This window comes from Garra rufa, chromosome 3 (assembly GCF_049309525.1).
Source record: "Garra rufa chromosome 3, GarRuf1.0, whole genome shotgun sequence".
NCBI classification, from domain to species: domain Eukaryota; kingdom Metazoa; phylum Chordata; class Actinopteri; order Cypriniformes; family Cyprinidae; genus Garra; species Garra rufa.
This window is the reverse complement of record NC_133363.1, coordinates 36,111,919-36,165,732: the sequence shown is the minus strand read 5'-3', so window position 1 is coordinate 36,165,732 and position 53,814 is coordinate 36,111,919. Positions and strand designations below refer to the sequence as shown.

The 53,814-nt window shown below is 37.0% G+C and overlaps 1 protein-coding gene and 1 long non-coding RNA gene across 2 annotated transcripts; one reads left to right on the top strand and one right to left on the bottom strand.

The window, feature by feature from the left end:
• Positions 1 to 779: 779 nt before the first annotated feature.
• Positions 780 to 36,859, bottom strand: slc7a10a (solute carrier family 7 member 10a). Its single transcript, XM_073836055.1, has 11 exons — positions 36,668 to 36,859; positions 32,088 to 32,292; positions 31,634 to 31,785; positions 24,236 to 24,361; positions 10,634 to 10,787; positions 5,826 to 5,949; positions 5,635 to 5,738; positions 5,455 to 5,551; positions 2,700 to 2,849; positions 2,423 to 2,600; positions 780 to 2,341 (listed from the first exon to the last, which is right to left on the bottom strand). Exons 1-11 carry the CDS (start codon positions 36,816 to 36,818, stop codon positions 2,244 to 2,246), a joined length of 1,539 nt encoding a protein of 512 aa, XP_073692156.1. The 5' UTR covers positions 36,819 to 36,859; the 3' UTR covers positions 780 to 2,243.
• A 9,439-nt stretch (positions 36,860 to 46,298) lies between these two features.
• Positions 46,299 to 49,153, top strand: LOC141332521 (uncharacterized). Its single transcript, XR_012355317.1, has 4 exons — positions 46,299 to 46,683; positions 46,958 to 47,043; positions 47,314 to 47,403; positions 48,191 to 49,153. It is a non-coding gene; the product is annotated as an uncharacterized lncRNA (long non-coding RNA).
• The last annotated feature ends 4,661 nt before the right edge of the window (positions 49,154 to 53,814 follow it).

Below are 53,814 nucleotides of genomic sequence, written 5' to 3'. Positions count from 1 at the left end.
ACCTACCTGACTGGAAATGATAAGAACAAACACGAATGTTGTCAAGATTCTTAACCTGGAAATCCTGGTTCAGTTTGGCCAACCACAAACGCCTTTTGTTCCTCAGAGAGTTTTTTGCACTCTTCTCCTTGATTTGTTATAACTTTTGACTATATAGTACTCCAAATGTTTTTCCCGGTCCAAATGATTAGTACAGGCCAAAACATGACAATAATTGACCATTTTCAGCAGCAATTATCAGCAAAATATGCGAGTTAGTTTGGTTCAGTGATATTGTTTACATTCAGTGCCGCCATTTTTTAAATTTTATGGATCTGGCTTAAGACTTAACTTAAACCTTGACTCTGACTTAACCTGAATTCAGGTTTCAATCGTTTCCAGCTATATTTAGCTGTACAAAACAGCTCGTTTTGCTGCTTGATATTGTAAATTGGTGTGTCTTACCATATTATTTTAATGTATTATCTTAATTATGAACACACTGGTTTGTAGTGCAAACAGTTTTACCGTTTACTGCACGTTAATATTCTTCTCTCACCTATGTTGGCTTACTTCGGCGTTAAAGAAAAAGGTGAATAAGCTGTGCCTCATTTCAAAGTCTGTCCTCCAATGGCCACGTCTGTCAGAGAATGTGTCAAATTCTGAGAATTTTGTCATTTCTTTCTTTGCAATAATGATTACTTTTCTGAAAGGGCAGTCTGTGGCCGACAAATGGGCACACCCTTCGAAACCACAATCCTCATGTCTTTACTCAAATACACACACACAGTAACACACAATTACTTGCAATTAAATTTAATGTGCTAATATTGTTATTGATAAACACCTTTTAACATTTCTTTTACAAAACACAAGTATATCAGCATACATATCTATAGTGCATACAATACGAAACATATGTATATTTAATACATACGCCGCACACTTTACTAATGTCAGGAATGCGATCTCACAATGAATCCCTGATGTATTTGAAACTTTAAGCAATATTTACATTAAGATTTCACTGTGCTGTGGTTTTCAACTTGCCTTATTGCCTCTGTGGGCAGTGGAGAGCATGAACACTGCTAGTCTGACGGACATCACTGAGAGACACTGAGCTGGACCCACTGAAAGAGACGAGAACTGGAGTGTTCATAAAGGCTGGGATCGGGTGTCTGGAAAGATCTAACCAGAAGGGGGCGCTCAGGTGGCGTTCAAGTGCAAAAGCAGCTAATCGCAACTCTTTCAGATCCAAATCTGTTTAACGGACTTTGGTGGTCAGTTTAAAATGAAGAGATGGAAATTATCGCTGTTGCATAGCTCAGTGGAATGTCCACGATCAGTGCCCAAAATAAATGCATCCCAGTCAAAATAGACAAATGCTCCTTTTTGGACAACAGTTGAACCGCCTAAAAGGATCTTTTTGAAATGTAAAGCACCTTTTATGTAAATAACGTTATCCAAGATGAATGAACTTGGAACATCCCATGGTTCCTATCATTAGCATTAGGCTAAAAGACTGGCAGTGCTAATAAGTGCTGGGGCAGAGCCTCTGTTATACAGTGGCAGGAGATTGCTGCTTATTAAAGAAGGATGGAAATAAGTTTATCGTGCAATATGAGCTAAAAATTTGCAAGTACATTAAAGTGCCTAGACTATTCTTGCATAGACGTTTTGAGAGCAGCTAGATGTTATTACTTTTTTGCTTGAGGAAGTAAGTCATTATTAGGAGGACTAGAGGACTAATCCTCTAGGTGAGAATCTTCAGACTCACAGATGGAGTTTAGGTTTCAGACTGGGTTAAGAGGTAAACAAGTTTCAACAAGTCCCCTTTTGCTCACTCACAGGGGATTACTAATAAAAAATCTACTTAAAGTGAAGATAAAAACCTCAAAAACAGAGCGAGATCCTGTAAGGCACACAAGAATACACCAACAGTTCTCAAAAAATGAACAGCTCCCAGAGAAAACGTGAAGAGAACATGGGAATTCATCTCCGAAAGGAGGACGGTGCATTCAATTACAAGGTCATGTCCGGACAAATGTACAGTATGTGAGGGGAGAACAGTTATAACTAAGAAATATGGCATCTGAGTGAGAAAACGTCAAACTTCTGTTTCTTCTGCTGTGTTGGCTGAGTCTCAGAGGAGCTTCTGGGGAGCATCTCCTCACGTACAGCATCAGACAAGTAAAACACTCAATAACGGATGGAAAACAGGTCTTTGCTGTTCCAAAAAAGGAGTACGAGGAGTCCTCTGCCGCTCACAGCTCTGATTTCTCTGTGAGAGGCTCTATTTCAGAAGGATCATCCTGAGGGAAGACCACGTAACACAACTTCTGCCCCAGATAGGTGACTTTTTCTGAAACACAGAAAAATGTGTTTGTTTTTTAATTGCAGAGTGCAAACAAAATGCAAAGCAGTTTTGGCTGGTATTACTCACCCACGGCCTTGGAAACCCAGTGTGGTTTGTTTTTCCACTGCACTCCAATGAAGTAGATGGGGACTCCAGTGAGCATGATCACCAGCCCCATACCACACACCACTGGCTCTGAGTACAGACTGAAGCCTAGTAACACTGCCCAGAACACCAAATAGCTGCAAGGGACTATCAAGTTTACCTGTGCAAAGTAAGAGAAGAAGAGGGAGGTAAATACAGCTAAAAACCGGTCAATTCAAATCAGTCTTCCTTTGAGGTCTGTAGGTGGCGACTCAAGTACCTTGATGGGTCTGAACAGTTTGGGTTTCTTCCATCTGTAGTACAGCAGCCCAGCTATAGTAACTCCATATGAGAGGTAGTTTATAAATGACACGTAGTTTATTAGGTTATGCGTGTCCCCGATACACAGGATTACTATGGTTGCGGTACACTGTGGAAAACAAGAGAGAAGAACATGTTGTTAGACCATGTTTACAATATGCTGCAGTTCTCAACCTACTTGACTCAAAAGCTCCCATTGTCCAAGACAATATTCGAAGGCCCCATATTGGCCAGAGATATTTTCTCTGGTATTTCTGCTGTAATTCTGACATTTTCAACCCATCCAGGTATTTATATGCAAATTTTGCAACAAGAAAAGTGCTTAAAAAACTGAAAATGGCAAGGAATGAAGACACCATAATGCGAAAAAATCTTAAAGGGATAGTTCACCCAAAAATGAAAATGCTGTCATTAATTACTCTCCTTCATGTTGTTCCAAACACGTAAGGACTTCATTCATTTTCAGAACACAAATTAAGATATTTTTGATGAGATCTGAGAGCTTTCTGGCCCTGCATAGACAGCAACACAACTAAAACTTTCAAGGCTGAAAAAATGTAGTAGGACATCCATAAAATAGTCCATGTGACATCAGTGGTTCAACCTTAATTTTATGAAGCTACGAAAAAAGAACAACTTTGCGTCGCGGTACTCTCGAGAATGTGCGTTGAATACTGACACGGAAGAAAAGAAATTGCTTTATGAAGTCGTTGTTATGGCTTTATGATAACGACTTGAACGGTTGTCACATGGACTATTTTAATGATGTTCTTACTATGTTTCTGGGCCTTGAACATGGTAGTTGCATTGCTGTCTGTGCAGAGTCAGAAAGCTCTCGGATTTCATAAAAAATATCCAACCTGAACTCATGACGAAGACGCGAAATACATACCGCCATGTACGTTTCATCACATATTCGATGTGAAATGTCCACTGAGTGGCGCTAAAAGAGTGTTTGGTTTTAACCCCAGAACAGATGAACGTGACGTGATTTTGTATGTGTCACCGCAGTTCTGACTTGAAATGTCCATTGAGTGGTGCTATAACTCTAATGCTCCGTAACATTTAAAATACCTTACCATCTGCACTACCCCTAAACCTTCCTGATAGTATGAACAAAAGCGAACGTGACGTAAAAACGCAATTGCAAGCATGCTGTTTTAGCTTGTTTTTCGATCTCTCATCTTTCAGCTCTTTCATCGTGAGTCATGTTTTCACGGGATTCGTACCCAAGGATTCCACATCCTAAGTCCAATTCCGTGCCGGTTAAGTTACCGAGCAAGCTTGGTACATCTGAAAAGCAAAACATATGGAGCTGTAATCATAACTGTGTATGAAACGATAACAAGTGTTCACTGTTTTACTGCCTCTAGTGTTCATTTCTGTTGGAAACTGCAGCGATATGTACTTATTGGTACATATTTAGCGTCTTGCGAAAAGTTCCCACAGGTATGAGTAATTAATGACTGAATTTTCATTTTTGGGTGAACTATCCCTTTCAAATCTGTATTAAAAACCATGTCTGCACTCAGTTTAGCCAGATAACTTTTTTATCCAATAAAGTGGAAAGTGTGCAACAAAAAACTGTGACTGGATAACTGAACAACCAGTGCACTAGTCTCATCGCACACCATATCATATGTTATTTTAATCATTTTTAAATGCCTGAGCCAAAGTCCATCATTAAAATGATTTGGTATAATCACCTCTAATAACTGTCTCACAAAAACATCAGGCTTGTGGGCGCAAGATAAAATGACAGCGTTTATTGCATTTCATCACCCACAAGTCATTTATTATGTTGCTAAATGAAGCCACAGGTTTCTCCGGTTGCAGCGTCTTTTATGGTAACACTTTAGTATAGGGACCCATTTTCACTATTAACTAGTTGCGTATTAGCATGCATATTATTAACATCTTGGCTGTGTATTAGTACTTATAAAGCACATAATCTGCATGACCATATTCTACATTCCTAATCCTACTCAATACCTAAACTTAACAACTAACTTTCCCAGAAAGTGACGAATTTGTTCTTTTGAACAAATAGAATGGAAACAGAGCTTCAATCGCAAATGGAATATTCAAATTTTAAATGGACGGAAATATAGCTAATGATGATTTTATTATTCATAATTAATTTTGTGATTCTAAAATATTCAAGATTCTAATTGAGGGAAAATTTCTAAATCTCTGTTTAAATCTTGTTTATTATTATTATGATGTTTATTATAAGTCCTGGTTAAAAAACAACTTGTCTAAAAATCCAAAAGTACTTTTAAATCATACTCTCACCATAAACAATATGTTTTATGACACATTTTAGTGCTATATTATCTCAACTTTAAATATGCTTGAACTGTGTCATTGAATGTTGATGTCATACAAATCTGTAAATATAAACAGGATTTTCCAAACATTTCAATTAGACTGTTATTTTCTTGTAAAAGGTCACATAACCAGACATGTTTAAACCCTGTTTTAGTGCTGTGGTTGGTTGAAAGGTGAGTAGGCGGTCCTTTACTGTTGTCCTGAACACAACAGGACAGATTATCTAGTGAGTTTTCCATTACCCCTGAATGTGGTTTGAGTGATCTGTTCACAAAACATTCTAGGACCCTGTTTAGACCTGAATCGGATCTAGTAAATCGTCCGGACTGAAAGTAGTATTGTGTTGCATGTGCTGTGTGTGCGAATAGCTCTTTCTCTCTCACACAAACGAGTAGGGCAGGAATTGGTGTGCAGCTCTTGAGGTGGATCATAGCAAGCAGGTAGGGCAGGTGACCCTCTCTGGCGCCTGAGAAACACAACCTGTGGAGAATGGACAATGATGCAAGTTGAATTTGAGTTTTGCTGTATTAGTCCAGTTTAATAGTACTTAAATCTGTCTTTACCTAGAAGATGTAAACAAGTATCCGTTGATCCCTCCAAAGGTGGAAAGAGCTACAGAGATGGGCATCACCCAGGAAAACATTCCTAGCAGCTTCTCTCCAAACGTCTGCAACACAACACACACAAACAGATGTTGATTTATCAATGCATGTTCTTTTAGCAGAATAAGCCAGAAGAGGTCAGAGAAACTCACCACAGCGACAGCGTTGGACTCCAGCAGCTCTTGAGGGGACATGGAGGAGAAGTACGCAATGTTGGTGAGAGTATAGACAAGTGTCACAAGGGGGATGGAGATGTAGATTGCACGTGGAAGGTTCCTAGAGTAGAAACCATAACAATAAACCATAAAATAAATGCTGTATGAGTTGCCCAAGGTATTGTATTTTAAGTAGACTTTGTGATGTACACACTTATAATGCATACTTTTAGTTCAGGAGATGTAACAGTATTATTTTACTTTTATATTTTTTATTTTATTATATATTATTATTTTTTATATTTACCATTTTTATTTTTATAATTTCAGTAATTGTTTTGTGCCTTTTTGTGCTTGTCTATTTGTTATATTTTATTTAGCTTTATTTTTTTCCAGTTTTAGTTTCTGAGAAAATTCTAATTAGGGCCCGAGCCCAAAAGGGCGAAGGCCCTATTGTTCTTCTAAGGGTTCTTATTTTTTTTTTTTTTTTTTTTCAACCGTTTGGGCACTTTTGGGGGCCTTAACATACTCAAAAACTCTTGAAAATTTGCACACACGTTGGAATCTGCCGTCGTCCGGACGCCACAGAGGCTGGGACCCGGGCATGGTTCAGGGCCTCTACAGCGCCCCCTGGAACACAGTTTGAAAACTTGATGTACTGCGCACACATACTTGCGCGTATTGATATGAAACTCGGTACACATATAGAACTCATCGAGCTGAACAACTTTTGTACTCTATGTCATGGGCTCCACGCAACAGGAAGTGAGATATTTAGGGCTGTTTAAAAAGCGCATGCTCTGGAATTTAACGTACTCCTCCCAGGAATTCCATGGGATTGTCACCAAACTCGGTCAGCATGATCTCAAGACATTGGGGACGCTAAATTGCGAGGAGATTTTTGATATCTCGAACGGTTTGGCCGTGGCAAGGCGACAAAGTTATGGCGAGAAATGAGAAACAGGAAGTGTCTAATAACTGTTGCACACATTGCCTGATTCTGATGAAACTTCACCAGTTTGTTCCTTGTATGATGCCGATTCCAAAAATGTGACTATTATGAGTCAAAGTTATAGCGCCACCAACTGGGAGCAGGAAACGTGTCATTTTCAAAATGCTTTGAAATCAGCCTCTTAATTTTAATCGATTTTCTTTAAACTTCATCAAAATCATGTCAAAACACGACCGATAAGAATATGTAAAGGGGTCGATGATAAATCGAATGCTGTTGCCATGGCAACATGTCAAACTTTAAAATTACATTCCTGTCTTTTCAAGGCAGATAACATGCTTAGAATTTCATGAAACTCAACACACACATCAATATTAATGATAGTTAGACACTGGCAAAAGGTCATAAATGGGCGTGGAGCAGGCACTCTATAGCGCCATCTTTTGACAAAAGTTGGGGGGTTAGTTTTTCCTACAGTCACCAAACTCTGTACATATATTGTTCTCATCAATCTGGACAACTTTCTAAATCAAACTCATTAGCTAAGACCAACAGAAAGCCGGCTATTTTGATTTGAATGTGGATTTTTTGAAAAATCAGGTAGTAAACAAATTCACACTACTCCTAAGAACAACCAGCTGTTCACACCAAACTTTTTTAACATGAAGAGAAGATTCTGAAGATGTTAAATTGCGAGCGGATTTTGGATATCTCGAACGGTGTTGACGTGGTGATTTTTTAAAGATATAGTAAAAAACATAACCCTAATTTTTTATATCTTTAAAGTGCAGCATCCAAACTCTTTAAAACTTTTTTCACACAGAGATCTAATCATTCTGAGCAAGTGCTGGAAATATTAATTTTATACAAGCTTCAATGAATTAAAGAAAATTAAAAAAATAACTCAGAAACCTGCTGTCACTCTGGTGAATGTCTCTACAGTATGTGTGTGCGTTCAGTCAGGCACAGAGAAGCTCATTATTGCAGGGGGGAGGGGTGAGAGGCAGAGAGGGTGACAGAGTAGAGAGCCATCCTACAGACCATCTTTGAACAAAAAATGCACATATGTATTTTAATTACATAAATATGTCTGATCTTTGAGAGTCTGATATTTTGAGAAAATATAAAAGGTCACTTAGTCTTTCATTGTTCGTATTTTGCAGTTGTTGTTTTTTATTTATTTTTTACTTAACTGTACCATGAACTTGTCCTATTCAGTCACATAGCAAAAGATTTAAAAAAATACAACTTTTTAGCATGATCAATTTATCTTCATTGATAGACAATATTTACATAGTGTTATTTATTGAATATAAAATAATAATAATAAAAAATTATGACAAACTTTGACAACAAAACAAACGTTACTGTTATCTCTTCAAAACATCTGAAAACCATAATTTTAAGATCAGTTATAAATATATATATATCACCCCGTTAAAATACTCAACTTGATTTTTAAAGATATTTTGAAAGAATGAAGAGTTTATAGAGCACTTTATTGTGTATTGCTGTACACCCACATGAACTGTGTTCATGTTCATGTTAATTCTCAGTACATAAACTTTATATGAATACTTTTTTTAGCTTAATATTAATTAACATTAATAAATGCTATTTATGTATTGGTCATGTTAACTAATATAGTTAATTTTAACAAATGAAACTGGATGGCAACATTTTATATTTTGTGTGTATGTGTCTGTGTGTTGATTTTAAAGTGTAACCCTTTCAATTCTGTAAACTTAAAATCCAAACTAGCAGAGGATTACTGTGAATGCATGTGCCAACTGGGCACCGTCTTCCTTATTGATTCTTAGTTATGTAGCACTTAAGAGTGATGTCTTATAACAGGAGTCACCAGCAAAGCAATATCCACACAAAAATTGTACAGATAGGTAACAATGACATTTAAGCAGAAGTGGTGGATGTAAAGGAAGCAATAATAACATTTTGCTATCATCATGAATCATGTTCTTATCATCATTTGTAGCATACTGGTTCACAGTTGGCATTTATCTGAAGTCCTTGCATTGATTGCATTTAGTTAAATCAACATTATATTTGGTCAGTCTGATCTTGAAGCCTTAGAGATGTTAAATTGTGAAGATCTTGAGTTTTCATTAAAGGGCATGTCCGTGGTGGCCTGACAAAGTTTGATGTTTCTGCATAGACATAGAAGTGGTTATAACTTAGCCTGAAAATGTCTGATCTGCCACAAAATTCACAGGTTTGGTAAGAGTCCTGGCCTGAAGACACCTAAAGACCAATATTCAGATATTATCATAGCGCCACCTGTTGGCAGCAGGATATCTCATATATTTCACTAACTCAAACATACCAAGGTCAATCTGCACCAAACTTCATATGTTTGATGATAGTGCTGGCCTGAACACATCTACATGCCAATAATCAGTTATAGGCATAGCGCCACCAGCTGGCAGCAGCAAGTTTGGCACATTTAAGTGACTTTGACATATTTCTCCTACATTTACTGTATTAAAAGCATACTGCCCACCGTTTGCTGTTTTCCTGAAGCCACCGGTCGGCGGTGAGCCCGGGTGCGAGGGCCCGTTCATCGCTGCTCGCAGCTTTAATTTCTATTGTTTTTAAGTTTTTTAAGATTTTATTTTAATTAACAGAAACAATTTTAATAGCTTTAATAGTTTTAGTTACTAACAACAACACTGTATTAGTTTATGTATAAAAATAGATTTTCAGAAGTAAATTGAAGTTACAAATCAGTGAAAATCAAGTATGAAAAAATAAAAGATTAATTCACATAGGCTTTACATATACATACACTAATAACTAACTTAATAACTAAATAACTGTTAAATATACACTGCTGCTCAAAAGTTTGGGATCAGTAAGATTTTTACGGTTCTTTTTTCAAGAAATCTCTTATGCTACTCAAAGTTGCATATATTTTATTTGAAGATACCTTAAAATATAATTTATTTCTGTGATGAAAATCATTTTTTTTAATCAGCCATTACTCTAGTCTTCAGTGTCACATGATCCTTCTGATGAAAATTCAGCTTTGCATCACAGGAATAAATTCTATTTTAAAGTATATTAAAATAGAAAAACACTATTTTAACTTGTAATAATATTACAGTTTTTTTTCTGTGGTTTCGATCAAATATACACAGCCTTAAAAAGACATTCTTCAAAAAAATCCTACCAATCCCAAACGTTTGAACGGCAGTGTAAGTAATGATTTTGTACACATACCTCTTAGATTGGTTGGTGTCTAAATTAATTACCCACATCTTTGCTCAGAGTTTTCGCATCTTCTTGTTGACAGTCTTTTAATTCGTTGCCCAGATTATGCTTGAGAATATGTGAGTAGCCTCTGGCAACAGAAGCGCCGTTTCTGCCATCCAAACGTGCTTGAAACACAGAAAGCATCTCAAATAGCCGCGAAGTAATCCTTTCTGTGACCTATTTTGTGCATTTCCGACAACTTGAGCACTTTTGAGGATGGTTTGGAATCTGTGAACAATACGGTACTTGATGCTACGCGACATGAATATATTATGCAGATTACAATACGTTTTTGTTTCACCGTGGCTGCTTTTATTTATACTGTTGCTGTATTTATTGTCACTTGGTGACTGAAGGTCTGTAATTGAAAGCTTCTTTTACACAGGGTTATTTATGCTTGTGGTCATTGTGGTTTGTGTGTTAAACAAGTTCCATGCATGTGTTCCTGTTTGTACGGCTGTTGTTCTGACTGCATTTGACAGAGAACAAAGAATAATAACTCTCCAGTAACATACTATAACAGGCACATTCAGGCCTCAGGCAACTGTCTGTGGCCATGTTTGTGACTATATTAAAGACTCACTTGCGAGGCTCAACCACTTCTTCGGTAACGTAGTTCAGGAAGTTCCATCCACTGTAGGCAAATGAGGCCTGCAGGAAAGCCAGAGCAATCTGCCCCACTGACGGATCCTTTATGAACTCAAACGCTGTCTGAGGCTCCAATGCATCATAGTGTCCTAGAGAGAGGGTATAGAAAACATGCTTATGACTTTATGACCTAGGTTGTACCTGTAGCATAAATCACTGCATATTTCAGATGCTCTCTGTTTGTATTCATCTTGACACTCTAGTGTCATCAATTTGATTTCATTATTCCACTTGATAGCCAAAGCCTACAAAAAGCCTATCTCTCTCCTGTCACTCAAGAGTGAAACTGCACTGCTTAGCGCTCTCGTTTATTCAATTCTTTCTCTTGTCAGTTCAGGGAATGCCTGCAGACAAGCTCGCTAAATAAATATAAAGTCACATAATGGGTCATAACCATTACCTGCAACTCTAGACCCAGAAAAAAAAATCCTTCAGAAAAATCCTTCAGGTCCCTTAAATTCTTTGGGTTTTCAGCATTTTTGTGTATTTGAACCCTTTCCAGCAATGACTGTATGATTTTAAGATCCATCTTTTCACACTGAGGACAACTGAGGGACTCATATGCAACTATTACAGAAGGTTCAAATGCTCACTGATGCTTCAGAAGGAAAATCAATGCATTAAGACAGGGGTGTAAACTTTTGAACACTTTTTAAATTTGAAAATCAGGGTAAATTTAACTTATTTTGTCTTCTGGGAAACATGTCAGTATCTTCTGTGGCTTCTGAAGGGCAGTACTAAATGAAAAAAATATAATATTCAGGCAAAATAAGAAAAATGTACACATCCTCATTCTGTTCAAAAGTTTACACCCCTGGCTCTTACTGCATAATTATTTCCTTCTGGAGCATCAGTGAGTGTTTGAACCTTCTGTAATAGTTGCATATGAGTCCCTCAGTTGTCCTCAGTGTGAAAAGATGAATCTCAAAATCATACAGTCATTGTTGGAAAGGGTTCAAATACAGAAAAATGCTGAAAAACCAAATAATTTGTGGGACCTGAAGAATTTTTCAGAAGAACAGCAGGCAGTTTAACTGTTCAGGACAAACAAGGGACTCATGAACAACTATCACTAAACAAAAAAAAAAAAAAACACATCTGTCGATCATTCAGGTAACAACAAAGTATTAAGAATCAAGTGTATGCAAACTTTTGAAGGGGGTCATTTTTATAAATTCAACTAATATTTTCTGCTTTTTTCAACATTTTTGTGTATTTGAACCCTTTCCAACAATGACTGTATGATTTAAGGGTCCTTCTTTTTCTTTTATGTGAAATATCTTAATCAGGTCAGCACTAAATAAAAAATAACATGAATTTTGTATGATCCCTCTAATTTTGGTAAAATAATTACTATTATTTTGCAGATTCTGCAAGGTTTTTAAAAATCTGTTTACATTTTAAAAGTTATGTAGTGCAGCCTTAAAGGTCATTGGTTCAAGTTTTAGAAGTAGGTTTATAAACCTACCCACAATTGTGCCCTTGGGCAAAGAACTTACCAAAGGGTGCCTCACTGTAAATCACTTTGAACAAGCGTCTGCTTAGTGACTCATAATACAAGATTCACCACTAGATGTCACTATTGAAAAAAATAGGAGTTGAAGGAATGGTTTCCCCCCAAATCCAAAGAAGAAAAAACAACATGAGGGTGAGTTAAATAATGACAGAATATTTATTTGGGGGAGAATTATTTATTAAATGTTAGCGTATTCCAAGAGAGTTCAAGCTTTAGAAGCAATGGGTTTAAATGGGACCTCTCTTTATTGCAAAATTATTATTTGTTCATGTTTACTGGATTATTTTAGCGGTGTGTGCCCACCCAAGGTGAATCTTTTGCTTTTTACTCATTAGATAACAGACAACTGCTCTGTTTAGGCTAGCACCAGCTGGTATTATTGTACTGGGAGTGTTTGATGATTCATGGCATTTAAGTGTCAGAATTATTCACAGATGTGATTTTATCACACTCTTCTCCTTTCTCTCCTTCGCCTGCTTATTTCTCTCTTTGATCTCTTATCTTCACTGTCTGCTTCTGTGGTTTACATACTTAGGAAAATCATTGGGAATATCTAAAGTTTTTTAATTATGTTTTAGACTGCGGAGAGGCACCGTTTGTTTAGTAACATGTGTTACACTGCTGATCTGTGCTACAGTCAACTGAAAGTGAGGGAAAAATCAATACAGTATAAGATTTATGACACCCTTAATGATTAATAATTAATGTCACTGCACAACACTGATAGAATTAAAGACGCTTAGGTACTTCCAGAGCTGGGTAGTAACTGATTACATGTAATCTGAATTACGTAATTAGTTTCAAAAAATAAACTACTTGTAATTAGATTAAATTACATTTTAAAATACTTATAATCAGACTATGGTTACTTTTTATGGATTACTTGATTACATATTATTTACACAATGGCAACAAATTATTCAGAATACTTTCTAAAATAGTCTATGCCTATATAAATTTGCAAAGTACATTTTGTGGACATTCACACATAGACTAGTCATTAGTCAGACAGCAACACAGCATTTGATCACTGATTTACAAAAATCATTTCAGGTTTAAGAAGTGTTATCATTAAGTAGGTTATTTAACCATGTATTATTATGTCTTTCGAATGCACAGATTCACAAACTTCCTTGTCATCTGAACCTCTTTCACCTAATATATTTACCAATATATTTCCCAAAGTACAGCAAAAAAAAACAGTGACATTTTGAAATATTTTTACTATTTAAAATAACTGTTTTCTATTTTTTTAATATATAATATTTCACAATATATATATATATATATATATATATATATATATATATATATTTTCGTATTCAAGATAAAGAAAAAAATAGGGAACAAAATTAAATAAATAAATAACATACACAAATAAGTGAGCATATTAAATGCCCACATTCCTATGAACATATAGTCACAAAAATATAAGCATACAAATAAACATCTAAACAAGCAAGAAAACAATAAAAAGGACGAGGAAGATTAAAAAACAAAAAAACATTTTTTTTTGTCAAATATCTTTATTGAACATTTTTCAACTTTAACAAAACACAAAACAAAAATACACACAACAGGCCACAAAAAAGGAAAACATTTTTTAAGATATTCAGAATACATAAATTAATAAAAAGAATAAATAGATAAATAAAAATAAAATAATTCAAATAAAATAGGTAAAGCATAATGGTAGCACAATACAAATTCTAAATCCTATGCACTCACTTGAGGTACTTGGGGAGGAAAACCTTCCCACAGAATAGTTGACAAATCAGTCTCTAAATTGCTAATATAAGGCTTCCAAACATTATAGAACTGACCTGGCCGGCCATTAACTAAACATGTTAAATATTCCAGCGGGATTAGTTCCATTAAAATCTTGTGCCATCCCGAAATAGTCGGAGTCTTATCGCTTATCCATCTCAATAAAGTATTTTTCCTGGCTGCAAACGTAAGAAGATTGCAAAGTCTCTTTTCATTGGATAAAATCAAAGATTGATCCGGTAGACCAAGGATCAAAAATACAGGATCCATAGCCAACTCCTTGTCAAAAAGAATGCACATTTCAGATACAATCTTGGCCCAGTATATTTGTTAGTAGGGTTGCCACCCGTCCCTTAAAGTGCCCCTATTATGCCTTTTCAAATATGATATTTCATGTAGTGTGTCATGTAGCTGTATGTGAACATAAACTATCTGCAAAGTTGTGACGCCGACAGTGCACTATAAATAAAGTTTTTGTCTAACAAAAAAAAGAGTCGGCTCACATTCGCCTAAACGAGTCGTCAGCAATTCGAATCTTTTTTCTGTAACGGCCACACGTCACGAGCTACACATTTGCGTAATGTCCGCCCACATTCAATTTCGCGAACAACTTGCCCGCCCACAAACAGCAGGCCTACCATTTTCACGTGGATTACATCATGTCAAGAAGACGCCCTGCGCTGTGACAGCCTGTGAGAGTGAATTTGTTTTATATGCCCTTCCAAAAGATGAAACTATCAGTGGTTAACATTAATTTTTTTCAACACCTCAGCAGTCCAATGCCAATCTTGTGTTGTGTTCGCGTCATTTTACTGATGACTGCTTTTCTAATCTTGGGGAGTAACGTTACAACGCGAGATTCACCAAACGCTTGGTTTTAAAAAATGGATCAGTGCCCAGTTTATTTGGACCGGCTTGCTCCTCTGAACTTCTACCTGTAAGTATGATTAATAATTGTATTTTCTAGCGATCGTTCAAAATACGTCTTTGTGTACGTTATGGTGTGTAACAACCCCGCACATGTCTTGGTAACCGGCTAACTTGCGTTTCTGTAGTTCTGTTGTTCAGCTGTGAGTGCAATGTAGTCTAAAAAGTCTTGTGATTGATGCAGCTTGACTGTCTGTCTGCCTTATTAGTTTAAGTAATGATAATGATAAACGATGGCTTAACGCAGTGTTATGGATTGTACAGTGTTGAAGTTCACAACGTAGAGGTGTGCCCGGTTCGCTTACAAAAGCAAATTGCAAACACTGTCCACAGTTAACATATAACACCCACTGAGAAACGTCCTGCTCCGGTCGTGCTTGCAAAACAGTTTCTTGTCGATGTGACACTTCAACCGTTTCATCGTCAGACTCCGGCTCGAATTGATAGGGTAAAATCGAGGCTATCTTTTCTATGCATTAACAGGTCTCCGCAGCTGTCATTCAGTTATGCCAATGGGCGTTTCGTTTTGCACTGAAGCGGTAGACCAATCCAAAAGGACTGCACCATCTGACCAATCACAGCAGTGAGGGCTCACGGAAAGGAGGGGTTTAGAGAGACTGATTCTTCGAACTGCTTCACACGAGTCGTTTACGAATCATTTAGAAACGGGGTAAAAATAAATCTAATTTTGGAGAAAACTAAAGTGTTTTTTGAACTTGCATACATGTAAACCTGTTTTAAGAGACTATTACAACAATATTAACTACCTTTAAAATGGCATAATAGGGGCACTTTAAAATACGGAATCGTCCCGTATTTGAGAATGAAATTGCGCGTCGCGTTTTGAATCAATACGGGACGGGTTTTGTCCCGTATTTTTTATATATATTTTTTAAAGCAGCGTCTCGTGCAAATAATCACTGCGGTAAAGCCAGCCGCGGTTCAGAAAAACACGGTCAAGCCAGCCGCGATTGATTTTAAGTGTGCGCGCATATTACAGTGATTACGGTAGTTTCAGAAACAGCACAGAGAGAACGCGCTTGCAGAGCGCTTTTCATTTAGACGCCCAGGACTGAGAGATAATACTACAAAATGCTCGTGAATTTTTACTTACTTATTTATTTGCATTTCTGCTTTAATATCCGTTTTATTAATTGGTGTACTTGACGGTTCTTTTCTGAGAAATGGGACATTATTAGATTTTAGAGTCTAATAAGTAGAAAAAAAAAACAACGATCAGTTCTTATTCAGGACGGCCCATATTATATGCAAAACTCATATGAAACCTTTTTACTGCAGCATTTTTTAGATATGGGACATTGTTACATTTTAACGGGGTATATAGACCCCATTTCTAAAAAGTAAAAAAAAAAACATGATCAGTTCTTATTCAGGACGTTCCATTCCCCCCCACCCCCCACCCCTCCCCCCTCCCCCTCGAATGCGTCCCATATTTTTGGGTATTAAAAGTGGTAACCCTATTTGTAACTGATTACATGACCAGAGACAATGACTGAGAGTGCCAATTTGTGTTTTACACTTAAGGCATAGAGGTGAAAGGGCATTGTTAAATGTATGTCTACGGTTTGGTGAGATATGCAACCTGTGCACAATTTTAAATTGTATTGCTTTGGCACTGTTACATACTGAGATAGATTTGGCATATTTCCAGATATCATCCCATTCTTCCTCACTTATAGAGACTGAAAGTTACCTTTCCCAAGCAGATCTAGTATTCAAAACCACTTGTTTCTCAAATATACCACTAAGTACCTCATATAACAAACTCACAGACTTCTTTCCGGGTGTTTGAAAAATAAACTTTTCTGTAGGAGACTTCTATTAGTACATATCAAGGTATCCTTCAAAATTATGTAGTAAATAATTCCTAATTTGTAAAAAAACGAAAGAAGTCCTGTTGTAATAATTGATATTTTTGTCTCAAATCCTCAAAAGACATTAGGCCTTCTTCATCAAACACATCCTGAAGCCGAGAAATACCTTGGTTCTCCCAAAATTTAAACCTCCCATCAGATCTGCCTGGAGGGAAGTTCGGATTATTCACAATTGGCGTGAGGGCAGAAGTTATTTTCATTCTTCCCGCAAAAAGATTAATGGCCCTCCATGCCTTAAGTGTATTTACAGTTACAGGGTTTTCACAGTTCTCCAATAAAAATGTAGTTTTTTCAAAAAACAGCAGATCTTTTAGGGGAATTTTTGACAGTGATTGCTCAAGGTCCAACCAGGTAGAAGAATTATCGAGATCAACCCAGTCAGAAATATATCTTAAATGTGCAGACCATTGATATAGCTTAATATTGGGTAAATCCAGTCCTCCGATTGAACCTGGTAATTGCAGTGCAGAAAACTTTAATCTTGGTCTGCGCTTGCTCTAAATAAAAGAGGAAAGCCAGCCATTTACATCTTTTAAAACCTTTTTAGAAAACAGAATAGGTATCATTTGAATTGGGTACAAAAGCTTGGGAAGGACAGTCATTTTTATTAGAGCCACTCTACCCAACCACGAAATAGGTAGTGTGTGCCATCGGTTTAAATCCTCTCTAATTTTACTAAACAATGGGGAGAAATTATCTTTGAATAAATTTTTACACATAGGGCTAACGAAAATACCCAAATATATAAATCCTCCAGGAGACGACCTAAATGGAAATGAGGGGTTAGTATTTGGCATTGCCTTCATGGAACCAACAGGCATAGCCTCTGACTTACTAAGATTGATTTTGTATCCTGAGAACGTGCTGAAGGTATTAATGATATTGAGAAGAGATGGTACTGAAGAGTAGGGCTGGGCGATAAAACGATAACGATACATATCGCGATAGACAAGAGATCGATATCAATAAAAAATGTGTTCGATAAAACGTTCGATATTTTGTATTCTTCGTCGGCCCGCCCAGCCCCCCTTTAACGTTCAGTTCATAGCGCCAGATCACAATAGAAGTTAAGGTTATCTTTCCTACAGAACGGGTCCATGTTGTTGTATTAAACAAACTAAATAGCCTTATGTTATTAATCTTATATACACGACGGCATTTGATTTCTGTCTCTACATGATCGCGCGTTTACAATGTCTCCTCACAGACGGGATCGCGGACTCCATTCATAAAAACGGACTTTACTATAGGGCGGAATGCCGCGGAATTCGTCGATTTTTGGAACAATAAATCAAAAGTTAGTCTGTTAATTAATTCAGATCGCGATATGGACTAGTGTCTGTGAAAACTGAAATGCAAAAAGACTGTTTCAATAAGAATCCTGCATGTTCCGTTTTCTTCTATGTGTATGAATGGAGGAGACGCGTTTTTATTTTCACTACACGCATACTGCACACGTGACGCTCCCGCTAATTTTTGGCGTTGCATCTCACATGAACAGACAAACTCCAATAAATACATCTCCAAAGCTGCTGTGAGTGTCACTTTTTGTCAATTTTACCGTTTCATTAGTGAAACTAGCATCATTCATACTGTATTACACACTGAAACTTCACGGCAACCTGTCAAAATAAAAGTAAGGTTTAACATGTAACAGAACAATATTAGTCTTGTATTACTTTGTACAGTATAATGTAGGAGTTTATATGTTCACATTTAAATAATTTACATAAAACAATATATGATAAAAAAATAAAATAAAGAGTCACCACTTAATTGTTGAAAAAATACTATTATTATTAAACCTTTTTTTAACTGAATATAATTTTTCTTCTATGTGTTAATTTTAACAGTAAAGCTCCGTTTATTTTTATTTTTAAAAATAAATCAGTGATTTTGCTTTCATTTGATTATCAGAAAAATTAAAACAAGAATTTCTGAAAAAAAAAAAAAAAAAAGATTGTAAGGCCCTATTGTTCAAAATGTTGAAAGTTTTGGACTTATTTTTTCAGCAATCTGTGCAGAAATAAATATTATCAGCCAAGTACTTTGCAACAACCTCTGACCTGTGGTCAAGCCGGACTTCTGGGCCATACATTAGCTTGACCATTCACTTCATCGACAATGAATGGGGTTTGAATTGAAGATTAAGAGATAATTAAGTATATATTGTGACTTTAGACTTATGTTTACATTTTAATTATTTGAGTTTTCCATGGTTGTTGACATTTCTGTCTTAATAACTGAGGGGATTATGATCAGAGGCAGGTTAAGTTTAAAATAAAAATGCTTGAGTGTAATATATTTTTCTCCTGGTCCTTATTTTAAATGGGTCATAAAAATATCAATAATTATCGATATCGACCGATATGAAACCCTGATATCGTGATATAGTTTTCAGCCATATCGCCCAGCCCTACTGAAGAGTCAGGTTTTGAAAGGAAAATGACCACATCATCTGCATAAAGTGCTAACTTATGGTGCCTTTCTTTAGTCTGCAAGCCTTCAATTAAGGGCTCGGTTCTGATTGCTTCAGCTAGGGGCTCAATAGCCAGCGCAAAAAGCAGGGGTGAAAGTGGGCACCCTTGTCTAGTTCCTCTATATAATGAAAAACTTGCTGATCTGGAACCATTTGTAAGAACAAAAGCTTTAGGCTCATCATATAATACTCTAACCCATCTAATGAAAGCATCACCAAAATTAAATTTCTCCAAAACAAAAAATAAATATGACCACTCAATACGGTCAAATGCTTTCTCTGCATCGAGAGAAAGTATTAGCCCATCAATCTTACGCTGTTTTTAGACTTGTATAACATTAAGGAGACGTCTCATGTTATTGCATGAAGAGCGGCCTTTTATAAAACCTACTTGATCATCTTTAATAACATCTGTTATTACGTTCTCCAAACGAGAAGCTAAGATTTTGGCTAACACCTTCCTATCTACATTTAATAGAGATATAGGTCTATATGAGGAGCAGGCTTCGGGAGGTTTACCTTTTTTTAGTATAAGGGAAATATTAGCTTCTCTTAGAGATTCAGGGAGCTGCCCACTTCTATATGAATGATTAAACATATTAAGCATAGGTTCAAGTAACAAAGTTTGCCATTCTTTATAGAATTCACAACCTATGCCATCTGGACTTGGCACTTTTCCATTCTGCATTTGTGAAATCGCCTCAATTAACTCCTCTTTAGAAATAGGAGCATTTAACTTTGCTTTCTGATCTACTGAGATAATTGGTAAACTAATTTTGGAAAAAAAAAAGCTTCTAATAGTATAGTACTGCTACTAGACACTTCAGTATTATATAGGTTCTTATAGTAATCTCGAAATGTGTTATTAATTGATTTACTATCATAATGTAGTTTGTCATTTGTGTCTAGTGTTGATATAATTGAGCGTGAATCACTTTTCTTCTTAGTGAGGTAAGCCAGAAATTTACCCGGCTTATCTCCATGCTCATAAAATTTCTGTTTCACAAACCTCAGTTTGTATTCTGCATCTTGGGTAAGCAGTGAATCTATTGCGCTTCTCAGTGCTGATATTTCTTTGAGTAACGCCTTATCTGCATTCTTAATATATTTTCCCTCTATACTCTTCAAGTCCTCCTCTAATAATCTTTGGGTCTTGTTTTTTTTTACGTTTCTTAGAAACAGAAAAGGACAAAATTAACCCTCTTATGTAAGCTTTGCTAGTCTCCCATAAGAGAGAAGGGTCTTGCGTGGATTTAGCATTAATAGCATAGAAAGATGTGAATTCCCTAAAGAAAAAGGGATAAAATGTCTGATCTTTGAGTATATTGGTGTTTAATCTCCATTGCCGGAAGTTATCTCTATTTGATGTCTTTACATCGAGAACAACCATCGCGTGATCTGAAATGACAATATTGTTAATACAACATGATAAAGCTAAATGCATTAAACTCTTGGGAATGAAAAAATAATCAATTCTCGTATAACACTGATGTGGTGGGGAGAAAAAACTGTATTCTTTACCAGATGGGTGAAGCGCTCTCCAAACATCTATAAATTCTAAGTCTTCAGAAAAGCCATTAATTTGTTTAGCTATGTTAGATCAAAGACTATAGAATACCCAAGACTTGTCACTCGTGTAGTTTTGAATGAGGAAAAATGCAACGATCATTATGGCCGCGAAGCCCCGCCTTCTTAGTGAAAGAGCCAATCGTTGATTAGTAAAGTCAGCGCGTCACTGCAGCTGCCATTAGAAGTCCCGGTTGCTATAGAAACAATCGGCGCTCTAAGACGTGCGCTCAGTACTGCGCATGCGCACTGGCTTATTTAGCCGGAAAAATAAGCGTTTTTTAACGCTATTCGAGCACAAAGAACCATATTTATGAGGCAGGTCTTGTTGGATTTCTTTGGTGATTTAAAATATGAAATTTAATCGTAAGATTGGTGAACAGTTTTGGAGAATTTGATGTTTCCCCATTCAAAGAGATAGGAGCTGCACTTGCCTGCCCGAGTAGTGTTTCAAAGATGGCCGCCGAGTGACATGACTTGCCTTAAAGGGACTTTGGTTAGATGGCGCCATTATTATGGGGAAATCGATCAATAAGAGGATTTAACATACAGTTAAAGTCACCAGCAGCAATCATATAATCCGATCTCAAATCAAAAAAGTCAGCAAAAGCCTTAATAAGGAAATTAGAGCGGTGCCCTGGAGGATTATATACATTAAACAAGGTAATAGACTTGCCATATAAAGTCCCGTATATAATGACAAAACGGCCTCTGTCATCTTCTTTCAATTTAACAACATTCAGCGGTATATCTTTTCTGATCAGTACTGCTACTCCTCTACTATTTGACGAAAAGGATGAGGAATATACTTGATTATACCCCCCCCCACGCTTTAACTTTAAATGTTCCTGTTTGTCTAAGTGTGTTTCCTGTAACAGAGCTATGCCATTTTTTTCTTTTCTAATGTAAGTTAGGATTTTCTTCCTCTTTATAGGATTATGAATTCCCCTAACGTTCCAAGTACATATGCGAAGTGTGCTATCCATTGCCGTAAACCTCAGTCATGAAACAGTTGTACCTGAACATCTTTAAGTAATACTGTGACCTTAAACATACCAACTTAAACAAAAGCCTAAAACATTTACCCAAAGTATAATATAAATAAAAACCGACCGACTTTGACACTTAATTTGGCCGGGTAGAGCAACGCATATTCCATCTGCAGCTCTCGAAGACGAGTCTTGACCTCGTTGAACACCTTTCTCTTTTGCACCACCGCCGCAGAATAATAGTTAAAAAAAAAAGAGATTTTCGAGGCATCTGCATCCTGCGATGACGATGTTTGCTTACTGTTGAGCGTGAAGAGCTTCGTGGCAGCTGTCATCACTCTTTGTTTGTCCTGGAAGTTATGAAATCGAACGATGACAGGACGATGGCGGCCGCCCTGAGCCGGCTTAGGAGCGAGTGCACGGTGGGCTCTTTCCAGCTTCAATTTACCCGCCTTCGTGTCCAACTGAAGGTAATCCGGTATCCATTTTTTAAAGAACCTGACAGGGTTTGATCCCTCTATATCCTCCGGTAAACCGATAATGCGCACATTACATCTCCATCCGCGATTTTCCAAGTCGTCCACTTGCTCGGTCAGATCTCGTACTCGTTTTTCCAAATGTTGAATCTTGGTTTCATTGGCCGTGCATGTAGTTTCAGTCACATCGATTCTATTCTCTGCTTCTTGGACCCGCTGAACAATACTTTGAATTTTAGACGACTGGTTGTCTATCGCTTCAAAAACTGTAGAGATCTTAGCATCAATCACTGCAACTATATTGTCCGTCATGCTCTTCATAGCTTGTATAAGGTTGGGGTCAGGATCAGGAGGCACGTCAGTGCTCACCTTTTCGGCCTCTCCCTCATGAGTTAGCGAGGCTGTAGCTGGCATGCTATCCACGGCCGCGGCTGTCGGGCTAGGCGTGTTTCTCGAAGCCGTTTTTTTTCGCACTCCTCAGTGCAACGCCGGATGATTTGTTAAAATAGTTATTTAAACTCATTCTGTCAATATAGAGCTTGTAATTGCGTTACTCCTCTGTTTAAATGAAATAGAAATTGGTATGAATAACTGCGCAGCTCGTAAAAACGCGTGTTCACTCTAAAGCCCCGGTCACACTAGACTTTGAGCATGCGAAATTCCTTCGGATGCCGCTGCAACGGTCGTGATATGACGTCATGCTCTGCAGCTTCTTTTTTAAAAGTGAAATTCAGCAAATGACACTAATAATACATTTAAATGTAAAAACATACAATCTACTACACTTTACCGCAGTCCTGCAGTTTTAAATGTTTAAATTTAAGGTTCTTTTCATTCAGCTAGAGGTCATGCTGTGACGTATCGATCTCCTGTTGGTCACACCGACGCTGCGTCCGAAATCGCATACTTCCCTACTATATAGAACGCGAAAAACAGTATGTGAGGCGAGTAATATGTCCGAATTCATAGTATTCGAAATACAGTAGGCGAGAAGTACCCGGATGACCTACTGCTTCCGCCCGAATTCTGCAGTACGCATACCATGGACACTTCAGGCTCCAGGAGAGGAGTCGTTATTCGAAAAAATGGCGGAAAGTGGAGACGCGGCGGATGTAGTACGTCCGAATTCCATTCATACTACCCACATTCATACTATATAGAACGTACTGTTTTAACGGTCATGAAGTACGTTTGAATTTAAATGTAGTACCTACTGAAGCAGTATGCGATTTCGGACGCAGCAAGAGTCATGTGATGCGAATTCGTTGGTCAGAGTTCACCAAGTTTGAACTTTCAAACGCAGCGAAATGCGAAAATATTTTGTATGGGCTTGCGTTTCCGGTCTAACGCATTCACATGTGTATGAATGAAAGTCAATGGAACGAAAAGTGCAGTGTGACCGCGCCTTAAGGCGCCATCTTGCATCCCCCCAAAAAACCACACAGGAAAGAAATCATAGAAATGAATACTACAAGGATGCTTTAAATTGCTTAAAGTGATGATTAAGACATTTATAATGTCACAAAAGATTTCTATTTCAGATACATGCTGTTCTTCTGAACTTTCTATTCATCAAAGAAACCTGAAAAAATTCTACTCAGCTGTTTTTAACATAGTAAACGTTTTTTTGAGCTGCAAATCAGCACATTACAATGATTTCTCAAGGATCGTCTGACTGGAGTAAGGATGCTAAAAATTCAGTTTTGAAATCATAGGAATAAATTGCATTTCAAAATATATTCAAATAGAAAACAGTTATTTTAAATAATAAAAATATTTCAAATTTGTGTTGTTTTTGCTGTACTTTGGATCAAACAAATGCAGGCTTGTTGAGCAGAAGAGACTTCTTTAAAAAACATTACAAATCTAACTGTTCAAAAATGTTTGACTAGTTGTGTAAGTGTAAAGTGTACTTGACGCACCTTTGCCAATCTGGATCATTCCCACGACAATGATAAGGACAAGGGCAAGCAGTTTCCCCACAGTGAAAATATCCTGGATCCGCGTCCCCCAGCGCACACTGGAGCAGTTCACCCAAGTCAGAAACACTGTAAACACACAGAGTGAACACAGTTATTCATTCACATTTTCCAAACTCAGTTTTAAAAATAATTTCCCTAAAATATCAGCATTCCACAAACATTAGCAATCCCCAGATTTAAAGATTTAAAATGCAATCTAATTTATAAATAATGACATATTAAGAACTCATGTCTCTCACTTCAGATGCACAAAGAGCTTTTTCACACACACATAAGTGTCATGGGGACAAATCAGGTTGTGACAGTAATGGAAGCAGTGTGATTTTGTTGGCTGAGCAGCACTAACTGGTCACATGGTCTATTTTTATTAGTTTAAAGAGGGGAAATAAAGATCAGATGTAACTTATTTTACTGCCACAGGCAAAACACTGAGCCATTCATGGCTAAGTGGTTTTCAACTAACGGGCCGGGGCCCACTCAGCAAACCAGGGAGCCTCAAGATAATTTAATGATTTAAAATAAAATTTGCATTCAAATCAAGATATTTCTATATTTATTCACCCCCTCAGCAACTTCCTTTTTTTTTCTCACAGCCTCGGAATACCTAGTTATAATGTAAGTTATGTGACTGGAAAATTTTAAAAATCAACTTAATAAATCTTAAAACTTTTTATAATGAATATAAACAGTAAAAATATCAAAACAGTAAATGTCCCCTTTTGCAAGATACTGTATTTTACAGATAGCTTTGTAAAATCCACATAAGCTTTTTAGATTTTTACTGGAAAGCATTGAACCATAAACAATTATTGCACATGCACCTTTGAAACAGACACTTACTGTTTTCAGGTGGTTGGCCATGAAGGTCACAGCTATAGTAACTTAGGACATTAAAGACACCTTTCTACTGAGTAAAAAAAGTGTCTTGGTGGAAGAGTAGGGAAACATATCACAACACAAACTGGCAAATCATTCGAGGATGGGATGCACTGTAGTACTTAAAGCAGCTGGTGGTCACACCAGATACCTGTGACTTTTAAATCTCTTCTTTTCAGAGAACCATTAATCAAAAAAATAATGCAAATCTATTAGTTAAAAAGAGTAGGTGCCTTGAAAAACATGCAGCTTTTAAAATGTATGGAATCCTGAAATTAAATTTACAGAAACTTCTACTTCAGTTCAGATGTTGTGAACAATATAGTCAAAAAGTTGAAAACCACTTCTCTAACCGAAGTCAATGTAAGTTAGGGAAGAGGAAAAGTAGAATGATATGGTTACCTTATTCCATTCCACATGGTTTATTTAATATCTTTCTTTATCCATTATAATTGGGACTACTTTGGAATCAAAAACCAGTAGTTTATCAAGGGGCATCAATACAAAGCAGACTCAAGCTGACAGATTTAAAAAAATAAAACTATTCTATACATTCACGGCCGGAAGTACAGGCATTAGAGGCCGTTGCTTGTCTGTACATCCGTGTTTGAGGTTAGTGGCTTCTGTGTTCAGCTGCATTGTGTAACAGCTCCGGTGTAGATCCGGTACACAGAGGTCCGTCTCCAGGGCTTGATGGCACAGTATACCCAGGCATGCTGAGGGAGACACTGGGCAAAGGGGAGACGGGTTACCCCCACTCATCCATCAATGGCCGGAATTACCCGCCCACACACGCAAACACATGCGGGGCATCTGTCAGACCCCCCTAGACAAACAGCTTCCGATGCCCCACAACAAAACGGCCCAGACGCCAGCTGAATTTTTGGCGAGAGTAAGCAGTCGACAAGAGCGGCTCACAGCCTGCAAACTAACAGCTAACCTGCCCGACTTCATCCGCTCATGTGATCCCAAGCTCAATACACATCACCTGTCAACCTGCAATTCCAGACAGTATTTAGTGAATCTTTTCTTTCTTGAAGAGAGTATGACAGTCTTTAACTACGATAAAAGTACAACTTAGGTAAAAGCAAACAATAAACCTAAAACAGTGCATCCAAATGTATTTTCCATTTTTTATTCAGAAATATTAGTAATACTTTGATTGAATAACAATGGTTCTTTCTTGGTTCAATATTTTTCACATGTATTAGGTGTTCTTATGCATCTTAATTATAGAAATACGATATGATCAAATCATATTAACATTTATTATTAATTTAAACATAGCAATCTGAATTGAAAAAAATCATTTGCTAGTTTATGGGAGCCAGGCAACACAGCAACTTACATAAGAGATAGTCCACCCAAAAATATTGCTCTCATGTTGTTCTAAACTTGCATGACTTGTCCATTTCAGAGTACTACAGTGTTTGCCATGAGTTTTGTTTCCTCTTGTTTGGCTTCAACGGATCTGACTCCAGCTCCTTCTGTTTTGTATCACAGTGCAGAAGTGACTAAGGGTGGCCAAATGAAGTTAAATGAACACAAAGCTAATGAGAGGAGAATTCTAATGAAGTGCTAACAGCCTTTAAATCTGCCAAAATACAACCACTCACTTCAAACCCCCGAGAGGGGCATCCCTCTGCAGCTAATTGACCGATAAAGCCAACAAAAGACGCACTAAATACACAAAATTGTGCAAAACACTACAACACTCTGTGGTGGCCAAAACCTGAAATAAGTGTTGTGTTTTTTCACGTTTACCATGTGTTGTAAATGGCAGGCCTTTTAAACAGTTTTATTAAAAAGTTAAATTGATAAAACAAAATTAAGTGACCAGCATATGTGGGAACTTTTTCAATTAGTATTTTCTCTTTACTTCTTTGGCAGGATTTATGTATTTATAAACTAGCAGTCAAACTTCTCTTCTGCTCACCAAGCCTGCATTTATTTGATTCAAAGTACAGTAAAAATGGTACAGTTGTGAAATATTTTTACTATTTAAAATAACTGCTATGACTGTATGATTTTAAGATCCATCTTTTCACACTGAGGACAACTGAGGGACTCATATGCAACTATTACAGAAGGTTTAAAGGCTTACCGATGTTCCAGAAGAAAATATGATGCTATAAGAGCCGGTGGTTAAAACGTTTTGAAGATCAGGGTAAATTTAACTTATTTTGTATTCTGGGAAACATGTAAGTATCTTCTGTAGCTTCTGAAGTGCAGTACTAAATGAAAAAAATATAATATTCAGGCAAAATAAGAAAAATGTACACATCTTTATCCTGTTTCAAAAGTTTACACCCCTGGCTTAATGCATAGTTTTTCCTTCTGGAGCATTTGAACCTTCTTTAATAGTTGCATATGAGTCCCTCAGATGTCCTCAGTGTGAAAAGATGGATCTCAAAATGATAGAGTCATTGTTGGAAAGGGTTCAATACACAAAAATCCTGAAAAACCAAATAATTTGTGGGACCTTAAGGATTTTTGGAAGAACCGCAGGCAGTTTAACTGTTCAGGACAAACAAGGGACTCATGAACAACCATCACTAAACAAAAAAACACAGCTGTGGATCATTCAGGTAACAACGCAGTATTAAGAATCAAGCGTATGTAAACTTTTGAACAGGGTAATTTTCATAAATTGATTTATTTTTTCTCTTGTTGACTATATGTAAATATCTTTTATGTGAAATATCTTATTCAGGTCAATACTAAAAGATCATTACATAAACATAAAAATCTTACTGTTCAAAAGTTTTTGAATGGTAGTGTAAATATTTTTGAAATTATATTGCAGACATGAGCAACAAAAGTTGCACATGAACAGATCTCTTTCAATCTCTGAATAAACCAATAAAAAGGTTCAAAGCATTAAAAGAGTTGTAAAAACGTAATGTGGCACACATCTTTTTTTTTCCAAGTCAAATAAGAGATTGAGTTGCATTATGCAGGTTCATGAGACGTTCCGCAAAGGTTTGTGTGTTTGTTTGTGTGTGTGTCCAGATCAGTAGGAGCTGTGTGTGTGTGTGTGTGTGTGTGTGTGGGGGTATCTCTGTGTGTAATCTGACTGCAGCAGACAGAGCTTGTGACATTCATTCAGAACATTCAGAAGGGGAGGGCAAATGTAACACATGCTGCAATACAGACAAATTCTCACACAGTGCAACTAAGAACACTCACTCACACATAGCCAGGGGTTCAAGCAAAGGTTTCCAAATGCATCAGTTTTAAAAATATCCACTGCTGCATCAACACAGACAGCAAGAAAAAACTCTCCACTTCAAGCTAGGGTTGTGTTGTTACCTGAATGATCCACAATGGTGTGTTTCTTTTTTTTTTAGGTTTGGTTTGTCCTGAACAATTAAAATGTCAGCTGGTCTTCAGAAAAATCCTTTAGGTCTCACACATTCTTTGGTTTATAAGCATCTTTGTGTATTTGAACCCTTTCCAACAATGACTGTATGATTTTGAGATCCATTTTTTCACACTGAGGACAACTGAGGGACTCATATGCAACTATTACAGAAGGTTCAAACACTCACTGATGCTTCAAAATGAAAAAAGATTTAACTGTTCAGAACAAACAAGGGATTCATGAACAACTATTACTAAACAGAAAAAAAAAAACAGCTGTGGCTCATTCAGGTAACAACACAGTATTAAGAATCAAATGTATATAAACTCAACTTAATTCAATTTTTTCTTGTAGGCTATATGTAAATGTCTTTTATGTGAAATATCGTATTCAGGTGAGTACTAACTAAAAAAATAACATGCATTTTGTATGATCCTCTTATTAATTTTGCAGATTCTGCAAGGTGTATGTAAACTTTTGACTTCAACTGTAACTTTTGTGTTACTGTTGCATTTTTATTTTATTTTTTACATGAAAGTAAAAAATGTGAGCATGGCCAATTCAATTTCCAAGTGTAAACTGAAAGGGAGCCAGTTTTTCAATTATGAATTTCATTCAGCTATGCACAAATCCACACCACTGACTGACCCAGCAGAGGATCGCAAACACACAACTAGCAGGTAAAGCCTGTGAATCATTTGTGGGCATTTGTGCGGGAACTGTATGTGAAATAACAGTGCTAGGTGTTTCCCTGAGGTCTTTGAATGTCTCATGTTATTTCAGGGTATTTGCTTGGTCTAAAGGTTAATGACAGACAGTGGGAGGGTGCGCGTTAGATCTGTGCCCTTCCTAAGCATGACTCAGACACTCCAAGCGGCTCATCAAAAGATCATAATTCACTTTTCATTTGTCAGGTTTAACGGTATTTTAGCGGCACTCACAAAGTCCCGCCTCTATGCTCTTGTCTGTCAAAGAGCGTTGGGGTTACTAGGGCAACCGCAAGGTCCCCAAACAATACACAATACAGAGGACACGCCCACATGTTCCGCCGGCTCAAAGCCTGGCACCATTACGGAGTCTGACGCCACGCAGCCTGAGGGTCAGGTGCCCTAATACCACGAGATCGATATCAACCTCACCCTGCCATCCAGACCCAAACAAATACTTTCCCCGAATATCGGAAGAGAGCGCAGTGATTTGGGATGCAGGTTTAGCATCCTTTGATAGGGCACATACATGAGGTGTCTTCCTTAAATAGAGCCATTGGCCCTCGTCACCCTGCACTTCGGAGAATGTCTGACTCAAAGCTTCAGTTGGCTGTTCTTCACGACAGATTCTGGATTCTGCTGCCAAAAATAGAGATGGATGGCTCAACTCAGCCAGCACTGTCATTAGGACCACTGCCCTCACACTGACACACCCCCAGCACTCCTTGCTGTGAGACCCTGTCCAGATCTGACAGGTCCAAACCAGCTGAGTCACGGGGCTCTTCTGAAACAAACACACACACTCAAACGAACATAGAAATAAATTTGACTGGTTCATCTCCACCAGCTCCAAAAATATCCTGCCATGCGCCCACCAGGGTTAAGTACTCAGATCAAGATTGAACCACAGTTAAGTGGTATATACACACACGCATGACACACAACAGAGTGATTGAGAAAGACAGAATGAAGGACAAAGTAGACTCATTATGACTATGGGCCAGTTTCATAAACATACCCACTTTGTTAAGACTGTGTCGCAAGAACTAGTTTGACCAGCTAGGAGTTGACCAAGAGGTAATCAGTCGTACTTTTCAGATTCAAATTACACCATTTTGTAACTGGATTTAAAAAGTTAATGACCAGTCTTGGTCTAATGACCAAATTTTAAAAACTAGTCTAAGCAGTTTATCCAACTAGCCCTATGTCTAATAGTCAGAATTAAATTCTGAATGCACTAGGGGTGAACTATATGTATTATTAAAGATGTATTTTAACAGTACTGAAGGATGTTGGATAAATAATTGTCAATGCTCATTACTTCCATTTTTACATTATTTAATTTTTTTATTATGTGTAATCCCTGCAGAGGATAAAATATGAAATATTCAAATATCATTTTTTTTATTTAATACCAATAATTTTATTTTTTATGTTTTTTTTAATACCAATAGTTTTATTTAATTTATTTTAACAAAACAGCCCAGAATTTTAATGTCTGTCATTTCTTGCTTATCGACCATAAAATGAAAATTATTCACTATACCACTAGTATGTCCTGTAATATATATTTCTACAAAGTGATTTACTACAATACCAGTCAAAAGGTTTTTTTTTTTTTAAAGAAGTCTCTTCTGCTCACCAAGCCTGCAATTATTAGGTCCAAATTACAGCAAAACAGTACAATTTTTAAATATTTTTGCTATTTAAAATGCTATTTATCTATTTGAATATATTATAAAATGTCATTTATTCCTGTGATTTCAAAGATCATTTTTTAAGCATCATTACTCCAGTCACACGATCCTTCAGAAATAATTCTAATATTCTGATTTGCTGCTCAAAAACATTTATTATTATTATTATGTTGAAAACAGCTAAGTAGAATTTTTCAGGTTTCTTTGATGAATAGAAAGTTCATAAGTACAGCATTTATCTGAAATAGAAATCTTTTGTAACATTATAATTGTCTTTATCATCACTTTTGATCAATTTAAAGCATCCTTGCTAAATAAAAAGTATTAATTTTGATATTTTTTAACTAATAAATACTATTAGAATGATTACTGACGGATCATGTGACTGGAGTAATGATGCAAAAAACTCAGCTTTGAAATCACAGGAATAAATTACATTTTAAAATATATTCAAATAGAAAACAGTTGTTTTAAACAGTAAAAATATTTTAAAATTGTGCTGTTTTTGCTGTACTTTGGATCAAATAAATGCAGGCTTAGTGAGAGACTTCTTTAAAAAACATTAAAAATCTTACTGTTCAAAAACTTTTGACTGATAGTCTATATCTATAAAATTGTAATTAAGTGGTCATATGACAGTAGTACCAAATCAGAGCTGACCTGCATTCTTACTAATGGTGTGTGTTTTACTCACAGACGCAGGTGGTGGAGAGCAGCCGGGTGGCGATGTATGGAGGCAGGCAGTTAGGAAAGGCCGGCTGTAGCACATAGTTGGAGAAGGTGAGAGCAATCACAGCCAGAGTCGTTGGGTACATGATCAACACAGCACTCCACAGCAACAAGAACCTGTGAAAACACATAAACAAATGGCCATCTTTATCATCACCAATACAAAAAAAACTGTTAGTGTTGCATCTAAGTGAGCAAGTAAACACTTGTGAGTCCCTTGTGTGCGTCACACACAAACTGAGACATCCACATTGGCATTTAGGCATTTGGCAAACACTTTCATCCAAAGTAATTAATAATGCATCTGCACACGCATTTACTGGGAATCGTATGACCTTGGCATTGTTAGTGCCATGCTCTACTGTTTTGAGCTACATGAACACTGACTGTAACTCTCCGGAGGGCAACAATAGACCTACCCCACCAGTCCCCCGAAGATCTCAGTCACGTATGAGTAGTCTCCACCTGATTTGGGAATGGTGACGCCCAACTCGGCATAGCAAAGTGATCCCAAGGCACAGATTCCTCCTCCAAGAACCCACACGATGAGTGAGAACCCCACACTCCCTGCGTGATCTAGAACACCCTTTGGAGAGATGAAGATCCCTGAGCCAATGATGTTGCCTGAGAAAACAAAAAAAAACAGCAATCGGTTGTTTAGTGTTCATATAATCTAAAATAAACTACACTAGACTGAATTATGAGGACTTCACCTCAGGGCATAGAAGTATTATTGCCAATTTCTCCAATTAGATCATTTGAGAGAGTTTATTTGTACTACGTGCATGGAAATATTTAACTGAGATTTTAATTATGGTATCTTTCTCATGTTTGTTTCTTACTTGAAATATCTTTTTTTTTTTATATATTTTTTAAAAATCTGCAATCTTGTGTTTTTTTTTTCTTTTTGCGCTGCCCTTGCAGCTGTCAAAACGCTGCTGCACATTCCAGGCAAACAGACACGATAAAAAAGATCAACAATGTTAGAGTCAACATCAGTTGCGAAATCAAGATGAGCGTTCAGTATTCAGTAAAAGGCAAATGTTCTGCATCTCTGCATATACATCGTAGTCAAACCACCCTGAGCATGTGCAGTGCCTGAATGATTATGCCTCAGGAAACTTAAACAAAAGAGTTTCAGTTATATGAGGCTCAGCCACAGTTATGGGCCGAAGCATTATGTAATCCTTTTGGGTTCTCTCTTTGTCTGCGGGTGTTCACATGAAATTGAATTTGGTAGTATTGTGAGTCGATGTGAATGTTTGCTCCCAGCGCCTCAGAACTGGAGGATAAAGCAAGGAAGTTGACGAGGCAGAGCCCAGCGCATCTCAAAACCACTCAGTCAGAGTTACTGAATGAAGTTCATGGGGTGACACTACACCACACTTGACTCTGACTGGTCGCACAACTCACAATCTCTGCACGGCTGATTAACAGAAGTCTTAACCCCCCCATGTCAGTTCCCAAATTTACCAACAGCGTCACGTATTAAACCATTTTTTGCTATTTTAAAACTTTGTTAACTTTAAGTAAATACTGTCTTAATAAAAAGTGTAAATTTCATCTCATTTGCTATCATTAAATTGGTTTGTAGCTATATCATCATCTGGCCATTGGTTATGCTATTGACAAACTCATTGCAGTTAAAACCACTAATCCACTCGTTTAATTAACTTTAAAGATGTGATGGGGTAAATGAGGTTTAATTGTGTCTACATTACTTGAAGACGTGTTAAAAACAAGAAAATAAACTGCGTTGGCAAAGAAAATTGTGTAAAGTATCTGATAAAATTTGTCATTGACCTTGAGTAATATCAGGAGGACATTCTAAAACAGAAAAACTTTCCCATGGCCAGGAGGTAAATAAGTTACCAGTTAAAGTTTAACAGTTATTTTGCCTCTAGGAAATCCTTAAAGGGATAGTTGACCCAAAAATAAAAATTACCCCATGATTTACTCACCTTAAAGGCATCCTAGGTGTATATGACTTTCTACTTTTTAAAAAATGCAATCAGGGTTTTATTAAAAAATGTTCTGGCTCTTCCAAGCTTTATAATGGCAGTGAATGGGGGCGAGATTTTGAAGCAAAATGAAGAGCATCCATCCATCATAAAAAGTGCTCCACGCGGCTCTCGTGTTCATGACAGAGTGGTGTTCCAGCGGATGACGTAGGATGTCGGTGTAGACGAAGCTCTGGTGAGAAGTGAAAAATGTGGAAGCGCACAGCAGAGAGCAAAATAAAACACTGGTCATGAATTAGAAGTACAAAACAGATTTGTAAAGAATGTCTGTGGATTTTGATATATGTCAAAAGGAGACTGCAAACAAAACTTGGTTCTTATTAAGCTAGAGATTACGGTTTATAAATGTTTTAAATATGGATATTTGTCTTACACCAGTGCATTGTTTGACTTCACAAGGCCTTTATTAACCCCCTGGAGCCATGTGAAGTAGACTTGACAATGGATGGATGCACTTTACTGAACTTCAAAATCTCAAAGCTGTTCTGCCATTATTAAGCTTGGATGAGCCAGGACATGTTTTAATATAACTCTTCCTGTATTTGTCTGAAAGAAGAAAGTCATACACACCTAGAATGGCTTGAGGGTGAGTAAATTATCGGGTAATTCTCATTTTTGAGTGACTATCCCTTTAAGGATTAATCTGCTGTAATCTAAAGAGTTGATTTGTTCACGTTTTATTATGCGTCTGATCATAGAGCTTTTTTTTTTATGTGCAATCTCTGACCCAGTTCATTTGTCACTTCTATAGCTGCATTACGCTGTTATTTCCACTAACTGGCAACCAGACTGTCGAAATATTATTGGTTAACCTGGCTGTGGGCGAAATCACACAGATCAAAACAAAAACATTTGATATTCTGAAATGGAAAGCACATTTTCAAAGTAGAATAACTGGCTCTAGCATTGCTGTTCAGAAAAGCAAGTATGTGAACAAATGTATTATGGTGTTTTTATGCTTCAGTGCAGTCAGAGAAATTACACACAGCACCTATGGTACTTGTCAGATTAATGTCAAACATGTAAAGTGGTAAATTGCTGTGAACAAAACAGTGTCAGTTTTACTACCCATAAAGCCACTAAACCACAATCATAACTGAAATCTACAGCTGCACCTGTATGTTGATGTTCCACAGGGAAACCAAGATCAAAACTATTAACATTCGTTATATCTACACCTTAACCTTTATAATCTCTATAAAAACCTTAAAGAGAAAGCCTATATGTCTTATAAAAATATATAGATATCATATGTGACCCTGGATCACAAAACCAGTCTTAAGTAGCATGGGTATATTTGTAGCAATAACCAACAACAACAATACATTGTATTGTGTACAAGTCAAAATATCGATTTTTCTGTTATACCAAAAATGTTTAGGATATTTTTGTCAATTTCCCACTATAAATATATCAACACTTAATTTTTGATTAATAATATGCATTGTTAAGAACTTCATTTGAACAACTTTAAAGGCAATTTTCTCAGTATTCAGATTTTTTTGCACCCTCAGATTCCAGATTTTCAAATAGTTTTATCTCGGCCAAATATTCCTAACCTAACAAACCATACATCAACGGAAAGCTTATTTATTCAGCTTTCAGATTATGTATAAATCTCTTATGACTGGTTTTGTGGTCCAGGGTCATGTATACATTATCAAATATAGTTGAGAAATAAACATTTGTATCCTAAAAAGACCTATATGCTGTATATCAACATGTGTGAACTAGACCTTTTTTCCCAGGCAATAATGATAGAAGTGTACATTAGGGGTTTTTTGTAGCAAAGTCTTTAAAGTATATACCTGTATTAAAACTGACATTAAAAATGAACATAAACTAATGAGTAAAAAGTGTGACAGCTATAGTCTCCTTTATTGGGCTCCTCTATAGGGCTGATATAAGACTTAATAAATATCACTGATATGGCAGACATGTCACATTACAAATGAACAAAAATACAAAAGCATAGGGTCAGTCTTATAAAAGCTAAGACCTTCATTTGAGCAATAAAATATCTCATGCTGTTTTGCTGAAGATCATCTCACACTCCAATGAATAGTTTACATCAAAACAGTCAAATTAATTCTTTACAGTGAATATGCAAACACACAGGATTATTCATTGGATGGATGTGGCCAGCACACTAATGAAAAAAGGTTGTCTAAAGTCTGTTTAATTTTGAGGATGCTATACAGTACATTAGAAAATATGAATTTGAACTGTGATGTATTTCCCTGTCCAAATCTCATTTAATCATACACCATGATTTACTGACTACCATAAACATTTACATCTTGCAGTGCATAAACCTTCAGATATATGACATCCATAACACGAGACATGTGTGTTTGCATCGAAGGCAGCAATACGATCTTGTTTCCTTAAAACGAAGTCAGCACTTCCGCCTACTTTAATTCTATATCTTCCACTGCAGTGTATATAGCAATGGAGTCTTTTATGGTGGGTTTGTTCAGGGCACGTGAAGGACACAGTGTAGTGGGTTGTAGCCACGTAAGCGCGGAGTTGAGTTTCAGCCTGATTCTCTTCCTCAATGATGCAATCCGCGCTCTGATGAACTGAGTCTGATGGAGACTACTGTAAGTAGCAGCGGCATAGTACAAGACGCTCTTCTCTACAGAAACCAAGCAATGCTGTTTGTCTTCACTTTGTCTGTTGTCCTAACAAAGTAAGACAGCCGTACTACTTGACGATATGAGTTTTGGAAACCTAGCGTTTTAATACTTTATTTTCACTCGACATTTAGAGCGAAGCGCATTTCAGATGGAAGCAGATGTTGACCGATATCATTAAAGAGAAAGAATATTAAAGTGTGAGGACATTCGATTAAGATGAATAGCTGAAAGAGAAGCAGACTGTGAGGAAATGACTGACAACGGAACATGCGGAGAGAAAAAGTTGAAAGTGGTTAGCGCGCACGCGGTGGCATATTTGAATATAAGGAAACATCTCACCTATTATTATGGCGCAGGCGCTCAACAGACCGATTTCTTTTTTAAGAGTCACTCTGTCCTCTTTTGTTCCACTTTGGTTTCCTCCGGAGTCCAACATCTTCTGTTGCTCCGTTTTCGCGCAGTTCCTCCGGTTCGTTTCGGTTCCATCCATTTGTCCGGCTGTTCAAGAAAACTGCATCTGTATCCGCGCCCGGTCTCATATAGCCAGTTGATGCAGGACGCAAGGCGCTCACGCATGCGCAGAACTCACGTTGCCTGCCTCTATAGAGATCAACAGGTTGTGCTGTGCGCTGGCACGCGCTTACCTGCACCACACGCGAACAAAGAGCAGGACACTTGTAGCATTTCAGCGCCTCGATATCACAGCGTTTAATGGTAATTTTGGCATTAACAGTCAAGTTGTGTTTATGTTGACTATGGGTTGTTATAAGGGTTGTTCAGGGTTGTTCTTAGAGCTTATTGTATGTGGGCTATACTGTACTTTTACTGTCGCACTTTAAAGGGGTAGTTCACCAAAAAATGAAAATTCTGTCATTAATTACTCACCCTCATGTTGTTCCAAACCCATAAGACCTTTGTTCAGCTTCGGGAACACAAATTAATATATTTTTAATGAAATCCGAAAGATTTCTGACCCTCCATAGACAGCTACACAACCACGTTTAAGGCCCAGAAAGGTAGTAAGGACATTGATAAAATAGTCTATGCGACATCAGTGGTTCAACCATAATTTTACAAGGCCACAAGAATACTTTTTGTGTGCACAGAAAACTTAAATATACATTTTATTCAACAATTCTTCTCCTCCGTGTCACCCTAGCACCTTTATGGAGAATATCAAAACGCATTGTACGCGGGGTGCTCTACATGATGGTGCTAGGGTGACGTGGAGGAGAAGAATTATTGAATAAAGTTGTTATTTTTGTTTTCTTTGCACACAAAAAGTATTCTTGTAACCTCGTAAAATCATGGTTAAACCACTGATGTCACATGGACTTGATACCTTTCTGGGCCTTGAACATGTCAGTTGCATTTCTGTCTATGGAGGGTCAGAAAGCTCAAAAATATCTTAATTTGTGTTTTGAAGATGAACGAAGGTCTGACAGGTTTGGAACAACATGAGTAATTAATGACAGAATTTTCGTTTTTGGGTGAACTATACCTTTAATGTGTTCACATAAAATATTTTTAAGTTCTTTTTTAATTCAGCTATTTAAAAATAAAATCACAATTTTAATAACATTTGGTCTTCACTAAGTTATCCTGCTGTGTAACAAATGAATTAAAAGTATAGGCCTAAATATTCCATTTATTCTCAGTGTTAATAATAACTACATGTACAACAAATATAAATAATATAAAACAGGAAATTTAATTTTAAGTATAGCACATCCTACCACAACCCACTGTTAAAACCTCTGTCATGCATTGCACTCTGTTCTTTCCTTTGATCATATTTGACAGTGCCACCCACTCTTTCTGCTCTGTGGAGGTTTGTTATGGTTTTATGGGTGTTAGGAGTGATCTAATTTGCATTTACATTGTTTTGATATATGCATGCATGTGTGTATGTGTTTTTTATTGAAGTGGTGTGACAATATGGACTTTCAGTCTGACTCTGTTTTTTTTTTTTTTGCATAAACATAATTGTGAACATAATTGTCTTGAGAGAGCATGATATACAGTGCCCTCCGCTAATATTGGCACCCTTGGTAAATATGAGCAAAAGTGGATGTAAAAATAAATCTGCATCATTTATCCTTTTGATCTTTCATTCAAAAAATTGACAAAATTCTAACCTGTCATTGAAGTAAATCAATATAACCTAGGGGTGAAATCTCATTATGAAATAAATGTTTTTTCTCTAGATCACGTTGGCCACTATTATTGGCACCCAATTATTGCAACATCCTTTTCCCAAGATAACAGTTCTGAGTTTTCTCCAACAATGTCTAATGAGTTTGGAGAACACCTGACAAGAGATCAGAGCCCATTCCTTCAGAATCTCTCTAGATTCTCCAGAATCTCTCTCTTCCCAGCTTCATGTTTGTGCTTCTTCTCTTCAGATTCTATACAGGGTCCAGGTCAGGGAACTGGGACGGCCATGGTAGAAGCTTCATTCTGTGCTCAGAGACACAATTTTTGTGTTGATTTTAATGTTTGTTTTGGATCATCATCCTGCTGGAAGATGCAACCATGGCCCATTATAAGATTTCTGACAGAAGCAGTCAGGTTTTGATTTTTTATCTGCTGGAATTTGATAGAATCCATAAAGCCATGTATCTAAACAAGATGTCCAGGACCTCCGGCAGAAAAATAGGTCCACAACATTAAAGACCCAGCAGTATTTTTAACCGTGGGCATGGGGTACCTTTTTATCTCTGTCTGCACCAAAACCATCTGGAGGGTTAGCTGCCAAAAAGCTCATTTTTAGTTTCATCTGACCATAGAAGCAAGTCCTGTTTGAAGTTCCAATCATGTCTGACATGCTAAAGTTTGTTTTTGGGTGAGCCAGGAGGATTTTTTCTTAAAACCCTCTCAAACATGTGGTGATGTAGGGGCTGTTTGATCATTTTATTTTAGGCTTTCTGACCCCAAGACTCAACAATTCTCTGGCATTCTCCAACTGTGATCCTTGGAGAGTCTTTGGCCACTCAAACTCTCCTCCTTATCATGCATTAGGATGATATAGACACATGTCCTCTTCTAGGCAGATTTGTAACATCTTTAGTTGATTGGAACTTCTTAATTATTGCCCTGATGGTGAGAATGGGGATTTTCAATGCTTTAGCTCTTTTCTAACAGCCACTTTCTATTTTGTGAAGCTCAACAAACTTGTTCTGCACATCAGAACTACATTCTTTGGTTTTACTTCTTGTGATGGATGATTGAGGGAATTTGGCTTTTGTGTTCCTCATATTTATAATCCTGAGGAACAGAAAGTCATGATTGGACAATTTTATACTCGTAGCTTTTATACTCCTAGCTAGCTGGTGTGCTAAAAAATGTAATATTAATGGGAATATAATATGGGGATATTTTACTTAGACAAATTTTTAGGGGTGCCAATAATTGTGGCCAACGTGAACTAGAGAAAAACATTTATTTCATAATGAGACCCCCCCCCCCCCCCCATTTTTTCCCCCGTTTTACTTCAATGAAAGGTTAGAATTTTGTGAGTTTTTCAAATGAAAGATCTAAAGGATAAACGATTCAGATTTATTTTCACAGTCACCTTTGCTCATATTTACTAAGGGTGCAAATATTAGTGGAGGGCACTGTATATATATATATATATATTCAGAATAAAGAAATGAAATAAATTCATTTTTAAAAAAAGAAGAACAAATATCAGTCAGCATCAAACGTTTGTCACTTTTCTAGACCTGATTTGCCACTTCTCTGAATCTGATCATGCTTTTTTTGTGAGTGAGAGAGTGGAAAACAAAAGAAATCCCAAAAGATCCTGTTTACTGTGGATGTGGCCCTCTTGTGACTGAGTGTGTACGGTGATACGGACTGTTATGGGGGGTACGACGACACCTGAACAACCAGTTATTCTTCTCAGATGGAGCTTGCCGCTGATCTGCTTGTACATGTTGAGATCTTTTGTAAAATTTAAATCCTGATGATATCTTGTTACATAGTCTTTTGGTATACAAAAATTAAATGATTTCATCCCTTTACTTACATAAATTAAATAGATGATAAAATCTATTTAAATAAAGACAATAATGTCAAAAAAAAAAAAAAAAAAAAAATATATATATATATATATATATATATATATATATATATATATATATATTTCCTCAAATACTGTAAATCTCAGTCTAAAACTGTAATCTTTGAATATTCCAAAATGAGTGAAGACTAAAAGTAGTTTGAAAAATAGGAATTTAAGTGGGTCAGAAAAGCAAACCAATGCAAGGTGAACATGAGGAAAAAGATAACACAGGAAACTGTGTGTGATGGACCGCAGTAGTCAGCCTGTTAACAAATGTATCACAGGATTTGAAGACACTCTCATTCTGAATGACCAACACATGGGAGCTGTGATTACACAAGCTCCGCCCAATTCTCATATATACAGTGGTCTTTGCTCTAGGGCTGCAACTAACGATTATTTTGATAATCGATTAGTTCACCGACTAATTTTTCGATTAATCGATTAGTTGGCTTAAAAATTTCAATTATTTATTTATTTTTAAAATCGCACTATTCCACATTCTGAATGCTATGAACACACAGTGCTAAACAATTTACAACAATTCACCTGTCGTAATAAAGAGAAAAGACAAATATCTGAAGAAAAACACACTAACAAGCATAAAATACAGTGTTTCTGCTATTTATTCTGCCGTGTTGGTGTTTAGTGTCCCGCCTACAGCAGCATCAGCGAGCGCAAGTGCCTTCAGCAGAGTTCCACGTTCAGATGCACGCAGTAAGATTAAACTGGCCGCAAAGCCCCAGCTAAAGTAATTACCATGAATGTGGCGGGGGGAAATTAAGGAGATATTCAAATTATTTATTAATAAACTAGAATTTTCTGAGTCAGTGTCGCAAAGATCTGCTCACTGGACGCGCTTTTAAAGCCTAAATGCATCTTTATGGATTAGGCCTATATCTAATAAAATAGTTTTGTTTTCGATTTGAATTATTTCGTTTTATAGTAGTGCAGTAATAATTTAAAGTAAATGTATTACTCTTACATTTATGAGCAAAAATGAAGTTTTACATGGCGCTTGCACCTTCATGTCCTGTAAAGCTTTCACTCTGCGCACAAACGATTAGATGTGCGCCTATAGGGCCTACACATTTATCTAAGTTAAACGATTAAACTAATATTGTAATATGCTTTCAGTTTTTTTTTATTTATATATCTAAGGATTTTAATTTATATCGTGATGATTTGAGAAGGCTAAATTCATATGTCGGCCGCTGGGCGCTTCGTTACTTTAAAAAACAAAAACTTGAATTTCACAAATAAAAAGTGTTTCAAATATATTTCTAAATTAACTTTATAAACTAAAGAAACGAAAATAAATGTAATTACCTTGTTATTAAAAACAGCAGCTGCGCAATGGGGAAGAGAAAGAGAGGTTCCAGTCGGAATCGAGCCAGTAATTCTAATCAGCTGTCGAGGTTGTTTTTTGCAACGAATGTTTGTTTAATAGCCTATTCAACTCTTTTTTAGGCTACTTTCTTATTTAAATGTTTTATTTCGTTGATTTATTTTAGCGTTTTGTAAGTTGCTTCTTCAACGACGGAGTTGCTAAACACGCTCGTTTGTTAATAATGTTTGAGGCTCATTTCTATAGCCTAAATACAGCACCACCGTAGTTGGTAAAAATCTGCCACCGTCACAGCCCTGGCCTATAGTTCCTACCCTTCACAAATACGTGCACTAAATATTGTATTTAAATCTAAATGTAACATTCAACGGCTGACATGAATGTTTTTGCGCTGACTCAGTATTAAGTGTCTCCCTGTGTTCTTTGTTCCGGCTGTCTGACGCTCATTCAGTAAAGTTTTAAACTTAGCACAGACTGCCAGGATGGACTTTTATGCATAAATGGAAATGCTTGTGTGAATTTGTGACATTTACAGATAAGGATATGACCGTAAACTAAAAGTTTTCATACGAGCATGCAAACGGTTCTGTCAAAGCGCCTCACAGGGCAAGCCATTACGCTATCAGCTTCAAAATAGAGATAGTTTAAAATAAAGAATTCTCATGTTTTGGGCAGCTCAGATCACGTATCTCTCCTGCAGCATCTCAGTCTGTTTCCTCCACTCTTCTTAGATGCATTATGTCTATAGACATGCGTCATTCAGTGCTGTAATTTGACGTGATCATCTGAAGTGCACGTGCACTGTGGGCGGACCCGACTAATCGATAATGAGAATCGTTGTCGACGAATTTCATTATCGATAATAATCGATTTTATCGATTAGTTGTTGCAGCCCTACTTTGCTCTCTCCTCTAAGTTTGATTAAACCTACAGAGCTTATTTAAATATTTTGCAATAATTAAATATAATAACAAACATATATAACATCATGTACATTTTTAAGACTCTATAGTAGAAATGGTAAAAACTGGACAGTATCACCAGAAGAGCCATTTGGACAGGAGTGGAAACCTTTATTCTACCGTCATGGAAAAAAATTATCAGGCGTCTAAACTGAATAGCTGTATCTCCAGATATGGTTCACTATGTGAGCCAAGCAGAATGCATTTTCCCTCTTGGCTTTTCCATTCTCTTGGCAGTTTTAAGTGAATATATAGGGGCTGTTTAATGGTTGAGACACTTCCTGAACTCTAATAGTCTAGACTGCCAGTACAGAATGCATCTGTGTTTGGGAGACTGGTGGACCCAACGATTCTGTCATCAATCACTTTGTCTAATGTTCAATGTAGCTGGTGTGGTCTTTCACACACAAACACTCTCACCCATACATGCTCACTTCCATACACACGGACAAACATGCACACGCACACACACACGCACACACACACACACACACACACACACACACACACACACACACACACACACACACACACACACACACATGTTGGGTTTACATGTTTTATGGGGACATTCCATAGGCGTAATGGTTTTCATACTGTACAAACCATATTTTCTATCGCTCTACACCTAAACCTAGCCCTCACAGGAGATTGTGCACACTTTTACTTCCTCAAAAAAACTCATTGTGCATGATTTATAAGCCGTGATGAATACCAGGTACACACACACACACACACACACACACACACACACACACACACACACACACACACACACACACACACATTAATTATACAATCACAACTTTCTGTGCCGACCCCCTTCTTCCCCCAATCACACAAACACACACATATTTTTTTTCTTTCTTTTTTTCGTAGACCAAATAATAATTTTACTCAGATCATTGGTCTGCCATTATGGATCACAAAACATAATTTGTCCAGTGAGCAACTAAAGTTCTTGGGGTGAGGTCTATGGCTGCATAGCAACTAAACCCTGCACCAGCCATGAGCGCTTCTCTGTTTCCACTGATCTGAGGTCAGCTTAACATGACATTTCTCACTCTCAGCCCATTCAGAGCAGAAAAAGCACTGCCTCACACTCAGCTTTGTGCCTAGCCGAATAGAGGAGAGAAATGAGCGGAAACCTGTTGTTGTAAAAGTCATTCAAGGCTCAGAGGAGGAACTCCTCTCTCTAAAAGTAGTCCGGCCTCCTTTACAATAAGTTGACAGATAGTCACTCTCCCTCACAAACACATTTTGACTGATTATTTTTGGGTAAAATTGTCATATTTGCTTTGTATTGACTTTTTGCTGCACATTAACATTTTAGTATTTATTATTATTATTATTTTACTGCAGAGACATTCCTGATTGATGTTATTTTAATGGAAAATGTTCATTTGAATTCTTGAGTGACCAATTCCTGTGATTCTGGAGTCTTTTGTACACTTTTTGCTCCATCTAGTGGTGTACTTTATTAGAATGGAAAGAATTCCACATCTGACTCTCAGCAGGCCTGGAGCTCTTAGAGGAATGTTCCATGTGATTCACACACAAAGTCACACACAGTGTCAGCGTCAGAGTCTAAAGTAAAAAAAAAAACATCTTCCAGGCTGACACTACCAGCAGCATTAAACAAAGAAGTGAGTACACCCCTCACATTTCAGCAACCATTTTAGTATATCTTCTCAAGGGACAATACTATAGAAATTAAACTTGGATATATTTTAAAGTAGTCAATGTGAAGCTTGTATAGCAGTATAGCAGTTACTGTCCTCTGAAAATTACTCAACATACAGCCATTATTGTCAAAATAGCTGGCAACAGAAGTGAGTACACCCTAAGTGAACTTGTCCAAAGTGTCAATATATTGTGTTAGCACTGCCTTAATCATCCTGGGAATGGAATTGACCAGAGCTGCACAGGTTGTTACTGGGATCCTCTTCCACTTCTCACAGAGCTGCTGAACCTTAGACACATGGTGCTTCTCCACACAGGTGCTTAATAGGGTTTAGGTCTGAAGACATACTTGGCCACCCCATCACCTTCAGCTTCCTCAGCAAGGCAGTTGTCATGTTGGTGGTGTGTTTGGGATCGTTATCATGTTGGAAACCTGCCGTTCGGCCTAGTTTCTGGAGGCAAGGCATCATGTTCTGCTTTAGAATGTATATTATGTAATGGTTTCCCTCAATGAACTGCAGCTCCCCAGTACCAGCAGCACTCATGCAACCCCAGACCATGATGCTACCCAGAGGTGGGTATTAACGAATTACATTTACTTCGTTACATTTACTTGAGTAAATTTTTGGGGTAACTAGTACTTTTAGAGTATATTTAAAGATAGGTACTTTTACTCTTACTCAAGTACATTTATAGTGAAAAAACTTTACTTTTACTTCGCTACATTTGATGGCGTTCCTCCGTTACTGTCTTCAGAAACGTGTCGTTGGCATTTTCATTTCATGTCTGATAAAACTGCGTTAATACTGATGTGTGTACAGCTGTTACTATGGAAACCGTAATATTTCAGCGCTCCTAAAGCGCCCCCTCGTGACAGATAATTAATTTTTCATTTCCAATACATTTTTTGAGCTGTTTATGGTCAAATGATTGCAATTATCGACCCATGTTTTTATGCAGCAAACACAGAGTTGTAAATGTAAAAAGTTAAGGTGCCTTCTAAAAATCTAAACAAGTACAGTAATATTTATGTTTCAAATAAATATAATAAATTATATACTCAATTTATCCCTTTTAAATTTTGATTAGACTCCTATCTGATTTTCTATATTTAAAAAAAGGTATTTTTTTATTTGGGCTAGTTAAATAAATTTTCAGGCTACCAAAAACTGAAGAGTACCTGCCCGAAGGGCTACCAGAAATTTTGCGAGCCCTGTGTGTGTGTGTATATATATATATATATATATATATATATATATATATAATACAAATATAATGTTTTCAAGGAGAGGTGTGCAGAAGCTTTCCAAACAGTTTGAAATTCAGGGTCTTCACTTCATATCAAGAAGTAACTAGTAACTGGCTACTTGAGTACTTTTTTCATCGGATACTTTTTTACTCTTACTCAAGTAACTATTAAGATTGTTACTTTTACTCATACTTGAGTAAATATTTCCATAAGTACTTGTACTTTTACTTGAGTACAGATTTTGGGTACACTGTAACCGATTTTTGTAATTTGAACAGTATTTTACTGTAATATCTACAGTAAGATACTGTAAAATGTATATACAGTATTTTACTGTAAACTGCAAAGGATTATGGGAAAATATATGATCACTACTGTAATTATCCACTACTGTAAATCCGTTTACAGTAAACTACTGTAAATTTACAGTAGTGAACTTGCCCGCGAAAAATTGACCAATGACAAGGGCGATTTTTTTTCTCTCCTGCTGAGAGGAAGTGGCGGTAAAAAGGACAAAAGGAGAAATGTTGCACCAATAACTTGACAAAAAGGTTAGTATATTATTTGTGTTTTATGAAAAACTGAACAATTTTAAGATGTTTTCACTTGTTAACAGCAAACTAACAATATTCATCGTGTTTTGCATGTCGGTAGCCTTTTTTTCTGACTGACGGCCGGGGGGCCGCCATAACGGTGAAAACATGGACTGGTGAGTAACTTAAGGTGACACATATTAGTCGAAATAAACTTTAGTGAAACCGAGAAACGCGTTTGTATATTGTGCTGCCCTTTAATGCAAGTTAGCTCGTCTGACGAGCCCTTAACGTTACTCAAGCTTAACGGCGAACTGAGGTGAAATACTGAGGTAACGTAAAGTGCGTTAAGCAACACCGCTTTTTCTGTGGAGATTTTAAATAGTATTTTCAAGCCCTTCTTTTGCTTGTTATTTTCAAGTTTCTGGTCTGGATGTCGTCTGTAACGTCGGAGGTGTATTTTGGATCTTCTTCTTGTGAATGACTGCCATAGTATCGACGATAACATGAACTGGTAAGCTAATAATGTCCATAAGCCGAAGTTGACAAACTCAACGTTAGTCACAGAGCAGCATAATATCTTTTCAACGCTGCTTCTTTATAGCTGGCAAGGTAATTCTCTTCAAATGATGTTTAAGTAAGAAATGTGTGTATCAATGTCGTATGTAACTTTATAGACGGTCCCTAAATTCAGTGACAGACGTGACATAAACAGCGCGCTAACATGAAACACTGAGGTAAAGCTGAAACACCGCGGTTAAGTGCTTCTTTTGTGTTTTATTTTCAAGTTTGTGGTCTCGTGGTCATGTCGTCTGCATCAGAGGTGTATTGGAGTCTTTTCTGGTGATTGCCGTCGTCGCAGTGCAAACAACAGGTAACGTTAAGCTTTTGCTTTCGTCAACTTAACTAATGTTAACGTTACTAAATTAGCCACAGGCTGCTGTTCTCCACTAACTCACAGAACGGGTTAACATTTTAAAGAGAGTAACGGGCTAGCAATATATTAATATAGCAAGTTTTGCTAATAAATATGATAAATGTTTATTTTATTAAAAATGTAAATTGTATTACTGTACAGTAGTTGTCTTTTCTGATCATAAACTATAGTAACACTAAAAGGGTGTTGTGACACTGTCTGTTACAGGAGATTTCTCCAAGCACTAACTGGATGCTGACCATCAAGGGCAGAATCATCATACAGCCAGCTGTCCATTTTACAGACATGCAGAATAAGGTAACCTAAAACATATTTTGTTTTACATTGCATTTACATTCATGCATTTTTCAGATGCTTTTATCCTAAGCAAGTTATATTGTATTTAAAGTACACATTTGTAAGGTATTTATTTCCTGGGAATGTTTTTTATTACCATCAAGATTGAGTTTGCATGCGCATTAAAATTATTTCTATTAAACCAGCATTTAAACAGCAAAATGCAGCTGCTTCAGGTATCTTTAACTTACTGTATCCTTTAAATTCATAATAGCAATCTTACTGTCTGTCAATTTAGATTATTGTTACTGTAAAACAACAAATATAGATTTTTAATCATAGTAGGCCTATTATATGCACAGACTTTCTAGGAAACACACACCTGTTTAGAATGTTTATATGAACAGATTGGTTAGCATTTAGCATGGTCTGTGGCAGACTTTACTAAGTGTCAGGGCAACAAAATTCAATAAACAAGAATGTAATATTAAGTGATTTAAATCAAGAAGAAAATATTGTCTTTTTGCTCCATTTAGTAAAAATGGTTCTTAACAAAGCCATGTTGTGCATCTCTGCACACAGCAGTGTTTAATTACTGAATGAATTTACCTTTTTTAAACACCTAGAATCAGTGACTTACTGACCCATTCATAAAATTCTTTATAAAAAATTTCAAGAAAAAGTTTCTTCAGTTTTTTTTCTTACTACTGCGTTCGTATGTAGTATATCATTTTTTTTAAAATGCATACAGCACCAAGTTTGACAGTTGAGGCAAATTCTTTAAGCACTGTTTTTCTTGTGCTTGCAGGTTCGTTCAGACAGTCAACCTTTGTGGCAGCAAATGCATTGACAGTCACAGATCAGATGGACTTCTGGAAAGAGGGTGCAAACAACAAGCATCAGCCTGAATCCCATTCTGCCGTTTCTCATCAGAGAGCTTGTCAACTTGACTCAAAATTACTAAAATTTAACACAACACAAACACATTTTTACTGTATTATTTTATTTTATTTACACTACCAGACAAAGCTTTTGAACAGTAAGATTTTAAATGTTTTTAAAGAAGGTCTCTTCTGCTCACTAAGCCTGCATTCATTTGATCCAAAGTACAGCAAAAACAATACACTTTTGAACCATTTTTATTATTTAAAATAACTGTTTTCTTTTTGAATATATTTTAAAATGTAATTTATTGCTGTGATCAAAGCTTAATTTTTAGCATCATTACTGCAGTCACATGATCCTTCAGAAATCATTCTAATAATTTGATTTTCTGCTCAAAAACTATTATTATGATGTTGCTGAAATTATTATAATGCTAAAAACAGTGGAGTACATTTTTTTTTCAGGTTTCTTTGATGAATAGAAAGTTCAGATAAACAGCATTTATCTGAAACAGAAATAGTTTGTAACATTATGAATGTCTTTATTATCACTTTTGATCAATTTAAATCATCCTTGCTAAATAATATCTTTATATTCATCAAAGAATCCTGAAAAATCTAAAAATTAAATAAAATGTTTATCAGCATACTAGAATGATGTCTGAAGGATCATGTGATACTGAAGACGAGTAATGATGCTGAAAATTCAGCTTTGATCAAAGGAATAAATTAAATTTGGATCAAATTAATGCAGGCTTGGTAAGCAGAAGAGAATTCTTTAAAAAAATCTTAGTGTTCAAAAACTTATGACTGGTAGTGTACTTACTTATTTTTGCTTTTCAGTATGTGTATGTTTGCCATGATACAAAGTCTCTGTACTTTTAAAAAGAAAATGTTCAACAATTAAAAAGAATATTATCAGAACTAATGCTTATGAGTTTTGTGATTTTGTGATTTCTTATGTGATTTTTATGGGGTTGGGGTGGTAAAAATCTTGAATTACAGTGCTGTAGGTTAATTGGATTATTTTTACAGGTAAAAAATGTTTAAAATAAATGAAAATAAACTCTATAGTACTGATACTGTAATTGAAAATACAGTAAAAATACTGTAATTGAAGATACAGTAAAAACACTGTAAATGAAATTACAGTAAAAACACTGTAAATGAAATTACAGTAAAAATACTGTAAATGCACTTACAGTAATAATACTGTAAACATTTTTACAGTAACTTACTGGCATCCAGCTGCCAGTAAGTTACTGTAAAATTTACAGCAAACTTTTTACAGTGTACTCTACCCACCTCTGATGCTACCACCACTATTCTTGACTGTAGGCAAGACACAATTTTCTTGGTAGTCCTCACCAGGGCATCGCCACACATGCTGGACACCATCTGAGCCAAACAAGTTTAACTTACAGTATCATCAGACCACAGGACATGGTTCCAGTAATTCATGCTCTTGGACAGGTTGTCTTCAGCAAACTGTTTGCAGGCTTTCTTGTGAGTCAGCTTCAGATGAGGCTTCCTTCTGTGACGGCACCTTTGCAAACTGACTTGTTGCAGTGTGCGGCGTATGATCTGAGCACTGACAAGCTGACCTTCTAATTCTGCAACCTTTAAAGCACTGCTAGCAGCACTTGTGCATCAGGTTTTGCCCCTGATGCACAGAATGAGTGCTCAACTACGTTGATCTACGCTTGCAAGGCCTGTTCCAAATGGAACCCATCTTGGAAAACCTCTGTATGACCCTGACCACTGTAGTGTAACTCTGTTTCAGGGTGTTACTGAACTTCGAATAGCCTTGGATATCTTTGTGGAGAGCAACAATTCTAATTCTCAAATCCTCAGAGAGTGTTACGTTCACGTCTGTTTTGGCACTTGTTTTCTCCCATTGTCTCCCCCCGTTGTTCTGTGTATTTGGTTTAGTCCTTGTTAGCGTCATTCCCTTCACCTGTGTTTGATTAGTTTGCCTTTATAAGTCTGTCTTTGAGTTTAGTTCCCTGTCGGTCCTTAATGTTGTCTACGTGTGTGAAAGCTTGCTGTGTTCCTGCCTGATTCCTGCTTGTTTCATCTTGAAGATTTATATTAAATATAGTTATTTGTATCTAGTCTATCGTCTCGTTTTGTCCAGCACGCACCATAACAGAAGGACCGACCGAAACAGTTCACGGCATTTTTTTTAAAATTTATTTTGTTATGGATGATCCCACCGTCCTCATCATCCTCCTGGAGCAGGGGAACCGCTTTCTCGAGGACCACACAAGAGACTTTGTGTTCCTCTCACCGCTTACACATTACCCGGACAGCTGCCTGTGCACATTTTACCGTAAGGGACTTAACAACACCATCAAGGCGCAGCTGTCCGGGGAGGGTCCTCGAGAGAGGATCGCCGATTACATCGAGTGGGTGCTGGTGTCCAGCAGAGCTTTGTTGACCGTGGAGGATGACACCAGCCCCACTCACGACCCAGAGACCAGCCAACCATCACCCCGACACGCGGAGTTTGAGCCCATTAGTTACTACAGCCTACAGTTTGCTAGCTAGCTATGCCTTAGTCATGTAAATGTGTATTATCTGGTTGCGATAATTTACAAAACAGCTTGACCTTTTTATTTTAAAATGTATTTAAGAGTTGAGAGAGGCAGCAGTGTTCTCGCGAGCCGCGAGTGGGGGTGGTTTCAGGACCAGCGTTTGTGGGAAAACTGCTTATTTTTTCAAGATTTTGATAACTGATTTTGTTTGGCTTTTTTATCATTCAGATTTGGCTTGGTGGTTGTGTGGTGTGACAAACTAAGAGCACATATTTAATATTTAATATTGCTTTTCGCAGACAAGCATCAATTCATTCATTTGTATTTTGTTATGGTTGGTTTTTCATGCATAAATTGCACACACAAAAGTGTGTTGACAGGAAGTGTATTGTGGTTTCCTGAGCAGCAGAGTGCTCTGTAAAGGAAACCTGAGATTCGTGGCGAAATGGCTTTTTGAGGGCATACCAACGTGCCGAATTGGGCAAAACTGTTTGTCAGTGGTTAAACAATGGTATCATACATTGTGCTTCTTTAGGTCATATACAGATTATTATTGCAAAATATAGTATTTTTGTGGCTGCATTGGTTAAAAGTGTGGTGTAGTTACAGTGCCTTGCGAAAGTATTCATACCATTTATTTTATTTCAAGTTTTGTTGTGTTGCAGCCTTATGTTAAACTGCTTTAAATTACTTTTTTCATAACCTTACAAGTATTCATAACCTTAACTCAGTACTTAGCTGAAGCACCTTTACAGCCTCAATTCCCTTTGGTATGATGCGACAAGCTTTGCACATTAACATTTGGCAATTATCTGCTATTCTTCTCTTTACCTCTTCACCTCTCAAGCTCTGTCAGGTTGGATGGGGGCAGATGTACATTTTCAGGTTTCTCCAGAAATATTTGATTGGGTTCAAGCCCAGGCTGTGGTTGGGCCACTCAAGGATATTCACAGAGTTGAAAAACAGCCGCACAGCATAAAGCTGCTACCAGCACACTTTACCTTTGGGATGGTATTCTGCAGGTGATGAACAGAGATGGTTTCGCTTGAACATGATGCTTAGAATTGAGGTTCATCAGGCCAGAGAATCTTGTTTCTCACAGTCTGATGGTCCTTTAGGTGCTTTTTTGCAAATTCCAAGTGTGTTTTCATGTGTCTTTACTGAGGAGAGGATTGAGTCTTGCCACACCACCATAAAGCCCTGATTGGTATAATGTTGCAGTGATGTTTGTCCTTCTACAAGTTTCTCCTATTTGCAATTATATGATCATGGAGCTCAACTAGAGTGACTATCAGCTTCTTGGTCACCACTCTAGCCAAGGTCCTTCTCCATCAATTGCTCAGTTTGGCCAGGAGGCCAGCTCTAGGAAGAGTCCAGGATGTGTCAAACATCTTTCACTAAGGTTAATGGAAACTACATGGAACCTTCAACACAGCAGAATTTTTTCTGAACTCTTTCACAGATGTGTGGCTTAATGCAGTCCTGTTTCTGAGTCATGCATTTTGCCTGTTTCTACAGGCAGGGCTCTGACATGCATTTTCAGCTGTTAGACCTTTCATTAAGACGTGTGTGCCTTTCTAAATCATACCCAAAATGAAGGGGTATGAATACTTTCGAAAGGCACTGTAAGTGCTTGTGGAAGAGGTGTATCTTCAGCTGCATCTTGAAAGATGTAATGGTCTCAGCAGTTCAGATGGAGGCTGGCAGCTCATTGCACCAGAGAGGAACAGAGAGGGTAAAAGTTTTGGACAGTGAATTTTTGCCTTGTTGTTGAGTAACCACAAGCTGGAAGTAGTATTTGTAGTAGTCAATTTATTTCTGGCCACAGCTGGGAGCCAGTGGAGTGAGATCAGAAAGAGTATGACGTGGGTTCTTACTAATGTTGTATAGCACAAACATGCATGACTGGGCCATTGTGAGATGTGGGTGGAAAAGCTCATTCGGTAATCAGACTCTACCCCCAGGTTCTTTGCTGTCTTGGTTAGTGTTAGTGTTGTGGATGCCAGCAACAATGTTACCGGATTACAAGGAGCTCTGTCTGCAGATGGCGCTGCTTCATCCAAGCAGGTATGTCTAAAAGTCATGCAGAGATATGGGCTGAGACACTGTGGTCATCGGGTTCAAATGAAAGATAGAGATGTGTATCACCTGCATCTGCATACATACACACAAACACAACCTCATTGGGCATGATCATAAAATCAATAATAAATGCAATACACCCATTCAATTGCTTTTCGTTAATGACCTGATGACTTTTTTTTTTTTTTGTTACAGCAACGTTGTATTTTGTAAAGTTTAACAATCTTTTGCTGTACATCAGCACTAAATTCTTTAGTTTTACTATTAATATAAATTCTTTAGTTCTATTTTTGTAATGGATGATTAAGGCAATTTGCCCTTTGCTCCTGTGAAACAGGAAGTCATGTTCGCAGTCACCCTGGTGAAAAATAAATCAATGTAAATATGAATGGCAATACACTTCATAGATATTTTATTTATAAAGATTTCTAGGGGTGCCAATAATTGTGGGTAATGTGTATTGGCGAAAAACATTTACTTAGAACTGAGATTTCACACCCATTGTTTCACTTCAATGAAAGGTTCGGATTTTTTGAATGAAAAATCAAAAGGATAAACAATTTGCAAAAAAAACTTTTAGGGACTGCAATTCTAGAAGAAACAACCTTCACTATGAGATGACCTGTCTGTCAGGGTTTAGTAAATATGAGTTAACAAGATTCATATGTGGGCTACAGTGTGAGACACAGCAGTTACAGCAGCTTTGACCTTGATTCACTGGCTCCAGTGTCGACGTGCTCTCTGACAGCATTGATCCAGTTGGCAAAGAGGGCAACATGATTAACATAAACTCTGCTTGTGACTCAGTATGTTATGAGAAATTTCACTTCTTCTCCAGGCTTAAAGGGCAAGAACAAAAATAAACCCAGACATTATTAGTGGCAGTGGGATCAGACAGAAGATCACACACGGACTCGTAACAGCTGCAT

Coding starts and splice junctions, on each gene's coding strand:
- slc7a10a (XM_073836055.1), bottom strand. CDS start 36,818: ATGGATGGAACCGAAACGAACCGGAGGAACTGCGCGAAAACGGAGCAA. Junction 10,788..24,235: donor AATGATCCAGATTGGCAAAG/GTGCGTCAAGTA, acceptor CCCTCTCTCTAG/GACACTATGATGCATTGGAG. Junction 5,739..5,825: donor AGTCCAACGCTGTCGCTGTG/GTGAGTTTCTCT, acceptor GTTGTGTTGCAG/ACGTTTGGAGAGAAGCTGCT.